At 44.7% G+C, this 56,103-nt stretch overlaps 1 protein-coding gene and 1 pseudogene across 1 annotated transcript; one reads left to right on the forward strand and one right to left on the reverse strand.

Moving 5' to 3' along the window:
• Positions 1-13,656: 13,656 nt before the first annotated feature.
• Positions 13,657-21,151, forward strand: MINAR1 (membrane integral NOTCH2 associated receptor 1). The gene has a single exon (XM_055087879.1). The coding sequence runs from the start codon at positions 14,010-14,012 to the stop codon at positions 16,338-16,340; it is 2,331 nt and encodes a 776-aa protein (XP_054943854.1). The 5' UTR covers positions 13,657-14,009; the 3' UTR covers positions 16,341-21,151.
• A 12,720-nt stretch (positions 21,152-33,871) lies between these two features.
• Positions 33,872-35,117, reverse strand: LOC102976750 (frizzled-3-like; annotated as a pseudogene).
• Between the last annotated feature and the right edge of the window lie 20,986 nt (positions 35,118-56,103).

The raw sequence follows: 56,103 nt of genomic DNA on the forward strand, positions 1-56,103 counted from the left end.
CTGCGCGTCCGGAGCCTGTGCTCCGCAACGGGAGAGGCCACAGCAGAGGAAGGCCCGCATACCACAAAAAAAAACAAAAAAACAAAAAAACATTATTTTCTAATTGACTTGAAATGCCACCTTCCTCATAGAATGAATCCTTAGCTACATTTGGGTATGCTTCTTGTCCTTTTATTCTGTTCCATTGATTTACCTGTCAAATTATACTTATAGGAGCTATGTATAGTAGGCTTTAAAATTTATCTATCCAAATAGATTGCCATTTCGACCCAGAATTCTTAACTAATTAAAATAAAGCAAATAACTATTTAGCATTCCCTTTAACACACGGGCCTCTCACCATAAAAATGCAAAAGCAGCAAAACATAATCAACAACAACAAACTGTCATCAATTTTCTTAATAGTTACCTTTACAGCCTTATTTATAAAAATTTTCTTTTGGCTCTATTTTGACAGGTCTAAGTGAGAACTTGTTTATCTAGTTTTTAAAATTGATGTTCATTTTAAATTAGCACATATTTTTTTAAAATGCAGAAAAGTACAGAAAATAACCTAAAAGATGTCCATGTACCACAGAGATTAAATAGGTGTTAACATTTTGTCATTTTTACTTCTGTGCTTTTTTTTTTTTTTAAAGAAAAGAATATATGGTAGTTCAAGTTCTACCTGCTCCTCCTTTTGTTTAATCGCCAGTTGTTCACCCCACTGGAGAAGGAGTATTCTCTCCCTAGGGTTATGGGAATGGTCGCCTGACATCTGACTCTGGAAGATGAGACTGACAGCAGATTGTTAATCACATAGACTCACAGTCTGGGGGGAAGACACAGCACATCACACAGGGCCACACCGGGGTTGACTTGGGAGCAGAGTGAACAAGCAGGGTCTGTCAGGGGCAGGCTTCATAATAACAAGAGGGTGAGGTGACCCCTGGTTCCTGTGGGAGGACATGATTGGCTTGTTTGAATATCCCTGGTCTGCCAGGGTACCAAATCTACTACCCAGGGATAAGTAGGAACCGCCTGGTCCCTTTGATGAGGATGGTTATTTGGCCAGGGGATCCTATCTGTGGGAGCAGAGTAGGGAGAGGAGCTTGTGGCTAGATCATTTGAGACCCTCCAGGTTTCACCAGATGTCAAGACAGTACATAATATTGGGCCTTAATTTTAGGTGTTAAACCACATTTTTCCTTCCCCTTCTTTCTCTCCAAAGGAAACCACTCTGCCAGACATGGTATATGTCATTTCCATATATGTTTTTGTACTTTCCTTTTTATATATACATCCCTAAACATTCTATTTTTTAAAAAAATTATATCAATGATATACGTCCATTTGCAACTTTCTTTTTCCATGCATTTTAATGTTTTTGAAGTTTATCCTTAAATTTATTTTAAATAAATGCATTCATATTAGCTGCTGTATATTATCAATTATTTGAATAACCCCAAGTTTATCTTTTCCCCCACTGTAATATTTTACTATTAAAAAGTGTTTTAATAAACAGTTTTGCCTCCTTCTGAGCCCATGTGAATGGTTATCTCTGGTAACCATAGATAAGCAACATAACCAGAGGTGGATTTGGATGGCAGTAGGATTTGTTTATCTTGAGCCTTATCCATATTGCCAAACTGCTTAATGTTTGCCAGACGCTAATACGTATAACGTGAGATAGATACTATTATCATCCCCATTTTACAGCTGAGAAAACTGAGACAGAGAGACTAATAACTTGCTCAAGACACACAGCTGGTAACTGGAAGAGCTTGGATTTAAACTTGGGCAATTTAGCTCTGGAGTCATGACCTTTAACACGCCATTCTGCCTGTAACAGATACCAACTATATTCTGATTTGGTTTTGACTGATACTATCTTATCCCACCTGCATACTTTCATCCTTTCTGTGACAACATGTTTAGGTATGTCTGTTATAGGTAGCATTTGACTGCAATATTTAAAAAAAATTTTTTAAATCCAATTTGAGAGTCACAGTCTTTTAACCAGTAAATTTAGCCTATTTACATTTACTGTGTATGTTGTATTTGGAAATATTTCTGTCATCTTATTTGTAATTTTTACTTGTCCTAATGTGTCTTTGCTTCTTTATTTCCCACTTTCCTACCTTCTATTAATTGATTGAATTTTATTTATTCCATGTTTTCTGTACACTGGTTCAGTAGTTTTACATTAAGTTCTACAATTTTTTCCTGTTCTATTAGTGGTTATCCATAAATTTTTTCTAATATACATTTTTTTACTTAACATTAAATGTATTTGACATCCCTTTTCTCCTCTGGAGAATACAGGTAATACTTAGAGAGCTTTAACACTGATCATTGCCCCTTCCATTTTACCTCTAAAATTAGTAATTGCTTTATACAGTTGATGTGTTTAGAATTAACTATATGTTTACCTCTTTCTTTTCTCTGGATTCACTTTCCTTCTCTCTGAAGGAGCTTCTTTAGTAGCTTTTACAATGAGGAGTGTGAATGACAAACTGTCTGAAATTATAAGTTTTTCTTTATTTCTGAATAATAGTTTATCTGGTAATAGAACTGTAAAACTATAAGTTATTTTTCCTTAGCACTTTAAGGATTTTATGCCTATGTCTTCTGATCTCTATTTTTATTCTTTAAAAATCTGTTTTTAGTTTTATCCTTTTCTAGGTAATTCACTCACCACCTTCCCATTTTAAGGTTTTCTTTTAGCTTCTGGTATTCTTCAATTTCAATATGATGTGTGTTGGTGTCTAAGGGTGAATTCATTTTTGTATGCCTTATTTGGAGTGTATGTTGCACTTTGGGAATTCAAGTTTTTAATTCTGGAGCATTCCCTAGACATTATCCCTTTGATTATTGACTTTCCACCATTTGTTCTTATCTTTTCTGGAACTCCTGTTAGACATTTGTTCAGACTTCTCCTTTGCTCTATGCCTTTTAACCTCAATCCCATATTTAAAAAATCTTTTTATTTCTCTGCACTGCATACTGCTAAATTCCCTTAGATATATCTTCCAGTTCACCAATTTTCTCTTCACTTATGTCTAATATGTTACTTGCTCTGTCCATTGTGATTTTTATTTCAATGATTATTTTTAATTTCTAGAAGTACTGTTTCATTCTTTACCAGATGCATATGTTCATTTTTTCACATCTTCTTTAATTTGGATTTCCAAAATGTTTAAATATGTTTACTTATTTAAAATATACTTATAGCTTTTTAAAGATTGTTTTCCATTTTGTGATGTTCTTGACGTTCTAATCCTCCTGATTATTTTGTGTCTGCTGACTGTTACTCACTGTTGTGTATTTCCTCTTGTGTGTTGTAATTTTTAAAAATAGCATTCAACGTTAGTGTGGCTCCTTTTCTCTTTGGGGCACCTTGATTGTTTGGAGCAGTTTTGCACTTGTTTTGCTTGTATCCAAGGATATCACCAACATAGACCTATCTGCACATTAATTTCTTAACTCAAGAGATCTTAAACCATCCAGCAACATAAATTGAGCCCTAACGTATTTAAGGCATCAGCCCTGTTTTACATTCTAAGCCCTGTTTTACATTTAACCAAGAGCCCAGGCAGAAGCTGACAAGTTTCCTTGCTTCCTGTGCTCATAAGCAGATTTTCCCTCTATTTCATACTCTCACTTACAGTTAGAGAATAGTCCTTAAAGGGTCCCATCTTTCTGCAGACATCTTTCCCACTCACCATCTCATGGAGGGCCACTTCTATTCTAACTTAGTAGAAACCTCCTGCCCCAGCTCCCCAAGAGCAGCTCCATTACCAGCTCTGTGATTTTCAATCCTTTCTCTGTTTCTGGCACCTGGACATTTACCTTGCTCTCTTGCAAGCTTAGCTGCACACATTAAGAAAAAAAATCATATTTTATCCAGCATTTCTAGGTGTTCATAATGGGAGGCTTGTCCCATTTTCTAAGCGTGCCTTCCTGCCAGATCTGGGAAATGCTTCATGTCTTGATTTCTTAATCAAGGGCTTTGCACTAGGGTTGAGCTCTGTGGGGATACATCTTGGCAAAGAGGAGCAAAGCCCCCTTCCCAACTCTATGCTGCCCTCTTTAGCAGCTTTGTGGAGGAAAACCGCCATTAAGAGAGAAAGGGGTCTCCTTTCAGTTTGAAATGTATTATAGGTGACACAAGGGGAGGTAGAAATTCCTATCCATAAATTTTAGATTCCTAGAGGAATGCCTTCCTTTTGTAGTTTCATTGAATCCAGAATTTCACTGAATCACAGTAGCATTCACCATCCTGGAAAAAAAGAAAATCCAAAACAACAAGCCAGGTCAGTATCTGGGCTGGAATTACACAAATGCTGCAGAGAAATGCTTTTTAACTGTGCTTTTCATTAGTGTAAAGTGAGAACATTGTGCCCACATTCCATCTTGGCCCATTATTTCAGCTTTGGAAAGATCAATATATCATGGCATATGGGAAAGCTTTAATAAGAACACTTCAGGGACTTCCCTGGTGGTGCTGTGGTTAAGAATCCGCCTGCCAATGCAGGGGACACAGGTTCGATCCCTGATCCAGGAAGATCACACATGCTGTGGAACAACTAAGCCCGTGTGCCACAACTACTGAGCCTGCACCCTAGAGCCCGAGAGCCAAAACTACTGAGCCCGCACCCTAGAGCCCGAGAGCCACAACTACTGAGCCCGCGTGCCACAGCTACTGAAGCCTGCTCGCCTAGAGCCCGTGCTCCGCAACAAGAGAAGCCCCGCTCACCGCAACTAGAGAAAGCCCACACACAGCAACGAAGACCCGATGCAGCCAAAAATTAATTAATTAATTAATTAATTAAATTTAAAATTTAAAAAAAGAAAGAACACTTCACAACCGAGTTTTGCTAATCCAGCTCAAGGTTGGTGTCATTTGTTCTCATCAGATTTTGGAGCTCTGGGCAGCAGGGAAGATGAAACCTTTAAGGGAGTTGGTGGAGATGAAATTCAGAGAGCTTGTCTTCTGTCCAAAGATTCATGCAACAATCCTGCAAGTTATATCCCTAATCGTGTCCTTTTCTTCTGCTCTGTTTTGGTCAACATCCAATGTCAAGGCTTTGAGCAGATAAAAATGCAGAAGGTCATGAAAAGGTGGACATTCACTTTAGCCTCGTACACTGAACAGCTACGTTTTTCATAGTTGGAGCATGACATGAGAAAGACACACAGTGTCATGAGGTAGTGGGAAAAAAATCCGGCATCCGTTTCCTGCCCTTCCCAAACCTACACACCACTGTGTGGTGGAAAGAGCCATGGATGCGGAGCTGGAAGAGCCTGGAGTGGTCCCCCTGGCTGTGTACGTGCAGGAGGCATTGCCGAGGAAGAGAATGTGGACCCCGGTCTGCGCATCCTGGGGGCGAGTGCCCACCTGAGCCTCAGGCCCGGTCCCTCCAGCACCTGCTCTGTTGGTGGTCCCAGGTCCCACAGAATCGAGTCCAGACGCCCAGCCCAGATTCAGAGCCCTGCCTTCTCTAAATGCCCCCTGCTTGCCCAGCTCCACAGTCAGACTCCGCCCCGCTGCACCTTCACGCCTCTGCCCTTTGCCCTGGAATCTGTCCTCTGTCTCCTTCCTCCAGACCATGAAACACTCTCTTCCTCCTCAGTCTTCGAGGCCTTTGCAGATGGTGCCTCCTCTGCGAAGCTGGCCTTTCCCTGTGGCTGGGATTCTTCTCACTCCCCCCGGGTCCCCAGCTTCTTGTTTATGCTTCTCTGGCACCTGACAGCCAGGACTGGCGTTTCTGCACAGACACTTGTGAAAATAGGCACGGTGTCAGAAGCCCTGCGTCCTGCGGCCGATTCTGCCAGTAACTCTCCATGTGGCTTTGAAAAATGATGGCCCTCGGCCCCGTTTTCCAGTTTGTAAAGGCGAGGGGCTTAGCCTGGGTGCTCACCGTGGTCCCTCGCACAGTGCCATGTACATACTGTTGCTCAGATGGTTTGTGAAGCTCCGAATGCCTGCAGAATCTTCAAGAAGACCCGAGGTAGTTTCCCGGGGTGGGCATCAGGTAGGTGACGAGGGGGGCCCGGTCTTAGAGTGACGTGTGATAAGGGGGCTGAGAGGACACCCCTGTTTATTCTGAGTGGATAATTCCAACCTCTGGCCTTCAGAACTTCCTCATGGAATCAGGTTATGAACTTTCCTCTTATTTAAAAAAGAGATGAATAAAGAACTCTGTGCACAACTTGTTCTTTTCCTCTTGAGGTGTAATCCAGAGAGGCAGTAACTCATGGGTTTAATGCGGATCCTTGAAAGCACATGATTGAGGACAGAGTTTTCTACAGTGGGAAACTAAAATTCCTTTTTTTTTTTTCAAATAAATTTATTTATTTTATTTATTTCTTTTTGGCTGTGTTGCTGTTCGTTGCTGCGTGTGGGCTTTCTCTAGTTGCGGTGAGTGGGGGCTACTCTTCGTTGTGGTGCGCGGGCTTCTCATTGCGGTGGCTTCTTTTGTTGCAGAGCACGGGCTCTAGGCGCGCGGGCTTCAGTAATTGTCGCATGCGGGCTCAGTAGTTGCGGCACACGGGCTTAGCTCCTCCGCAGCATGTGGGATCTTCCGGGACCAGGGCTCGAACCTGTGTCCCCTGCATTGGCAGATGGATTCTTAACCACTGCGCCACCAGGGAAGCCCCTAAAAGTCTTTGAAGAGGTTGAAAATGTGAAAACTAGGGAGGCCAGAATGCTGCTTTAGGCACAGGTGTGTCTTGCTCTCTCTGTAGAATGGAGTCATTTCCCCCAAATGCTCACGTAGTCCTACTTCCTAACCAGCAGGAGGCGCTGTGAGGCATAAACCCACGGAAACTACTAGATTTCCCACTGCCACCGCTGTTCCATGAGCGACTGCTGTCATTTGTGGAAGGGCTGTCATTGGGGGACACTTTATTAAGTGCTGTACATGAGCTTGTTAATTAACCCCATTGTTACAGGTGAGGAAAGTGAGGTTGGGGACTGTAGGTGACCTTCTGGAGGTCATGTAGCTAGTGAGGGCTGGAATCTGTGTGCCCATCTTCTCAACCTTTAGGTTGCACTGCCTCTTGCAAAACCCAGCCCTTTTAGCTAGTGAGGGCTGGAATCTGTGTGCCCATCTTCTCAACCTTTAGGTTGCACTGCCTCTTGCAAAACCCAGCCCTTTTACTTTTTTTTTTTTTTTTAAGCTCAGTCAACAGTTTACTCAGAAATTCGTTAAAGACTTGAAACCTTTTTCTAAAATTAATTTTTATTGGAGTATAGTTGCTTTACAGTGCTGTGTTAGTTTCTACTATACAGCAAAGTGAATCAGCTATACCTTTACATATATCCCCTCTTTTTTGGATTTCCTTCCCATTTAGGTCACCACAGAGCACTGAGTAGAGTTCCCTGTGCTTTACAGTTGGTTCTTATTAGTTATCCATTTTCTACACAGTGGGTGTATATATGTCAATCCCAATCTCCCAGTTCATTGCACCCCCCTTCCCCCCTTGGTAACCATAGGTTTGTTCTCTACATCTGTGTCTCTCTTTCTGCTTTACAAATAAGTTCATCTGTATCATTTTTCTAGATTCCACATATAAGTGATATTATACAATATTTGTTTTTCTTTTTCTGGCTTACTTCACTCTGTATGACAACCTCTAGGTCCATCCACATCTCTGTAAATGGCACAGTTTCATTCCTTTTAATGCCAGCCCCTTTACTTTCTAAATGGGGTTTCTCAATCCCTCAGTCTGAAACCCCACGCTTCAGAAATACCTGGGTGGCTTTAACAACTCCCGAGATTCTGGACTCTTCCCAGGAATTCTGATTTAATTGGTCGGTCTGGGGTTGGGGGGCCAGATCTCAATATGTTTTAAACCATCTGAGGCCAGTCTTTCCTGTGTGAGAAACACTATTACCAAGGCGCGGACAGAGACCCGCTGAGCACCGAAAAGGAAGCAACTGATTCCAACTGAGATCAGTGAGAGGTTGGGGAAAAGCAAGGCTGTTGGAGGTGGGCCCTGGAAGGGAAGCAAGGTTCCCGGGGTGTGGGCAGTGAGAGGGCACAGGCCCCCCTGGGGGAAATGCAGAGTGGACATAGGAGATACAGGCAGGGGAGGCCTGGGCTGTGGGGACTGAGCTGGGCGGGCGGTTGGGGGCCACTAGGGTCCTGATGAGGTCCTGATGGGTCTGAATTCCAGAAGCCCAGCTGCTCACGGGCTCCCCAGGCCAGACTTCCTGCCCCTGGGGGTGCATGCACGTTACTCAGCAGGTGGCCCCCGAGTGCGGGCTGGGGTGGGACCCTGACAGCCACCTCTCAGCGCCTTAACGGGGGGGCGGGGGGGCGTGTGTGAACTGTGGCCGAGAGCTGTGTGTGTGAGGGTATGAGTGTGTGTGTGCGTGGGCGTCGCTGTGTGTACACACACATGCACATTCCACGGCAGGTTCACTGAGCCCCCAGAGCTTTCGTGCTAATGTTCCTTCCTTGCCCTTTTGTCACTGAGAAGAGAACCTGGGCTTTGGCCTTCTCCAGATTCGGCTTCAGGTCCTCCTCCTCCGTGTTATCCCTCGGGCCTCATTTTCCTCACGCCTCCAGCAGAGGGTGCAGAGTGGTGGTGCCTCCCTCTCCAGGCTGTTGCGGACATTTCCTGTAAAGCCCCGGTGCATTGTTTCATGTGTTTGTTGGCCACCTGTATGTCTTCTTTGGAGAAATGTCTGTTTAGGTCTTCTGCCCATTTTTGGATTGGGTTGTTTGTTTTTTTGATATTGCTGGGCTGCAATCAAGGACTGTGGTCATCTAAAGGTTTGACTTGGGGGATATCCACTTCTACTGATTATTTTTGCAGGCCTCAGATTCTTGCTGACTCTTGGCAAGAGTCATCTGTTCCTTGCCTCATGAGCCTCCCTACAGGGCAGCTTACAACATGGCAACCGGCTCCCCTTCAGAGCAAGCAAAAGAGATAGTGCAAGAGGGTGAGACAAGAGACACAGACTTTATAACCTAATCTCCAATGTGACATATTTTTTCTGTATTGTATTTGTATCAATCATTAGGTCTAGTCCACACTCAATTTACTCAGCCATAAAAAGAAACGAAATTGAGTTATTTGTAGTGAGGTGGATGGACCTAGAGTCTGTCATACAGAGTGAAGTAAGTCAGAAAGAGAAAAACAAATACCGTATGCTAACACATATATGTGGAATCTAAAAATCAAACAAAAAAATGATCATGAAGAACCTAGGGGCAAGACGGGAATAAAGACGCAGACCTACTAGAGCATGGACTTGAGGATACGGGGAGGGGGAAGGGTAAGCTGTGACAAAGTGAGAGAGTGGCATGGACATATATACACTACCAAATGTAAAATAGATAGCTAGTGGGAAGCGGCCGCGCAGCACAGGGAGATCAACTCCGTGCTTTGTGACCACCTAGAGGGGTGGGCTAGGGAGGGTGGGAGGGAGGGAGACGCAAGAGGGAAGAGATATGGGAACATATGTATATATATAACTGATTCACTTTGTTATAAAGCAGAAACTAACACACCATTGTAAAGCAGTTATACCCCAATAAAGATGTTAAAAAAACAAAAAAACCCACATCTCTTTCACTTATGGAAATATTCTAAAGTAAAAACAAATATTAAACAACAAATTAAAAAATAATTGTCCCATTATAATTGAGATAAGAATATAAAACAGGAAAAAGATGCTAAGGATATTCATTTTTGAATGAAGACATATCTATAATATAATTTGATGAGCACTATAATCAAGGAACGTTCAAAGTGCTTCACAAACAAAGATGATGGAAAGATTTGTTCTAACTAAACAGAGAGGGTAAACCTGAGATTTCATGGAGTAGCTGACATTCTGACCTAATTTGTATAGCTGATTCACTTTGTTATAAAGCAGAAACTAACACACCATTGTAAAGCAGTTATACTCCAATAAAGATACTAAAAAAAAAAAAGCCCCCAGTACACAGGAGGTGGTCAGGCTGCACTGCCTGTCCTACTCAGCCTGCCCCCTCCACCAGTTCACACCTGTCACTTGCGGCAATGCTTTTGCTCCTCCTGGCATGAGACGCAGCCTGCTGCCCCTCCCACAGCATATCCTCATCCCGGGCTGTGGTCTACTGGGGTCCTAGCCCAATGGCAGACCCCAGGCAACTCAAGTTCCCTCTCCTTTCCTCGGTTTCCTCATCTGTGAAAAGGGAGTGCTCTTCTCACACCACAGAGCTGTTTGTGTGGCCAGAAGAGGTAGCTGCCGGGGGCTGCGTGCTACAGGCCGGATCCTGTTACCCTGTCACAGAGCCAAGAACTCTGCTTTTTCCTTTGAGCCTCTCTTTTGCTCCTTAGTCCTCTATGGCTTTCATTGGCATATTGTGGAAGATCTACATGGAGTTTCTCTATGGTGATTAATCATCACGTGCACACACACCAGGCATGTGGCCACGTGCCCATTTGCACAGGGGCACCTGCCTACCTTCCCGGCCGTTCATTATCCCCTCAATTTCAGTCTTGATAGGAAATGACTCAGGTTTAGCAGATCACTTGTGTTTCCTTTATTCACTTCAGGAGACACTGGGCCTTGGTTTTCCAAGTTCTTTTTTGACCTGGGATTAATACAGTTTTAGCCACACAAAGTAGAATAGAAAGTTGAGACAGTCTCGCGGGAAAGTGGGGTCTTGGGTTTTTGCGGAGGCCCACGGGGCTGGGCTGCAAATCCAGCTCTGATGATTCTAGTTGAGCCTAGTTGCTGCTTTCGGTGATCCGTGCCTGTTTCCTCATCTGTTGGAGAGTAATAGTGAAAGAATCCTCCTAAGGTTGTTATAAGAATTCTAGAAAAGAGTATCTCTGAAAGTGCTTTGTGTCACCAAACTATCAAATATGATGTACGTGAGTGGTAGTTGCTCTTGCCTCAATTACATTCATTTGTCCTCCACTCTGGTTTCTGTGCCTATTTATTTCCTTGCAGATCAAGCGTGGCGGGTTGTCCCCACCTTTAACAAACCAGAACATCCTGACATGCAGTGCTTCTATCGCACGGGTTGGGCGGCTGGGGCAGGGCAGGGAGAGCTGCGTGGGGAGACGTGGGTTTTCTGTGACTTGTTCTGGGCAGGAACAGAGCCTCTCAGGGCTTCATTGCCTTTTCCATACAAGAAAATCCAAACCACTGGTCTCTGCATGTCCCCGCAGACGTTCGTGGAGAGAGCTCACTAATGTGTATAGATGGCCATTGGGAGCACTGCCCTCAGGGTGGACAGAGACCCCATGGTCCAGAGCAACTGAAATTTAACCGCCCCCCGCCCCGCCCCACAGACACTGTTTCCCTAGAAAATAGGCTGGCTGTGTCTGGGCTGAGTCAAATTTAAAATCAGTAAGTCAATCGTCAAAATGCCTTTTCTAAGCAGGGTGTGACTGGGGAGGGTAACGTGTGTGATTTGCTGTTTCCTTGTAAATCTCAGAACCTGGGTCCATATTTATCCATGAGGAGCTTTACTTTCTCTTAAGCTTTGTTAAGCTTTCGGTTTGATGTTTTTCATTTTTCCATCCAAGATATGTTAATGTAGATTTTTCTTCCCATTTCAAAATAAGGTTATTTATTGTTTGGTGATTACAAAATAATACGTGGTCATGGTAGGGATTTTGGAAAAGAAGGGAAATTATAAAGAAAATATTAGAGTTACCTGTAAAAGATAAGAACTGTGGTTGAATGGGAAGGGGCAAGGGGAACGTTCTAGATCTTTGTAGAGGTTTTGCTTATAACACAGGCATATACATTTGTCACAACTTCAGCAAATAGACACAAGTTTTGTGCACTTCATTGTATGTAAATCTTATATTAAAAGAGAAACTGTAAACAATTATTGGACTTGGGTTAATTATATGCATGGTGAAATCTTTAGTGGGAGGTGTACCAATGTCTGCAATTTAGTTTGAAGTGCTTTAAAAAAAAAAGATGGGGCTTCCCTGGTGGCGCAGTGGTTGAGAGTCCGCCTGCCGATGCAGGGGACACGGGTTCGTGCCCCGGTCCGGGAAGATCCCACATGCCGCGGAGCGGCTGGGCCCGTGAGCCATGGCCGCTGAGCCTGTGCGTCCGGAGCCTGTGCTCCACAACGGGAGAGGCCACAACAGTGAGAGGCCCGCGTACCACAAAAAAAAAAAAAAAAAAAAAAAAAAAGATGGCTTGATGAAGGGTAGATGGATAGATATGTGATAAAGTAAATATAGTAAAATGTTAATGGTGGAATACAGATGGTGGTTATATGAGTGTTCACTATAAAATTCTTTAAGGGTTTCCCTGGTGGCACAGTGGTTAAGAATCCACCTGCCAATGCAGGGGACACAATGCAGGGTTCGAGCCCTGGTCCGGGAAGATCCCACATGCCGCGGAGCAACTAAGCCCGTGCGCCACAACTACTGAGCCTGCGCTTTAGAGCCCGCGAACTACAACTACTGAAGTGCGTGCGCCTAGAGCCTGTGCTCCGCAACAAGAGAAGCCACCACAATGAGAAGCCCGCGCACCACAATGAAGAGTAGCCCCCGCTCGCCGCAACTAGAGAAAGCCCGCACGCAGCAGCAAAGACTCAACTCAACCAAAAAAATAATAATAATAATAAATTAATTAATTTTAAAAATAAAATTCTTTCAACTTTGCTGTATGTTTGAAAATTTGCATAATAAAATATTGAGAAGCAAAGATGACTAATTCAGAAAGAAAATGCGTATTTACAATCAATCCAAAGGTAACCACCATTAACATTTGAGTGTATATTATTTTCTTTCAGTTTCATTTCCAAGAAGATATAATTTTATATAATTAAGATCTTACTACATAACATATTTATTTTCACATTTTTCACCCAGTATTGTACCACAGTTTTCTTTTGTCATAAAAAGTCTTCAGTGTGTAATTTTATAATTAAGGTACAATTTACATAGCTAAAATTCACACGTTTTAGCACACAGTTCTGTGAGTTTTGACAAATGCATAGAGGCATGTAACCACCATTCCAATCAAGATGTGGAATAGTTCCATCATCCAGGAAAATTTCTCTGTGCCGTTTTGCCAGCACCTTGCCTCACATCCAGCCCCGGGCAGCTGCGGATCTGTTTTTCAGAATATCGTTAAGATGGAACCATATAATAGGTAACCTTTGAGTCTGGCTTCTTTCACTCAAGCACAATACATTTGAGATTCATCCATGTCGTTTACAAGTACTGGTAATTTGTTCCTTTTTATTGATGAGTAGTATTCCATTGTAAGGATGTACATTAATATAATTTTAATGTTTGTAAAAAATCATCGTATATGGTAACCCATTTTATTTATGCATTCCCCTAATAGTTGGATATTTAAGATGTTTTATTTTTTCAGTATTATAAATGCCATTGTAATGAACATCTTTTTTTTTATAATTGTAACTATTTTTTTTAACTTTTTTTTTTTTTTTTTTTTTTTTTTTTTGCGGTACGCGGGCCTCTCACTGCTGCGGCCCCTCCCGTTGCGGAGCACAGGCTCCGGACGCGCAGGCTCAGCGGCCACGGCTCACGGGCCCAGCCGTTCCGCGGCATGTGGGATCCTCCCGGACCGGGGCACGAACCCACGTCCCCTGCATCGGCAGGCGGACTCTCAACCACTGCGCCACCAGCGAAGCCCTGTAACTATTTTTTAAAAAATTTTTATTGGAGTATAGTTGATTTACAATGCTGGGTTAGTTTCAGATGTACAGCGAAGTGAATCAGTTGTACATATACATAAAATGAACATCTTTATGCAAAATCATAGTCAATCATTTCTTTAGGTAGATTACGGGGAAGCGAATTACAAAGTATATTATAAGTATTTTTAAAGCACTTATGACATTTTTTAAACATTAAAAAGTTTTTCCTTGCATTTCTTTATGTGGTTCCTAACCAGCTTGACTTAAAACTCCACTGGTGTTTATAATCCTTTCTCCCCCGCTTCTCTTTTTCAATATTGTCACCCCGTAGAAGTGACTCGAAGTTTCAGTGTCATCAGCGAGGCTTTGAAATCCGAAATCATGGAGACCAATCAGGAAACTTCCCTCTTCTTGGTGAAGATCTTGGAGGAACTGGACAGCAAGCAAAATACCGTTTCCTACCAGGACCTGTGCAAATCCCTGTGCACCCGCTTTGATCTGTCCCAGCTCTCCAAACTGAGAAGCGTGCTCTTCTACACGGCTTGTCTCGATCCCAATTTTCCAGCCACGTTATTCAAAGACAAGATGAAATGCACCGTGAACAACCAGCAATCGAAGAAAATCATGGTGGCGGCAGATATCGTGACGATATTCAACCTCATCCAGATGAACGGGGCTACGGCCAAGGAGAAGCTCCCCAGCGGCCGGCAGAAGATGCGCAAGAAGGAGGCGTCCTTTGACTTGGGCCGCTCGGACACAGAACTCTGCACCGCGGCCGAGTGTGAGTCCCTCAGCTGCGAGCTGAGCGACCAGCCTTTCAGCCGGGGCTACCCCACCCGCCAGTCTTCCAAGTGCCGCAAGATGGACTGCAAGGACTGCCCGCAGTTTGTACCTGCCTCCGAGCCCAACTTCCTGCTGGGGGTCAGCAAAGATGTGAAAAACCGGGCGGCTTCCCTGGACAGGCTGCAGGCTCTGGCCCCCTACTCGGTGGCCAGCCCTCAGCCCTGTGAGATGCAGAGAACCTACTTCCCCATGAACATCGAGAGCGAGTCCATGTCCGATCAGGACTCCCTGCCCCTCACCCAGGGCATCAAGGAGACTTTCATTTCTAATGAGGAGCCCTTCGTGGTCCAGTCCTGCGTCCAGAAAAGGAACATCTTCAAAGAGGAGTTTCACAACCTGATGACTGTGTCCCCCGAGTTGGCCAGCCCCGCTAACGAGGCTGAGGGCGAGCACGGGAAACCCCAGGGCCGGAAGGAGTCCCACAAGACACCCTTCCCCAATCACAGCTTTGAGATGCCCTACAACAGCCAGTACCTGAATCCCGAGTACTCCCCTGTTCCTGACAAAAGGCGGGCAAAGCACGAAAGCTTAGATGACCTTCAAGCCTCCACGTATTTTGGACCCACTCCAGTGATGGGGACCCAGGAGGCCAGGCGCTGTCCGGGGAGGCCGGGCAAGCAGACCCCCTGGCCGGCCAAAAGCTGGAGCCTAAACACGGAAGAAGTTCCTGACTTTGAACGGTCCTTTTTCAATAGAAATCCCTCCGAGGAGAAGCTCCGCTATCCAAATCCCAGCAACCAGACCCCCAACTTCCCAACCCCAGACAGGCGCCCAGCTTACCTCATGCCGCAGGAGCAACAGCCAATTCTCCCCGTCGGCTACGCGGCCAAGCCAAACGGGCTCAAATCTAAAGAGGTCTCGTCCCCCGTTGACCTGGAGAAGCATGAACCGGTCAAAAAGTTTAAAGACAAGAGCATTAGCTGCACCAGCAGGCAGATCAGCTCAGACACCAGTAGCGTGGGCACCCAGACGGAGCAGCACGTCCTGGAGCCCAAGAAATGCAAAGACTTGTGTGCCTCTGGCCAGGGCAAGTACAGTGACAGGCACGCCATGAAGCAGTCAGATGACGACTCGGAAGTTGTCAGTGATGACATCAGTGACATTTTCCGATTTCTTGATGACATGAGCATCAGTGGCTCGACGGGAGTGATGCAGTCATCCTGCTACAACAGCACAGGATCTTTGTCTCAGCTTCACAAGTCGGACTGTGACAGTTCACCGGAGCACAACCTAACCAAAATCGCCAACGGGCTCCCCAGCAGCAAAGGAGAAAAGGGCATCCGGCCTGAAAACAGCCACCACTCGGAAGAGGAGTTGAAGACCAGCGTGTGCAAACTGGTGCTCAGGATCGGTGAAATTGAACGGAAGCTCGAATCGCTGTCGGGTGTCCGCGAGGAGATCTCCCAGGTCCTGGGCAAGCTCAATAAACTGGATCAGAAGATACAGCAGCCCGAGAAGGTGAGTGTGCAGATAGATCTGAATTCCTTGACCAGCGAGGCTCCATCCGATGAGAGCGCCTCTCCCCGGATGTTCCGTGCACACGATGGCTCCCACGGGCCCAAACTGGAGAACTCGGCCGACTGGTGCTGCTCAGACGCCAGCGGAAGCAACAGCGAAAGCCTTCGTGTCAAGGCGTTGAAAAAAAGCCTCTTCACCAGGCCATCCTCCAGGTCCCTGACGGAGGAGAACAGCGCCACAGAATCCAAAATCGCCAGCATCTCCAATTCGCCCAGGGACTGGCGCACCATCACTTACACCAACCGCGTGGGCGTCGGAGAGGAGGATGTCAAAGACAGAGGCCCTGGGGAGAGTAAGGACTGGCATCGAAAATCTAAAGAGGTAAATGCACACGTAAGCTCGCGTAACTAGGCAGCAGCCTTACCATAGCCCTGGTCTGTTTCCAAGCCTGGCAGCTTACATGACACGAAAAAGAGGCCTGCCCTTCCTGTGCTTGTAAGCCTTCCAGACTTTGCACGTTAGAGCAGAGAGGACAGCATAGCCTGGTGGCTGGTCCCGCCAAATTGTCCATCAGCCCGGAGGAGCACACACTGCTGTGTTGCCGATGGGAGAAAGCGTGGCTCAGATATTGGACTGGTGGTTCGAGACCTGATTTTCATAGAATAGGGGAACATGGCAGAGCAGACCAAGCATCACCAAGGATTTCTTCCTGTCCTTTCTGAAAGGGCAGGATGCAGGCAGAGAAAAGGAGGGAAATGACTTAAAAGCGAGCTAGCTCCTATGGCCCTTTCACGTACTTTGTGGCACGCGTGGTGTTCCTTTGTAAAAGTTTGAGGTTCTTTTTTCAGTTTAAGATCAATAGATCAATAGATGATTCGTAAGAAAAGAAGATAAATTAAGGAAATTATTCACAATTCCACTGCCCAAGGATGGCAACCCTTAATATGATGTCTTTCTTTGCTTTTGAGGTTTTCTCCTACACAGTTTTATGGGAACTTGAGCGTTTTTCCCCTTGATAGTCAGCTTCTTTCTGTCGGTGCTGGAGTGAGCACACACACACATACTTACAGTCTTTCTTCTTCTCGTCCCCTGCAGCAAGGATGATTTGTCTCAGCGGCACTTGTGGCTGCTCTTCTTCCTTCTATGTAGGTTACATTGAACCCTTTCTGGCCAAAGTGATGCCATTTCAATTTGTTGCTCATCTCCATTCCCTTCCCTGATTCCAAAGGTCAGTGGACAGACCATGGGGCCTCCCGAGGGCTCGGAGGACCAGTCATCGGAGAGGGAGTGAAGAGGTGTGGCTGCAGACATTGAATACAGAGCAGGAGGCTGGGTCCCTCGAATGCCAAGCTTAGAAAATGGAGCCCTTAGGAAGTTTTCAGGGTCCAAAGCAGGGAAAGAGAGTAAAATAAGAAGTGATTTTTTTTCTTATCCCAAAGGAACCTCTGGTACCTGTGCTGGCCACTGTTCTCTTCGGTAGCCACTTACAACACGTGGTGTTGGACAGAAATCAGAGTATGTTATGTGCCGACACTCCGACGAGATGCCCAGCTGTGGGTCTTCTCCTCTGGCACTGCCGTCGTGTCAATTAGCTGCCAGAGTCTGGCCAGGTTCCTGGAGCCCTGGGTCTTAGGTAGCATTGAAAATGGCCATTTAGAGCACTCCAGTTGTTTGGCACTTCTATAGATAAATCGAGTTAAACTGAACTAGCCATGCGTCCAACCTATAAAATGTCAAAGCCCCCAGAAACCAACAGAAATAAGCTTGAGAAATCCCTTGAAATGCACAGCTCAAAGTCGCTAGTGTTTGGGGTGAGCGGTCTTCATTTGGCCTCCTTCTGTGACCTCGTTTCTCCCTCCCGACGTGTGGCTCTCAGCATCCCTGGGCTGATGACTGCCATCGTGGTGATCAACCCTGGGGCCCTTCTGAACTTTGCTCCCGAATCTCAAACTGCTGAAGGCCAGCTCCCCCACATGTCTGCCGCGGGCTGAAATCTACAGGTCCCAGCTAGATTTTCTGTTCCTTCAAAGCCAGGCTTCCCTCTCCCTGTACCCATTCTGGGGTCGCCATTCTAGCCATTCCCCAAACTGAAGGGACGTCTCTCATCTCTGGCTTCCCTCGTTGGCTCTCTCACATCCAGTTGGGCTACTCGACCCCGTGGATTTATCTTTTGTGATGTTTCTTTCCGCTTAAATCCACCCTCCCTCCCCCAAGTCCAGGCTCCTACCGCCTCCCACCTGGGATTTGGGGGCACATTTGTAACCGGTCTCTCTCGCTCATCAGCCCCCCACCTCTGCCGCCACTTCCATCTCATCGCGTCCACCACTGCTATGCTCCCTTTCCTAAAGCTCCACTCTGGGGTGTGCAGTGCCTCCTGTTCCCAACTCCTCCTTGACTCCCCTTTGCTCAGCAAAAAGTTTCAAGCCACTCAGCCCGGCCACTCAAACCCAGGGCATGTCATGTCCTTCTTCCCAACAGGAGGGCTCCAGTTCACCCGGACTGGGCCCTTCTCCACCTTGATTTGTCTACCTGGTTTTCCTCCAAAAGTGCCACCCTCATTCACTCAGTCACTCATTCAGCAAGTACTGATGAAGCATCTAGGATGGCCAGGCCCCATCCCACTGTCGAACCTTTACTCACGTGATTCCTCCATCAAGAGTTTCCTGTCCAGGGACTTCCCTGGCAGTCCAATGGTTAAGACTTCACCTTCCAATGCAGGGGGGTGTGGGTTTGATACCTGGTCGGGGAGCTAAGATCACACATGCCTCGTGGCCTGTGTGATCTAAACATAAAACAGAAGCAGTATTATAACAAATTCAATAAAGAGTTTAAAAATGGTCCACTTAAAAAAAAACAAAGTGTCCTGTCCACCTCCTCGGTGCTGATCTAGACACAGTTGCCCTCAAGGCCTCTTAATTCATAAGCCTCTGAAAGCCTCCCAAGATTATTGCTGGTCTCTGATCTCCTGCCTTTCATCCTCTTTGTTCAGACAGAGTAGATACCAACCTTTACTTTAAAAGTATCTTAGGTATACATACCGACTGCCCTGTTAGAACGCAAACGCCTCCACGGTAGGAGCAGGGAGGCAAGCGTGGGCAGCGGGTAACTTTCCATCTCCGAAGCGAGAACAAATTCAAATCCTGGCTGTGTGACATTGGGCCAGTTCCTAAACCTCTCCAAGCTGGGTTTCCGCATCCACAGCGGGGATTATAATGTTATAGCCTTGCCGATGTTCTCGAGAAGCTGAAATGGGATATCGCGTGTTCAGCCCCGAGCGCTGCAGGAGACACACACAGTCAGCCCTCAGTTAATTGTAGTTACGATGCCTTGTTGTTATTATTGGCACCTGCCCTGCCCCCAGCTCGGCACGGGCCCTGCGTGCCGTGGGAGCCCTCTGAGTGTCCGGTAGTGGTGATCGGAATGAATAAAATCAGTGACACCTTTTAGAAGATACTTGGGTTTGATGAGCTAGCAAATAAGAGGACACCTCACTTTCCCATTTGGATTTGGCCAAGTTTATCCTGCTTTCTCTGTATCAGCATCAGAGGTCTTAATGGTCTGGAAGGGCTCAGAGTTATACTGTCTTTGAGCAAAGAGCCGATGGGTCTAGTCTGCTGGTAGCTGGGAGCGTGCTTCTGGTCCCCGCCCACGTGTAGGATGCACACCCTCCCACTCATACAGGTTGTCTCGTCAGGTGCTCACACATAAACTCCCTTTCCTGACACCTGAACGCTTTCTCCTCCTCTTGCTTATCCGCGCTGTCCGTCACTCATGTTCTTATTTTTCCTCTTTCTTTGTCTGTCGCTGACACCCACAGCTCTTTTGGCTCTTTGTTTCGTATGCACGACTCCATGGTGCTGGGACCCATCCCTTTAACAAAGATTGGAGTGCCTCCTCCTTGGTGGTATGATTTTGCTGAGCGGGCGATTATTGTCCCCTGCCTTCGGGGCACACTGTCCAGCGGAGGAGACAGACAGACAGACAAACAGGCAGTTACAGTTCAGTGGGACAGTGCTGGCCGCGGGCTCTGTACACAGTCTGAAGGGGTCACGTAGATGGGCGCTGACCCGGTCTTGGTCAGGGAGTACTTCTGGAGGGAGTGACATCTATGTGGAGGTCTGAGGGCCTCAAGTTAGAAGTAGAAAGTACCAGAAGACTCCAGTTATAACAGGGTTCATGAAGAACGGAGTCCCCTGGTTCGGGCGGAACTCAAGGACTGAGAACCTAAGTGATGCCAGCTGTGTTGGGCGCCTTCCTGCCTCCAAACTGTGGTCCAGGCTGTCCCCTTGTCTTGAAGGCCACGCAGAGGTCTCTGAAAATCACTAGAGGCTCCCACCACGTGCTTTCTGGCTTGGCTTCTTCCATCCAGAGAAGCAGTGTGGCATCAGTGGTTTCAGCCAGCTCCTAGGGGGAAGGACACCATATCTTTTACTCCTCAGTACCAGGTAGAAATTGGTAAGAGAAAGAGGGGGCAGTGACTTCCCTGGCTGTCCAGTGGTTAAGACTCTGCGCTTCCATTGCAGGGGATGCAGGTTCGGTCCCTGGTCGGGGAACTAAGATCCCGCATGCCGCATGGTGCGGCAAAAAAAAAGAAAAAAATAAAGAGGGGGAAGTACTATGCAGTGGTTAAGCAAAGCTTCTCTGAAGCCAGATGATAGATTTAAATGCCACCTCCTCCCGTTGGCAGCTGTGCGCCCTGGGGTAAATTACTGAGTCTTTCTGGGCTCCATTTCCTTACCTGAACAATGCGTGTTAATAATAGTAGTCATGGTATGAGGGTTAGATAAAATCATCTCCTCCTGGCATAGAAATGTTGGGTCGTTTGAGTATTATCAATGTCATAAGCTTTTCCCAGTAAATTTCCCCCAGTCCTGATATTCTTTCTATTTGCTCGTGAATAACTGCATGTTGCTACCCGGGCAGAGCCCAGTGATGAAAAGCTGGTGTCTCCCCACTGGCACTGTGGGCTCTCTGACGGCATCTGTGTCGCTCTCTGGACTCCTCTGTGCCCCTCTGCAGGCAGACAGGCAGTATGACATCCCCCCGCAGCACCGACTGCCCAAGCAGCCCAAAGACGGCTTCCTGGTGGAGCAGGTGTTCAGCCCTCATCCCTACCCCGCCTCCCTCAAGGCCCACATGAAGAACAACCCTCTGTACACAGACATGCGGCTGACGGAGCTGGCGGAGGTGAAGCGGGGCCAGCCTTCCTGGACCATCGAGGAGTATGCTCGCAACGCGGGCGAGAAGGGCAAGCTGACAGCCCTGGACCTGCAGGTGAGCCTCTCACTGCCCCGGGTGGGAGGAGCCCAGCCACACCCTGGCGGATGCAGGAATGGATAGCGGATGCCCTAACCGGCCCGCTCCCTCACCTTCAGCTCCCTGGGTCCCCACCATGGAATTCTGAACCTGCATACAGCGTAGAGCAGAGATTTTTCACAAGGAGATTGCTATTTTGCTTATTGCTTCGTAAACATGTAGCAGTGGGAATGCTTGCTTGCTTGATTGATTGACTTTGGCCATCCGATTTGCTAACGATGCGTTTAAGACTCCATACCAAGCGCAGATTCTCGTATTTGCTCACAAGACCTCAGCCCAACTGTTTAATGAAACACAAGCTGATTTCTCCTTCCACATGTAGCACGTGGGATAAAAGCATATTTGTGGGAGCCGAGCTATGGATTATGCTTCCATACGGAGCAGTCCCAGGTAAGCGCCATCCCCGGAAGCTCTGTGAATACAGTTGTGGCTGGAGGGCGTGTTTTCTGTTCAACCAAAGGCAGGGCTGGGGTTTGGCCACTTTCATTGTGGTGGGCAGTTCCACCTGGTTCCATCCACACTGCGTCTATCTGTGTGTCCGCATCACCTCGGGAGCAGAGGAAGTACCGTGTCCCCACCTGCCAGCTAGCTTTGTGGCCAGCGAGGCTATCACCCCAACGCCACCACTCACGTACGGGTCCCGGCAGGTCCACACCACTTAAAGGGCAGTTGGAGAGATGCCATTGGTGGGGGGGTGGTATGGCAAGGTCTCCCCTGAAACGGCCTCTCTCTAAAGCCAAGAGGGCTGCAGGAGGTGCAGTGCAGTGGCGAGGAAAGAAATGTGTTTTCCCGCAGTGTGGGTTCTAAGCCAGGGTTCCTTTGCTGTGTGGCCTGGAATGTTCACCTGTTTGAGCTTTGGTTCCCTCACCTGTTAAATGTCCATCATAATATCTAACTTTCAGAGTCACTGTCAGAAATGAAAATAATGTATTTAAAGTACCTGGCATTAAGAAGGCCCCGAGGGCTTCCCTGGTGGCGCAGTGGTTGCGCGTCCGCCTGCCGATGCAGGGGAACCGGGTTCGCGCCCCGGTCTGGGAGGATCCCACGTGTCGCGGAGCGGCTGGGCCCGTGAGCCATGGCCGCTGGGCCTGCGCGTCCGGAGCCTGTGCTCCGCAATGGGAGAGGCCACAACAGTGAGAGGCCCACGTACCACCAAAAAAAAAAAAAAAAAAAAAAAAGAAGGCCCTGAAAAGGCATTTTGGCGCTGATGAAATGATGCTGAAATCGATCAACTCTGTATGGGGCTTTTTATCACGATCTCTCGCGCAAGGCACAGTGGCCTGCAGGCGGGAGTGATGATGTTCATCTCAAGTTTATAAATGAGGAAATCGAGGCCCCGAGAAGCACAAGCACCTGCTGCAGGTCTGACAAGTCTAAATTCATAATGGACTATCCGGCGATAAGACTCCTGTACTTCCTCCTATGTTGCCTTTCCACCATGTCATTTTTCTGTTGATGACAGTATAGTGGAGCTTCATGTCACACAAATGACTGCAGTGACATTTGTTTCTGTTGGGCCCTAAATGACAGCAGTTATGGGAAGGGACATCTCTGGCCAGATCTTGAGAGTCAAGTGGGTGGTGATACCAGGACCACCTCAGAGGTACTCCTGGCCCCTGTCCCCTCCTGCATGTTTTGTCCCCATGCCAGCTGCACGCCACTTGACCCTTCAGGCCACGTCCTCTCCTGTCACCATCCTGCTGGCAAGCAGTCTAGATAGGATGTGCTTCTCCCGCAGGAGGGTCCCAGTGCTCTGCTGTGGCTACCACACTGCAACCTGTGGGTATTAGAATGCCACGAGCTGCAGGTGAGTCAGAAAAGGCCCAGAGGTGTGAATGGCTCACCTGGTGGAATAATCAATGTTTCACCAGTATCATGGGATGACCTTGACAGGAGCAGATTAATTGAATGAGTCATAGACTGAGAAACATCTTTTTAAAGTTTGGGAGGCAGAGTCTGGAAGATTTCGCTCCTACAGATACATGCAATTTTAAAGTGCCAATTTTTAGGAGCGTAAAGGCAAAATTATAAAAAATAAAAGATCTTGGGCTTCCCTGGTGGCGCAGCGGTTGAGAGTCCACCTGCTTCCCTGGTGGCGCAGTGGTTGAGAGTCCGCCTGCCGATGCAGGGGACACGGGTTTGTGCCCTGGTCCGGGAAGATCCCACATGCCGCGGAGCGGCTAGACCCGTGAGCCATGGCCGCTGAGCCTGCGCGTCCGGAGCCTGTGTTCCGGAACGGGAGAGGCCACAACAGTGAGAGGCCCATGTACCGCAAGAAAAAAAAAATAATAATAATAAAAGATCTTTAGATTAGAGAGCTTTAGGTGACATCACTTAAAAATGCAAAGGATAGTGTATCTAGTCTCACAAAAAAATATAAGGCAGGAAAGAGTTTGATAGCCTCTCAAGGGTGTTTGCAGCAAAGCAGAACAGGTATCAGGAGCTCGATGAAGGCAGAAAGGCACCACCTTACTTGTTTTCATCGCTTTGCAGAGACCTAGGTACTGTCTTAGGGCAGCTTCCGCATCTGGACCGTCTTCTTGGGGCCCCATGGAGTCAAGATGTAAATTTGCCATCAATGGCCACTTGAGGGTGCAGCAAAGGTACAGGCCCCGTTTCCATTTCCAGTGTTCAACAGGAGTAATTAACAACTGAGGATACCCCCTGTGTCCCACTGGGTGTCATGAGAGCTTGCGGTTATTGGAAAAAGTAATTAAAAATAATTTACTTCACAGGATGAATCCCAGCCCCTAAAGCATATCTACCTATGAAAGGAAGCCAGTTTCCTTCTGTCTGAGCTGGAGGGAACAAGACAAAATCTGATGTGTCTTTTACACACTGTTTATCTCCTTGGCCCGCCTTGAGAATATTGGGAAGGAGAGGTGGTGTTTCAGCCTCCCTGGTCAAAGCCTGTCTCCAAAGTGCCAGAGCAGGGAGAGCTGCTCCTTCATCCTCCCACCCAAACCCGCCCACCCCTGCAGACCAGTCCCCAGCTTAACATGGCCACCTTGGCTCCCTCTCTCCCCTCTAGGGTACCCATTAAATTGCTGAAGAGCTTTCATGTCCAGGGAAACAGACTGATCCCAAGTGCCCATGGAGGACAGAGCTGTGTTGGGGAAAGAACTGCAGCCCAAGCATAAGGACACTTGTCCTAACAGCCAGAGCTCGGCAGTAGCAGAAGTGCCCTGGGCAACTCAGGGAGACTGTGGCTCCTGGGACTTAGCAGAAGTGCTGGAGTAGGAGTTTCTTGCAAAGTCTGAACAGACAATCCTGCATTTTAAGGACTTTTCCATCATGGAGCATGTCCTGTTTCTCATGGTGTGGGTCCTAGCAATGGGCAGCATTGCCTACCTCTCCTCCCCGCCCTTCCAGATAACATGAATAATTGGAAAAGTCTTTGAACATTGTGCCTCCATGAGGAAGGGGACCTGGGAGGATGTCAGGGACCCCGAAGTCCCATTCTCTTTTCATTATGCAACGTTGTACAGAATATTCTAGAATATTGGCAAACTCTTCTCTAAAGGGCCAGAGAGTAACTGCTTTAAGACTTTGCAGGCCTTGCAGGCTCCATCACAACTGCTCAACTCTGCCAATAATTGTCTCAGGCAGCCACGGGCAACTTGTAAATGACTGGATATGGCTGTGTTTCGACAAAATATTATTTTGGGACACGGAGATTTGATTTCATATGATTTTCACATAACCACTGACTATTGTTTTCCTTTTATTTTTTTTCAATGATTTTAAAATGTGAGAACCATTCTTAACTGGTAGGCTGTACAAAGGCAGGTGCTGGGCTGTATCTGGCCCATGGGCTGGAGTCTGCTGGCCCCTGTACTGGAAGGCCATTAGAAACAGGAGAGCAGGGACTTCCCTGGCTGTCCAGTGGGTAAGACTCCGTGCTCCCAATGCAGGGGGTCCGGGTTCTGTCCCTGGTCAGGGAACTAAGATCCTGCGCGCCGCATGGCCAAAAACCAAAACAAAACAAAACCAAAACAGGAGAGCAATAAAGCAGCCAGAGGAGTCCACGGCGTGTGGGTCGCCAGCATCCCAGCAGGAAGCAGATGGCATACTCACGGATGATGGGAGTGGAAAGCAGGGGACTCTTGGCGGCGGTGTAGGCAGGGTCTAGAGCCCGTGAAGCGCCCAGGGACCAGCATGAGTGAGAGGCTGTTGCTGCCCTTGGATCTGAAGGCCAAGGAAAGGGAGCTGTTTCTGAAACCCACCAAGACCCACAGCTGTGAGAGCAGGTACCTGATAGGACGGTAGCCCATCAAGGAGGGAGCTGTACCCCACTGACTGAATCCACCTGGGATGTGTCCATGTCGGCCGGTCTCCTGGGGGCACAGAGCAAGGCAGAAAAGAACAGAGAATGATTCTGGAAGGACAGGTGGAGAATGACTAAAATGGGTTAGAATAATCAATATTCCAATAACATAGTACAACTGAGTTGGGTTTTTTTAAGTTTTGGAAGCATTTGTTGTGTAATCCTGTGTGTGTGTGTGTGTGTGTGTGTGTGAGGTTTGTCACATGCCCATCTTTATGAGCATTAAACAATCTGAGAAAATCTTCAAAATGGATATTTTGCTTGTGTTTCAAAGATATAGACGACCTCACCTGGAATTGCAATGTGTTGCTGCTTTTATGTGACAGTCACGTTACTAAATGTTTGCCGTAAAATGAGAGCACTGCCTTTCTTTATGGAAATAGATTATAGCCATCCATGGGGAATGGGATTCCTGGGTGATACAGGTTAAATATATTTCTCCTGCAGACAGGCATTAATCTCAGGGAGGCTGGGAGACAAATGTCAGTGGGTGGGGGGCCTCTCCCACTGGGGACCCTGCACCTGGCATGGGGGTGGCCTGCCACTGGCCTGTGAGCAGTGGCCTGACAGATGTTTGAAATGGAAATATTTTATGTTTTGTTTGAACTGCTTATCTGGGAGGTGCCTTTGATTTTTCAGTAGAGGCTTTACGGAAGAACTGGGAACCAAATCAGAGTAATACAATAGCCTTGCTTTAGACACCTCTGTTCTTAGGGACCGTTAACGGAGACTATTTTTCAGTGACTTTCCCTGCTTCTCATGCAGCAGGGCCGGCCTGTTCTTGGCCGTACGCCCTTGAGGCGTAGAGTCTTGTTTGTCTCGGCCCTATTTTGCTTGCTCCCAGGAAATCCCTGGGTTTTCCTGTGTCAAGACCATCATGACCTGCTTTTTAAAAATATTTATTTATTTATTTATCTAGTTGCACTGAGTGTTAGTTGTGGCAGGCGGGCTCCTTAGTTGTGGCATACAAACTCTTAGTTGCGGCATGCATATGGGATCTAGTTCCCTGACCAGGGATCGAACCTAGGCCCCCTGCATTGGGAGCACAGAGTCTTATCCACTGCGCCACCAGGGAAGTCCCCCATCACGACCTTTGCAGTAGGAGAGGGGCAGGTACAATCTGGGATGTGCGGGAGCCCGAGTCCTTGGTGGTCCACCTCAGGAGGGGCTGGTGGGCAGCGTTGGACTCCTCCAGTCATCTCCCCTGCAAGCAGCAGACAGCTCTGAGATGCTTCAGGGGTGATGATTGTCAGAACGTCTTGAACCTGTTGCACGTATTCACCATATTTCTAACATCTTCTCTTCACTTTTAGACTCAAGAATCTTTAAACCCAAACAACTTAGAATACTGGATGGAAGATATTTATACTCCAGGCTACGACTCCTTACTGAAAAGGAAAGAAGCCGAGTTCAGACGAGCCAAGGTCTGCAAGATCGCTGCTCTGATCGCCGCAGCCACGTGCACAGTCATTCTGGTCATCGTCGTGCCCATCTGCACAATGAAATCATGAGCCGCTGGACGTGCAGTGTTGCCTGCGGCTCATGACCACCGACGTCTCCCTCTGTCGTTTAAAATCACGTGCCAGTGCGGCCACAGTTTGTTGAGATAGAAATCACGGAGGCTTTTCTGCTAATGCTGATGATGGTCTTCAGAAAGTATACATTCTTGAGAGATATCCACCTACCTATTAGCTTTGACTTAATTACATGGATGAATTTTAAGAAGTGCAATATCTTTTCCTACCAAAAGAATGTAATGGACTACCAGTAGATACAAACTGAATTCCAGGCAAAAAAAAAAAGAGGAAAATCAATTGGTCGGATTCTTGCCATTTTGATGAAATTTCATGGCGGGGAATATGTTATAGAGGAGATGGTTAATCCATGCCTTTTTTAGGGAAGCTAAGGGACATAGCAAGATGAGAATTTTTTAAAAAAGCATGGGTTCTCGTTCCCTTAATGTTCTTAGACCATCGCAGGCAAAGAAACAGGGTATGTATCCGTAAAGGGGGTTACTTCTCTGCTGACTTTTGTCAAGGGCTGCCGACTTTTCATTCTTGCCCTTCTGTCATCATTACGATCTTCACTGCAGATCTTCACGGAAACGTTCTGGACCTTCTTCCTGGTGCCCCGGGTAGAAAGGTGCTGGACTGCCAAATCAGGCATGGCGTGAAGTGTGCTCTCTGCTTAATAGGCCAAGGTAGTTGGGCCAGGAGACCTTCCTGTACCCACCTCAAGGGGTGGGAGAGTTGCTTGCTAATGACGTACCATCAATATCTGAAAGTCATGGCATCCCAGAGGATCTCCCATTCTTGCTTTGGTGTGTGGTTCCTCTCCTTAATCTTCCGTCTCCTGGTGGTACCGTTGCTCTGCTTCTCACGTATGAGTTGAAGAATTTGGAACTTGTCCTTGTGCCTTGAAGAGTAGAGACTATGGCTGAACTTTGACATTCTAACTATAAACCACGGTTTCCATGCACCACTAATACCAACCATTTCCAATGGCTTTAAAAAATTTTTGAAAGCTTGTCAATAATATGATAAAGGCTGTGAGGTATTCTCAACTACCCCAACACCTACTCCAGAGTTCTGAATACTTGTCAGCTGTGCAAAAAAATATATATATATATCTATTTAACCGTTTCTCTATCTATCTATAATGTCTATCTAAATACCTAAGTTTAGTTTATTGTCATCTCTGTTAAATAACTTGAGAGCAAGGTTTCTCCAGTGTAAGGAAGCCGTTGTAATTTCATTCGAATTTGATCTCAGTTTCCACCTGTTGAATGGTGCTTTGACATAATTGGACGGAAAGAATCCTTTTCGGCATTTAATCCTAACGTCTTGTTACAGGTTAAAGAAAAACGATTGATAGAAACTAGCTACCTTAATTCTTCTGAGAACAAGGTGGATTATAAATAAATGCTGGTAGTAAGAATCATCACTCTGGATGATATAATACGCCTCCTGAAAGAGAGGTTTGGGAAGCATCTCAGATTTTAAAGCAATAGGCTTTCAGCATCCATCCTAAAAACTTCCAAAATAATGCTTAGCTTGCTGGGTCTAATCCTGTTGTTCACTGTAAAGGGTAGTCAGAACATTTCATGTTGTTAATAAATAAGGGATGGGTGCTTTCATCTGTAGTGAACCTTCGTTTTTAGAGGTCTTCGTGTCATCTATTTCTAGTCTCCTGTTTATGTACAGATTTTCAGCTAGGTGACTGCAATTTAAGCCTTAGTATGGAAAACTGAGGATTTATAATTGAAAATGAAAAAATATATGTATTACTGTCTACTGTCAGAATTTTAGTCTTTTGGTGCTCTGTTTTGGGTTGGGCACATTCAATAAGGTTGTTTCTCTCACCCCAAAAGGGATTCTAGATGAATACCCTCAGGAGTTGGGTGTTGCCATCCCAGCTCTCCTCCCAACGAGTACGGCTCTAGAACACATCCCAGTCCTGCCACTATCACCTTTATCACAGGTTAAGCCACGAGAGCAGCAGAGGTAGGTGGTTCCCAATCTCTTGCTCTATGATGGGCAGAGAAGCGGAGATGCGGTTACCCAGGATAAGAAAAATTTGTCAAACCCCATTCGGACTCCTTCATTTGCCAGGTAGGATCATGGTGGATGGACCAAAACACGATTACCACTGCCCTTGGGTGAATCTATTCCTAATGGGCCCTGTTGGGGCCATGTGCTTAGCTCCGTAGGGAGGCCATGACTACCACCCCACGCATAGAAGAGAAGGGACTCTGTAGAATTTTCTTCTACTCTTTTCATATCTGGAGAGGTTGTGAAAGAAATTTAGTCTTGCTCTAAGTCCAGTGAAGCTTTAAAATTCAGCTCAGTATCATTGCCACGTAATGGAAACATACAGACCTGATAATACCCCTGGGAAACCACACAGTGGAGGCCCAAAGGCAAGGTGGTTTCCTCTGGAAAGGGATTATCCACGGCTTGAATCCTGATGGATGCTTGGGGTCTTGGAATCTAGATAAGGTGAAGTTCACAGTTGGGTCCTTTCTCTCCATTGATCCCAAGCTTGTTACACCTTCTTTCCCTGGACCCCAGACTCACTCCAGCTCCTCCATCCTATTTGCAGAAAGGGTCAAGACCAGAGTCTGGTGGGCAAGGAAGCATCTACCCATCCCTCTAAAACCTGCCTCTAATCTCCTGCTGCTGTGAGCTCGCTGGAGGTGACATAGGGACTGGCCTGACTTCTGTAGTGGGCGCCAGCTTCTACCACGCTCTCTAGCATTTTCACGTGAAGTATGATTTCTTGTGCTGAAACCGAAAATCACTACACTATCAAAATTCACTTCATTTCTCTTGCATTTAAAAAAATGAACAATCAGATGTCATTAAGGGATTGTTCTGAAGTTAGATCTCTTTAGCCAATGATTAAAGTTGGGATCATTTCATCCTCTTTTTCATTCTGAATTTGCTTGGAACACAGCCTTGCAGAGAAGCAAAAAAATTTCCCAGCTCACAGTTTTCAGATATTTTACGCCAGTATCCTCTCCTTTAAACAGAAAATACAGTCAAGCAAATCATACTTATATCACCCATTACTAGCTGATCATAAATTGTTAGTATTTTAGGGCATGCAGCTATGTGGTTGGTATCTGCAAGGCTAGCTTGATAGATGTGCTGAAATTCACTGTTCTGAATGTGCCATAAGTTCTGACACCCTTATTGGAATCAAGGCAGTGCTGTTTTTGTTTACAGTTTATCAATCTAAGAGCAATGGCACCTCATTTTTCTTAACAAAAAAAGCTCTGCCAATAGTAAATGATTCTGTTAAGTGGTATAAAAATGTGTGAATGTTGAAATTCAACATGCTTCATATTATAACCAACCTGCAAGAATAGTGTGGTCAACTGTGTGAATACCAAATCAGAGTATACTGTATATTGTACTTCGGAAATTTGTATTTAAAGGCAAAAATATTAGTAATAGTTGGTATACTTGGGGAAAAGGGTATTAAATACTTATTAAGTAACAATGAGAAATGCAACAAACTTCCTTATTTATGCCTTATGAGTAAAGGGGTGTGAAATATTAGGTGAAGTTTTATGCGCAAGACTCTAAAGGAAGGGGTATCCATGAAGGCAGGGACTCGTCTTTTCTATGTTTGTTCTGAAAAGCTCTCAGCACACTCTTGGTGCTTGATCATTGTTATATAATACCAATAACTAAGCACATTTTTAGATCTTTTTTCAAATGGCTTGTGTAAAATTTGGTTAATGTATAATGGTTGGTTTGAAGCTATCATGTAAAATCTGCCTCTCCAAATATAATCGAAAATAAACAGATAAATGATAAAATAGCATGCTGTGAGATTTTATGCTATGCATGAATTGTAAGTTGTCAGTTTCACGCACAGATCATAAGTGTCCAGCTTGATGCTTTTTCACAAATTGAACACATCCAGGTAATCAGCACCCAGATCAAAAACCAGAACATTCAAGCACCCCCAAAAACCTCCCTCAGGCCCCCTTCCAGCAAAAACCTTGCAAAGAAGAACTGTCCTGACTTTTAAAGGCACATGTTAGTTTTGCCTGTTTTAAAGCTCTGTGTGAATGCATTTCATGCAGTATGTACTCTTTTGTATCACTCAACATAATGTTGTGGAAAACATCCATGCTGTGGTGTGTGGTTGTAGTTTTCCGATTCTCATTGCACTGATTGTGAATATAGCACGATTTATTTATTCATTCCACTGTTGATGGACATTTGGGTAGCTTCCAGTTTGGGGCTATGAATATGCTTGTATGTGCATTTCTGTAATGGGTATACCTAGGAGTAAAACTGCTGGATCATGAGATGTGCTTATGTTTTGCTTTAGTAGACACTGCCAAAAAGTTTTTGAACATGGTTCTACCAACCTACAGTCCCATCAGCAGTATATATGGGAGTTCCACTTGCTCGACATCCTACTAAACAATTGATACTGTCTGTCTCTCATTTGAGCCATTCTGCTTGGTGTGTAGTGGTATCTCATTGTGTATTTAATTTGCGTTTTTCTGGTCACTAATGAGACCTGCTACCTTTTTGTATGTATACTGACCATTTAGATCTCATATTTTGTGGAGTACCTGTCCACATTTTTGCCAGTTTCTATTAGGTTTTTGTCTTTTTCTTATTGATTTGTAGACATTCTCTACAAATTCTGGAAATGAGTTATTTGTCAGATATACATTATAAATATGATTTTCCATTCTGTGAGCTGCATTTTCTACTCTTAACGGTGTCTTTTTGATCAATGGAAGTTCTCTATTTTAACATAAAAATGTATCATTTTCTTCTTACGATTGGCAATTTGAGTCCTGTTTGAGAAATCTTTACAGACTCCAATGTCATGAAGATGCTGTATACTTTCTTTAAGAAGTTTTATTGTTTTATTTTTCATGGTTAGATCTGTACTCCTTAAAAAAATTTTTTTTTTTAGATGTTGGGGGTAGGAGTTTATAAATTTATTTATTTATTGTCGGCTGTGTTGGGTCTTCGTTTCTGTGTGAAGGCTTCCTCTAGTTGCGGCGAGCGGGGGCCACTCTTGATCACGGTGCACGGGCCTGTCACTGTCACGGCCTCTCTTGTTGCAGAGCACAGGCTCCAGACGCGCAGGCTCGGTAGTTGTGGCTCACGAGCCTAGTTGCTCCGCAGCGTGTGGGACCCTCCCAGACCAGGGCTCGAACCTGTGTCCCCTGCATTAGCAGGCAGACTCCCAACCACTGTGCCACCAGGGAAGCCCCTGTACTCCTTTTTGAAAAATATATTTTTTAAATTTTTTTTTATATTTTTAACCTTTTATTTTATACTGGAGTATAGTTGATTAATAATGTTATGTTAGTTTTAGGTGTACAGCAAAGTGATTCAGTTATACATATACACGTATGTATTCTTTTTCAATTATTTTTTCCATTTAGGTTGTTACATAGTATTGAGCAGAGTTCCCTGTGCTATACAGTAGGTCCTTGTTGGTTATCCCTTTTAAATTCAGCAGTGTGTACATGTCAATCCCACACTCCCTCTCCCTTCCCCCCACCTTTCCCTGCTGGTAACCATAAGTTCGTTCTCTAAGTCTGTGAGTCTGTTTCTGTTTTGTAAGTAAGTTCATTTGCATCATTTCTTTTTAGATTCCGCATGTAAGCGATATCATACGATGTTTCTCTTTCTCTGTCTGACTTCAGAGAGAGACAATCTCTTCTCTCTTCTGTATGACAATCTCTAGGTCCATCCATGTTGCAGCAAATGGCATTATTAATAATGTACTCTTCCTGGGGGGGGCTTCCCTGACACAGTGGTTAAGAATCTGCCTGCCAATGCAGGGGACACGGGTTCGAGCCCTGGTCCGGGAAGATCCCACATGCTACGGAGCAACTAAGCCCGTGTGCCACAACTACTGAGCCTCCGCTCGAGAGCCCGCGAGCCACAACTACTGAAGCCCACACGCCTAGAACCCGTGCTCCTCATCAAGAGAAGCCACCGCAATGAGAAGCCCACGTACTGCAACGAAGAGTAGCCCCCGCTCGCCGCAACTAGAGAAAGCCCCCGCGCAGCAACGAAGACCCAACACAAGCAAAAATAAATAAATAAATAAAATTTAAAAAAATAATGTACTCTTTTTGGAATTGATATTTATACCTGATATGCGGTAGGCGGTTAAGATAAGTTTCTTCCCCATCTGTATATCCACTGATCGGTGTTATTTATTAGAAAGTTCATCTTTCCCCCTTTGACATTAGTCTGTTGGAAGTATATATGGTTTTCTGGACTTTTTATTCTGCTCCATTTGTCCTGTCATCTGTTCTTGTGTAAGCACAACATTGACAAAATTTTTTCAACCCTGAGATGTTAGGTATTCCTCGCCATGAAGTAAATGAATGATAGCTTACTTGGACCGAAGCCTGAGCTTGTGAAATCATATCATGGAGGATGGTGAAGAGAGAATTCACCCAGCTTCTTTTATGTCATCCTGCCACTCACAAACGTCACTGAGTTCCCAGCTTGAGTCATTAAAGAAAAGTGATTAAACATGAGACACGGCACATTGGAAAAAGCAATTAATATCTTGACACCTAAACACAGAAAGAGGTCTCTGACGAGATCTTGGAGAACGTTAGAGAGACTATACCATGCTAGGTATAAGAATGCTTTTTAGTTTTATGATAAAATATTAATTCAGACCCACAAATCCAAAGTTTGCATACAGATGGACTGGACCTGGATTGAATTTTGCCTAAGTATTCTGAAAAAATGAATTAAGAAAACAATGTAAGTAATCTTCTTTTTTTGATATTGTCACTTTCAATTTTATTCATTGCTAAAAGGATGATAGTTGGAGTTCCAGGGATGCCCCATGCACTGGAGTGAAACAGCAATGCTTTCTTCTCAATAGCTTCACTATCCCACTTTGGCACAGCTGCCAAGAACCATATGATGTAAGAATTACCCACCAAACGCTGCCAGCCATAGTAAAAAAAATAGAGTACCATTAAAAGCATGGTACAGGCTTTATTATGAGATCCTTGTGTCACTGTGGAAGCCTTATACTGTGCAGGGCTAGACGCATTGCAGGCTACTCGGTCCTCAAGCAAAAACCCAATAAAGAAAATTAATGATACCATCATGTAGCAGACTGCATAAAATATAATAGGTCTTTCAGGATAATGGAATCTTGTGACATCAATCAAAAAGGTTAAAAAAGTAAATAATGTGGCAGAGAGGCAAATGATTGAAATCAATCCTATGAAATATGGAGCAAATGAAAGTTCTTCTCTCCTAAAGTACATATTTAGACAAGGAGGTGAACAATCACACACGTGTGAAAAAGAATAGCCAAGATCAGGATCAATTTTCAACTCTCGGGGACACCAAAAACCATAGTCCCTCTGCACTGCCACTGGGGCTCCTTCAGTAGGATCTCCAGCTAAATTGACATCCACAAGTCAAGGATACGGCTCATCACAATCTGGGAACCTACTGCATTCCATATCTTCAGGCCAAGGAACCCCAAACATCTCCATGAGCTTTAAACACTCTCTGTAAGCCCACTGACAGAGCCTAGGGCAGGGAAGTGTGACACGTCCGTATTCCATACCAATAGGAGCACAGGGCTTCCCTGGTGGCGCAGTGGTTGAGAGTCCGCCTGCCGATGCAGGGGATACGGGTTCGTGCCCCGGTCCGCCGCTGAGCCTGCGCGTCCGGAGCCTGTGCACTGCAACGGGAGAGGCCACAGCAGTGAGAGGCCAGCGTACCGCAAAAAAAAAAAAAAAAAAAAAAAAAAGAGGAGCACAGAGTGCACAAATGGCCGGAAATCCCGAGAACAATCGAAATTCATCATAGGGTGGAATGGCTTCATTGCTAAAGCTGCTGTCTGTTGGTCATAATGTTCAGAAGATTAGGCATGAAGGTAGTATTATAAGGCAAATCTTGGCACATCCTGAAGGTAATAGGTTCACAAGAAAACAAACTGTGTCCACCTACAAGCCCCACAAACATAGTCAAGGGCCACAGAATGAAGACGATCCAACTCACAGCCATGCTTCCTCGACTGAATGAGATTCAGATGATCAGGCCTACTCAATATGTATTTTAGATCTTTATACACTTGCAGGTCTCAGCTTGAAAGTACTTCTATCTTACTGTTAAGTTCTTCAAACAGAAATACTCTTTGCACCGTCAGAGGTTTGTTAGCTTGGTCTCACAAAAGGCATTTGTTTTTGGTTTCACAATATGGGAAAACGACATCATCTTGCCTCTTCTTTTCATTTTATGACATAGGGCACCACTTGGCCAACATATCAAGTTGATCAACCACATTCCCAAACAACAGATTCCATCTTAGGAGAAGAGCTATTTCTTCCTTTGACTGAAATATCTCACACCTCAGGGCCGGGCTCCTGGGGGTCTGCAGCGCCATCCGGGGGTGGCCTCGGGTCCCTCAGGTACATGGAGAGAACGAGGACCGCTGGCGAGAGCGCACGCACCAATATAACTAATCTTGTAGAAGAAAATGTTTATCCTCCCTAAGAGGACAAATCAATTGCAATATGCCATTGTAAGTCATTTTAATCCGACATTAATTTAGAGTACTCCCCCCAGGTACCAGCAAAAGTCAATACTTGGTTAATATTGGATGTACCTTTTTAAAAAGCATACACCACTTCCTTCCTCTAGAATTCAGGCTTGGCCATAGCTGCCCTTGGCTTTCTCCAGGGTGACCCTGAATTATTGAGATTTTGCTGTACCTGGAATTGGTTTATGTCTTCCCTACTCCTTGTAATGGAAAGAAGAGGGAGAAGGTACATATGACTTCACATAGAAGTGATAGTATGTTATGTGAAAAATATACTCATATCTGAAATCAGGAAAACTTTGGAGTTCCTGGCTGGAACCAGCCACGGCATTTCCACCCACACAAACACTGTCGCTTTGCTGTCTCAAAATTGACTTCATCTTGTAGCAGTTTTTGAAATTCCCGAAAGGTTCATTACATCCTGGACATAAAATTATTGTTAGGAATCAGTAGTGCGAGCGTGGCTAATTACAATACAGTTTCCTTTCCTTTGTCAAGGAAAGCACTTAATTATTCCTAATAAGTTTCTGAGTAGTTATCCTGCTAATAGAAGAACATGTGCATGGTATTTTCATGCTGGTTATGCACAGTCATGTTCTCCATTTTAATGAGTCTTGTATACTTTCAGAAGTCCAATGAGGGAGCCTTTCCTAGCTCATTTTCTCTGGGACCAGTGCTGTTTGATCTGGATGTCTCAGCCAGTCTAAATTAGCATTTTGTTGTTTTATTATTAAAGTTCAGTTTTCTCATTAGCAATGTATATGTGACCTATATACTTCTTTCTGATCCAATCTTTTTTCTACCCTTCGGTTTATTCATTTATTTATTTAGTCAACTGATATTTATTAAGCAACTTGAATGTGCCAAGGCAGTGGCTCACAGCTGAAATATTGTCCCCAGAAGGGACAATGTCTTGTACATACTACATGCTTAATAAATATTTGTTGAGTAGATGTGTGAACAAATGAATTCATGAAAGTCTTAGACCTGAAGGGACAATGTCTTGTACATACCACATGCTTAATAAATATTTGTTGAGTGGATGTGTGAACAAATGAATTCATGAAAGTCTTAGACCCGAAGGGACAACAATGTCTTGTACATACTACATGCTTAATAAATATTTGTTGAGTGGATGTGTGAACAAATGAATTCATGAAAGTCTTAGACCTGATGTCTTGGAACTTCTAATGAATGTGCAGATAGCAATCGCTTGCAAGTACATAAAATAATTTCAAACAGCAATAGGCGTAATGAAGAAAGATTTTCAACTTAGGAGCAGAGGTACTGCTTGAGTTAGGGTAGCCAGGGAAGGCTCCCCCGAGGATATGGTGCATGGAGAACTGAGGATGAGCACTTCTGACAGAGTGAACTTGCAGTGCAAAGGAAGGCCAGGGTAGCTTGAACTTAGTGAACTGGACAAGGAAATTTGGTGTGAGGAGAAATTGGTGACGTAGGCAGAGGCTAGGTTATGTAGGGACTTATCAGCCACAATAAGGATGTGCGGTTTTATTTTCAATATAATGGGAGGCTTCTGGAAGATTGCAAGCAAGGAGATGACGTAATCCATCATCTGATTTATACTTTTAGGAGCTTGCTCTGGCTGCTATGTGGAGAATGGACCACAGGGAAGCAAGGCTGGAAACAAGGAGATTTGTCAGGAGATAGTTGCAGTGATTCCAGGGGGAGATGCTGGTGGCTGGGCCAGGGTGAGGCAGTGGATTTGGAAAGGACTGAGCTTGTGTTTGTAGGTGCAGCCAACCAGACTTGCTGATGAGAAGTGAGAGAATGACACAAGTTGATCAGAGATGACTGTTGGATTTTTGGCTTGAGGAACAGGGTAAGTGTTGGTACTGTTTAATTTATTGGAGAAGACTTTAGAAAGAACAGCTTGGGGATAGGGAATGGTATCTAAGGCTCTATTTGGGGCATGTTCCATTTGAGGTTTTTGTCATCTGGTCTCTAGAGGATGAAATTTGACATGCGAGATTCAGTGGTTTGGCTCCTGCCTACCTCTCCCATCCCTTTCTATACTGAAGTATTTTATGCACTAGATACCCCACATAGCCTGCTTGCCATCTCAAACGCCTGTTCTCTGCCTGGACAATGCACCTTGAAAAGTCTACTCAGTATCATGTTCTCTAGGAAGTCTTCTGTATCAGTCAGTTTAGACCATCATATGCTGCACTAACAAGCAATCCCCAAACCTCAGTTGCCTATAACAGCAAAGGTTTGTTTATGTCCTGTGTTGCACGTTCATCATGAATCAGGGCAGCTAGATTTCAGTTCTTCTTCATTACAGGACCCGGGCTGAATGAGCAGCCCCATATTTGGGATATACCTGTCTCCTGACAGAGGGGAAGAGAAAGATGGCAGGAGTACATAATGGCTCTTAGGGTTTCTGCTCCAAAGTGACACACCATCCCTGCATTTACATTTCATTGCCAGGTCAAGTCACAGGCCCAGGCTGATTTTAATGGGGTGGAAAAAGCGACTACTTGCTTGAGGAAAACCTAAGGAGGGAGGAGTCTGGTAGCAAAGGGCAGTGGTTATTTTTAAAATAATAATAATAATGAACACAGTGCTAATTAGCATAGGAGCATGATAGAGATGCAAATTCTCAGGCCCCATCCCAGATCTACTGCAAGAGAAAACCTCAGAGGTAGGGGGAAGGATGGAGGTCCAGCAATCTGTGAATTGACCAGTCCTCCAGGTGATTCTAATTCATGCTCAAGTGTGAGAATCACTGACCTCACCCACCTTCTCTGGTGGGTGAGGTCTATCACCCACCAGAGAAGACTATCTTCTTCTACCAACTAGGTCAAGAGCTATTTCCTAGGGTACCCACACTTCTATCACTGTTGTTGCTGCTTTATTTGGAAGTTCAAGCCTTTTCAATACCACTACTGACATAGGGTAGGCATGCAATAAATATCTGTAGAACTGTAAAACTAAACTCTCATGTGACCCACAGGAGCAATGTAGCATTTGCCATCCTAGCCCAGCTCTGGAGGTCCAGTCCATAATGCTCTTGAGACCTGTGTTTTATACAAGATCAAGGAGTATCTCAACTCCTAGAAGTCACTGTCTATGCACATCACTTATCTTAGTTCATTTGCAGAACTTGTCATTATGCAGACATAATTATTTATTTTTAATACTAGAATGGAATCTCCATAAATGCTGCATTTTCAGCACCCACAATAGTGCTAAGCCCAGAGGACTTCAATGAATATTTGTGAAAAGAATGAATAGAGTATTTCTTCATATTTGCATTAAAAGTGAAAAATCACACGAGTTGCTGCTTTTAGAAGAAAGGGTGCTTACTTTAGAAAGCATTTTATTAATGTGGGGTTGAAATGCTCAGTGAACTTACAAATTCCTGAGGCTAAACTTCTGTAAATTAGCTGGAACATTCTCTACTTGTAATAAAAAGTAGCGTAAGACAAATTTGAAAAAATGATACATGTAGTAACTATAATGGTCCTTTACATAAAGACAGCATGACAAAATCTACAAAGCACTTTCACATTGTTGTTTACATAGTTTTCTCTGTATTTCAAGGCTAAGATTTTAGTTTCAGGAAGGTGTCTTGGGTTACGGTCTCCAGGAGTCAGACGATGGGACAGAGATTTGTTTGCAGGGTTTACGGGGAAGTGCCCATAGGATCAGCAGCCTGGAGGAGGGAGGAGGGAGGACTAAGCAGGAGGAGGAGGTGGACCACAGGGCAGCTGCAGGCGAGAGCTGGGCCCAGCACAAGGGGATCTCTGGAGGTGCAGTCCCACCTTGAAGCAAGGGACGGGGCCTTTCTGCCTCTGCAGGGAATAATGTTCAGAGGTGTTGCCTCTGGGGCATGGTATGGCTTTGGGAGAGAAGGCTTTCTTCAGCTGAAAGCAATTCCCAGAGAGCCATCAGCCACCAACACTCTTGTGGCCGGGGGACTGTGCGTTTCCGGGCTGGAGCGAGGATCTGGGCAGCACAGCATCCAGCACAGGAGACTGCGTCAGCTTCACCTGTGAATTTGTTAGAAACGCACCTCAAGCCTACTCTGGATCTTAACAAGCCCGCTCAGATTCTGCCAATGCACACTCAAACTTGAAGACCGCTAGGATTGAGGGTCGGAAGAGGGCTTTGGTCCCTTCACAGGACCCGAGGATCCACTTGCTTCTTATTCTGTATGATGCCACCTGAAAACTGATGACTTGCCTTTCAAGGGACCCAAAAGAATTCCCTTGAGCCACACTTGGAGTCAGTTTGTAATGGAAATTAAAATGTAGAAAAAGGAAGTGAATCGATTTTCCTGTGTTCAACAGTTTTCAGAGACAGAAAGAAAGCAAGGAAATCAAAAGAAGAGATATGAATGTGTCTATGTGTAGGAAATGGATTTCCTGAGGTGTAGATAAGCAAAGAATAAATCAGCTGGGGAAGAAATACTGTAGTGTGGATGAGCTTCTGCCTCTAGGTGGCACTGTTGACACAAGACAGCTCTGTGGTCTAGGGTCGCAGTGGAGCGGGAAAGCGTCCTTTGTACGTAAAGTGTTTTTGCTAATTAGTTATTTATGACTCAGGGAGTATTCAAATTAAATTTAGAGAAATTTGCAATATGTAGCACATACATTCTGTACACAATTATTTCATTAAAGCACCCAAGCTTTACTATACTAACGTTTCCTCTTTTTTCCTTTCTAAATGCTAAGAAAAATTAATCTTCATAATTATCATTGCACATTATTGAGATAATATTTTAAAATAATAATAATAACGCCTTGTATTTGTGCATCACTTGAAAGTTTTAACAGCCACATTAAGTGAAGAAAGCTGAGCGCAGAAATTGTGTCTAGTATGTTACTATTTGCTTAAAAACTAAGGTGCTAAGAAGAATATATCATTGTATTGTTATCTATATGCATAAGACATCTTTAGAAGGGTACCTAATAACAGTGATTACCCTTTGCAGAGGGATGGGATTTGGAGAATGGGAAATAGAGTGGGAGGAAGTTTTCACTATATCTTCCTGTACTTTTTGAAGTTCTAACCATGTGAATGTATTACTATTCAAAAAAAAATTTTTAAGAAAAATTTTGGGTGTTTCCCTGTATCCTCAGGAACGATGAGAAATGAGTATTGCCGTTCTCATTTCACAAAGAGTCATGCACGGAGGAGAGATGGCACTTTAACTGTAGGCTTCTCATTTCTGTGACAGTGCTCTTTCTACAAACCATTTTTTTTTTTTTTTTTTTTTTGCAGTATGTGGGCCTCTCGCTGTTTATTATTTATTTATTTATTTATTTATTTATTTATTTATTTATTTATTTTTGCGGTACGTGGGCCTCTCGCTGTCGTGGCCTCTCCCGCCACGGAGCACAGGCTCCGGACGCGCAGGCCCAGCAGCCACAGCTGACAGGCCCAGCTGCTCCATGGCATGTGGGATCCTCCCGGACCGGGGCACGAACCCACGTCCCCTGCATCGGCAGGCGGGCTCCCAACCGCTGCGCCACCAGGGAAGCCCCCTACAAACCATTTTGCTTCAAATTTTACCTAAATCTGAAATTGCAGGGTGCAGTGTTGTATCTCGGAAGCCACTTGCACTGGCTTTACTCAGAAGTAAACCCAGGCTCACTGAGTCAACTGTTGCATCGTTTACACTATTTTCATGGAACTAAAAGTCTGCTTCTTCAAAGAAAATCAAAGTAATATCTGTTTCATAAGCAAAGGACAATTTCCTTGAAATTATCTTTTGCTATCTGTGGAAGATTGCAGTAAACCATGAAATTTACTAGATTATGAAATACAGAGCTGCTCTTTTTGGTTTGAAGAGTTTTTGTAACTGGCCTCAAAGAAATATAGTCTCAAAGTCTAGGTTTCTCCTTAAGGATGGGTACAAAAAGGCAACCCTGCATAGACTTGCACTCTAGGGCATGGCTCTGTCAGCCTTTCTAGCAGGGGTGCTTATGGCATAGAGTCTGTCTTATCTTCCAGAAACTGGGTCTCTTCAGAATTGTTATCTATGTGTGTGCATGGTAAGTGTGGCAGGTACAGAGGGGAGGAGGGAGGAAAAAGGGAGGCAAGGAGGGAGCTTAGCTGACTCTATGACAGTGACCTTATTTAGGTCACTCTTGTCATCAGTGGAATTCAACTTGGTACCGGCCCAACCTTGAGAAAGTCACTGAAATTGTTTACACATCTGTAAAATGGGAATCATTCCTACTTAGGGTCACTGGAACAATTAAAATGGTAAGGTAACTGGCATAGTGCCTAGAGAAAAGCATGTTTAAAATAGATATTGTTGGGAATTCCCTGGCAGCCTAGTAGTGAAGACTCAATGCTTCCAATGCGGGGGGACGCAGGTTCGATCCCTGGTCAGGGAACAAGGATCCCACAAGCAGCGTGGCACAGCCAAAAAAAAAAAAAAGGAATTGTTTCAGGTGTGGAGTGACAGGGTTGGGGTTAGCTGCCTCTCCATCCCCCCATCTTTGAGATGGGGTCAATACCACTTACCTTGCAGGACTGCCGTTAGAGCCAACAAAATAGTGAGCTCGGTAATGGTTACTGAGGAAAGTCCCCCTTTCCCTGGCCCTATCAGCAGCGGTCTCCTCATCAGGGCCGCCAGTTCCAGCCCCTGTTTCCTCCAGCGACTCTTACTTAGTAAAGAATAGCCCGATCATGCAGCTCCCTGCTCAAAGACCAAAGATGGCAATCTAAACCCAGGAAATGGGAGCCCCTGTCCGGGTAGAGATGTGCAAAAGTCCCATAGCAGACCTGGGACCTGAGAGAGGCACCGGGGCCAGAGGCCTGGAGCTGGCGTCCTCTGAGAGGAGAGGAGGGTGGCTGCTGTGGAATGGATCAGGTTTTCCAGCATACACCCTGGAGCCTGAAGACAGAGCCCTGCAGAGCATCCATGTACGAGCACTGGGGAGGACATGATGAGGCCACAGTAATGTTGTGTTGGTAATTCTTGAAGCCGGTGGATGGGTCCGTGGGGGTTTATTATACTACTCCTTCCACTTTTGCATTGTTTGAAATTTTCCATAATAAAAAAGTTAAAAAAAAAAGACCACGTTTCAAACTATACACACTTTATACTGTATTGCATATATGGTGTATTCCCAAATTAAAAATTGAAAGGTTTAAAAAAAGATATGATGAGGAGGACCAGGGGAGGTCGGAGGTTCAAGGTTCTGGGGAGGGGAAGATTTGAAGGGTCAAAATAAGAGATAATGATGATCGAGCGCTTGTTACATGGGAAACACCCAGCGTGCATTACCTCATGTAGCTCTCAAAACCACCGCCCAGTAGGCAGGTGCCCCTTGGGGCCCCATTTCACAGATGATGAAACTGAGGCCTGGAGAGGGAATGTGAGTGACCCAAGGCGGCACAGCTGGTGAGTGGCTGAGCTGGGACTGGAAGTCAGGCCTCTGCTCTGGCCACCCTCTACTCCACCCTTACCCCCAGCTGAAGGGGGAGGTGCTGGCACCAGCACCAGGAAGCCCTGAGGGGATGCAATAGAATTGGGCATGGCAGACCCCAGGGAAGCCATGAGCAAGTGTCATTTAAAGAGACAGGAGGTGGGGTAGGTGGAAAGCTCATTGTGATGTGCAGGAGAGGAGGAAGCGGGAGCTGAAGAGCAAAATTGTAAATATTGTATTAATACAGTAAGTCCCCTACATACGAACCTTCAAGTTTCAAACTTTCAAAGATGTGAACGTGCATTTGCGTGTCCAACCACGTAAGTTAGTTCATGTGTCTGGTGTACATTGTCATCTGCGTGCATCCTCTACAAGTGGTTGTGCTTTTGTGTACTTTACTGTACAGTAATGTATAGAGTACAGTAGTACCGTACCATTAAAAAATAGAAGTGTTAATTTCTTTGGTACTAGTGCAGAACTTCTTGGAATACGCAACCTTAGAATAAAATATTTCAGGACTTCCCTGGTGGTCCAGTGGTTAAGACTTCGCCTTCCAGTGCAGGGGGTGTGGGTTCGATCCCTGGTCCAGGAGCTAAGATCCCACATGCCTTGTGGCCAGAAAACCAAAACAGAAGCAATACTGTAACAAATTCAATAAAGACATTAAAAATTATATTTCAATCCCATAAAATAATTTCACTCTGAAGAATTTTGAATAGGAATGTACATTAGATATTAGAGACATTGGGTTAATAGGTAAAAATCAGTTACCATCTTTTTAATCCAATTACTTCACTGGGACCACATCTGTTAAAACCAAGTTCAGTATTATGTGTGGTCTTTATGATTTCTTTGGATCCCTAGTATCTATGTTTATTTCAGCAGACATAATATACTTGTGTGAAAAGTATTATAAACCCATTACAGTACAGTACTATATAGCCAATTGTGTTAGTTGTGTACCTAGGCTAACTTTGTTGGACTTAACAAACAAATTGGACTTACAAGCGTGCTCTCAGAATGGAACTTGTTCATATGCAGGGAAATTACTGTATAGTAAATGATGAGAAGGGGGTGGGTGATGGAGGAGGTGTCGTCAAGGGAGGCTTTCTTTAGGAAGCAGAAGATTATGGCCTGGTTACAGGTCAAGGGACAGAAGCCCAAGCAGACAGAAAGGTTCGTGTTTTGCAGGAGAGGGACCCAGGTGCAGATGGAGGGCTTCACCTGGGGAAGAGAGAGCTGAGTGAAGACGTGAACAGGTACAGAGTGCCTGCTGTGTCTCTCCTGCTCCTTATCTCATTTACTTACTGATCCCAGATTCAAGGGATCATGGTCTGCAGATGAGGAAATTCAAGATCAGGACAGGCTGACAGACCTGCCCAAATCTGCACAAACAGAAAGCGAGCAGGCGAGAACCGGACCTGTGTCGATCGACTCTGAAGCCCGTGTGTGCGCTTCCTTCCTTCCCCCAGGCCCTGCAGCCCATCTCCTGCTGCGATGGGGATGGGTGAGCGGAAGAGCTGGAGGGGACAGGGAGGCCAGGGAGTTTATCACTTGCTGGGAAAGACAGAGAGGTGATGGACATTTAGGTTGCTTCCATGTCCTGGCTATTGTAAATAGTGCTGCAGCGAATATTGGGGTGCATGTGTCATTTTGAATTATGGTTTTCTCAGGGTGTATGCCCAGTCGTGGGATTGCTGGGTCGTATGGTAGTTCTATTTGTAGTTTTTTAAGGAACCTCCATACTTTTCTCCATAGTGGCTGTATCAATTTACCTTCCTAACAACAGTGCAAGAGGGTTCCCTTTTCTCCACACCCTCTTCAGAATTTACTGTTTGTAGATTTCTTGGTGATGGCCATTCTGACTGGTGTGAGGTGATACCTCATTGTAGTTTTGATCTGCATTTCTCTAATGGATAAAGAAGATGTGGTACATATATACAATGGAATATTACTCAACCATAAAAAGACACAAAACTGGGTCATTTGTAGAGACGTGGATGGACCTGGAGATTGTCATACAGAGTGAAGTAAGTCAGAAAGAGAAAAACAAATATCATATATTAACGCATGTATGTGGAATCTAGAAAAATGGTACAGATGAGCCTGTCTGCAAGGCAAGAATAGAGACGCAGACTTAGGGAACAGATGTATGGACATGGGGGGAAGGGAGATGAATTGCGAGATTGGGATCGACATACACACACTACCATGTGTAAAACGGATAGCTAGTGGGAACCTGCTGTACAGCAGAGAGCTCAGCTCGGTGCTCTGTGATGACCTAGATGAATGGATGGGGGGGAAGGGAGGTCCAAGAGGCAGGGGATATATGTATACATATAGCTGATTCACTTCGTTGTACAGCAAAAACTAACACAACCTTGTAAAGCAACTATACCCCAATAAGAAAAAAATAAAAATAAAAAACGATATTAAAAAAATAAAGCTCAATAAATGCTCATGACTATTATTATCAAAAAAAAAAGGAAAAAGAAAAGACAGAGGGATGAAGAGGGATGGTCCGAAGGGGCTGGTGTGGGGAATTCTGCAGCCAGCAACTGGGGAGGCCTGGCCAAGGGAGGCCTGGCCAACTGGGAAGGCACGCAAGGCCCAGGTGGGCCGGCCAGCGTCAGCGGCTGCCTAACGGGAAGGGCTCAGAGCTCAGCAAGGAGGGCCACACACGTGAGGGTGGAGGTGAAAGGCCAGGACACTGCTTCATTTTTTCTCTTCTCTCACTTTGGCCAGGATGATTACGTGTGCGCTGCATGCAGTTTTAAGTATGCGTGTGAGCGTGTAAGTATACCCAAGGCGTGTGTGGGTTTCCGGGTATGGGTGTGAGAGAGTGTGTTTATGTTTGTGTGAGTTTGTGGGTGTATGTGTGAGGGTCTGTGTGCGGGTGGTGCGTGTGCACGTGCTTGGCCAGTGGAGGAGAGAAGCTTCCCTGGCTGTGAGGCTGGAAGGCAAACACATCCCTCTGAAATAAATCACTGTCTGCAGTGCTGGCTGCAAGCTACGTGCCAGGCTTCCTGAGGCTCGGGCTCTGGCTGCACGCGGCCTGGTTCCCTATCTCCCCTTAGAGTGGCCCCAGACCTCTGGGCACAAGGACGTTCTGTGCAGGTCTGAGGGGCACCGTCAGGTGGGAGCCAACCTCTTGCAGGGTCTGCAAATGCCTGTGGTCACAGCTGGGGCTCTTCCGTGGGGCGTCCTGACCCAAGTGCACCCACCTCCTGTGTGTCTGAGTCTGCGTGGGAAGTCCGGGTGCATAGGTTATACCTGCAGTGTTTTATTACTGAAATGCAAGCAGCAGGGATTGAATTAGAGACAGAGGCAGAGAGAGAGAGAGAGAGAGAGAGAGAGAGAGTAAAGAGGTATATTTGCGGCACAGGAAGTGTAATTCAGCCAAACATGTTGTGTGTTCCTAGACTTTCCTTGTTTGCCTATAAACTGATTCCCTCCCTCCTTCCCTCCTTCCTTCCTTCCTTCTACAGACTGTTTATTGAAGCCATATGATGTGCCAGGGACAGTGCCGGCTGCTGGGCCTAGAGGAGGGAACAGTCAGACACAGGCCCTGGCCTCTTGATCTGAGTCTGTCAGGAGAGACACACATGGAGCAGGTCATCATCCCCATGGCACACGCGTGTGGAAGGGGAAAGGTGTCCTGGGATCTTGTAATAAAAGGCTCTTAGTCCTGGAGTGAGGGGTGGTGAGCTAGGTGACAAGAGCTTTCAAAGAAGCCCTCCTTGGGAGTGAGACTCACCTTGTGCTCTCCGTGGTGCCCACCCCAGTGTGAGACCCTGTGCCTTTAAGGAGGCCTCATCCACAGGGAAGGACCCTCCCCAGACCTGCCACGGGAGTGGAACTGCAGTGAACCTCAGTCCCAGGATGGGAGACACAGGCCTGACACCAGCCCAGGCCCCAGGTCTCACCTCTGGAACTCTAGTTGGCCGTGACTTTTGACGCTCATTCGAGACCCGTGGGATTTGGTGATTCCAGCTGTGTTATGCCCCTTCTTCGTGTCAGCTCACTCCATCCATGGCCAACTAAGAACAGTAGACTCTTACAATGAGCCAAGCATCACACTCGTGTGCACCACCATTCTTTGAAGTGGGTGCTATTGTTATTGCCAACCCAGTTTTACAGTTGAGGAGGCAGAGGCCCAGAGGGGTCAGGTAACTCACCCAAGGTTAAAAAGTGGGGAAGGTGGAATTTAAACCCAGGTGTTGTGGAATCAAAGTTCACATTCTCGTTGACTCTGCTAGGCTGCCTTTCAAAGCAAAATCTAAGATGGCTTCTCAGATCTCAAGGCAAAGATTCCTTCACCCCTTCACTGCCTGTCTGAGAGCCATCGTACCTTGAGATCTTATTATATAACGACACTGGGCTAAACCCTTTATTCATCCAATCAATCTTAATAAAGTGACAACTATGTGCTAGACAGAGTCCTAGATGCTGAGAATACAGGGGTCAACTAAACACACAGTTTTCCTACCCTAATTATCATTGAGTGGGGATACACATGATACACAAAGAAGCCGAAGAGTATATAATAGAATATCAGACATCGATAAATGACATTTGTCTCACTCAATATTTACCCCATCTTTAAGAAGCAAGTATTGTTATGCCCATTTTATAAATGCAGAAACTGAGGCTCAGAGCGATTCGTAAATAGATCTAAAGTTACACAGCTATCAGCTTTGAACTTGGACTTGATTTTGGCTTCAAATCCAGATTTCTCCAACTTTGAAGCTGAAGTTCTTAGCCATCATACACTCAGGCCATCGTCAAAGAAGGAAATGCTACTTTCATTTATCTTTGCCTCCTCCCTCTTTTCTTCCAGCATCCCTGCTGAAAAAAAGAGGTGGGGGGCAGTTTACAGAAGCTGAGGGCTGGAGGGACAATACTCTGGAGCCACCTCCTGAGGTCACCTGGCCATTCTCCTGTCCTGGGGAAGGGCTATCCTCATACGTAGAGACTACCTTGTCTCAAGTCATGCAGAACTAAATCATTAAGAGGTCTCTTTGACATTAGAACTTCTTTTGTTTATTTTTCTCTCCTCCTCTTGTGCTGACAAATGTGTTCATGTAAAGACAGAAAAAAACAGCCGAGCAATTTGTCAAGGTAATATCTTCCCTCCTGGCCTTCATAATGAATTGTACTGGTTAAAGTTAATCAATCATTCCCATAACTGTTCCTGTGGATGTTTCTTCTTTTAAAGGGCCGCCAAACTGGTTGTTTGAATGTTCTGTTTCCAGGGACTCTGTGTGCACATGTGTAAACCCAAGTGTTCCTTGAGCGGGAAGAGAATCACACTGAGTAGGAGTCTGTGTCAGGCACCAAGCTGGCTGCTGTCGAGGCATTACCCCATCTTCTCCCAGCAATCCTCCCACATCCTGGGAGTTTGGCGTTTCCTCCCTTTTACAGGTGATCTTACAGGGAGGCAATCAGGGGGGGTCTGTAGGCTAAGGGGACACAGCTTCAAGGGAGCAGAGCTGCGATACAAACCTAAGCTTGTGTCTCCAGAGCGTCCACTTTGCCCTTCTGCATTCTAGTTAACAGGATAACCCTGGCTCCTAAAGATGCAATCCATGTCCTTACCAGATGTTCCCAAGTTTATTCTCAAGAGCATAAACATGTGTTGCTGTTCTCTGAATCCCCAAATCTTAATTTCTGTCATTTGGCTTTGTCAGATGGGAAATGGAAACCTAACAACTCATCTTATCATGCAAGGCATTAAAATCAGATTCCATAATCCCAGAGGCCCTCCCAAGCTCCCCTGAGTCTTCATATTGCAAAGCTTCACATGTTCCCCCGAACAGGAGGTAGTGAGAAAATGGTAAAGACTTGAAAAAAATTCAACCATATGACATACATTAATTTATTGTGATGCTGATTCTATGGGAGAAATATTGAGTAGCTGCGCTCTGAAACCAGCAAGCGTTTAAAAGAATTGAAATTATTTGTGTTTAGCACTTTCATTACTTGTCCTCAACCTCACAGTTGCCAAAGTGGTTTGAAGAGGACTTGGATGTTGTTTCCGTGTATTTACTCATGTTCAGCTGGGTTAAATATTGCCCTGGTATCCATTCTTGATTCGCACAGCAAGCCAAAGCAAAGGAGCCCAAATGAACTGTCACACATCCCCACTTAATGTGGTTTTAATTCTGAGACAAATAGGATCACAGTGAATTTCAATGAACTGTCCAGATTCTTTTATTTGAGTCTGCTGGGATGACTGGTGTGTGGAATTAGAGGGCTGTGGGTTGAAGCTCGGCAATTGTTTCATTAGGCAAAAATTCTGGTTGCCATGGTGCTCCTTGTAACAGAGTCTGAATTGCATGTCACATTATCTGTACTAATGAAGAACAGGAGCAGCTCCAATAGATGCCAGCCTGAGACGGATCACAGGCTTCCTTGGAGCCTGTGGTTTTTAAATCTCCATCTCTACCGCATCTCAAATTTAGCAAAAATAACATCTTATTTTCTCATGATACCTCCATTCCTAGGAACTCTTACCTGTTTTCATGAAATCAACTGTAGGAAGACTGTAGAAGAAACTGAAATTATAGATAAGGGACTGGACTCCTTGATTTTTGAGGTTCTTTTAGGTTCCAAAGTTCTGGGCTCATCTAAGATCTCAATAGCTCAGTTAGCTAGGAAGATATGGCCCAATTCTTTTTCTTTTTCCCTTCCCCCCACCCATCCCCCCTGGTAACCATAAGTTCATTCTCTAAGTCTGCGAGTCTGTTTCTGTTTTGTACATAAGTTCACTTGTATCATTTCTTTTTAGATTCCGCATATAAGGGATATCATATGATATTCTTTTTCTCTGACTACCTCACTCAGTATGACAATCTCTAGGTCCATCCACGTTGCTGCAAATGGCATTATTTTGTTCTTTTTTATGGCTGAGTAGTATTCCATTGTGGATCTGTACCACATCTTCTTCATCCATTCCTCTGCTGATGGACATTTAGGTTGCTTCCATGTCTTGGCTATTGTAAATCGTGCTGCAATGAACGGTGGGGTGCATGGATCCTTCCGGGTCATCGTTTTCTCTGGATATATGCCCAGGAGTGGGATTGCAGGGTCAAGATATGGCCCAATTATTGGCATAAGTCCAGAATTACCTATATTTATTAATTCAGCAATTAGATACTATTTGCTCACTCTGGAGTAGGCACTGAAGACACAGAGATGAAAAAGCTTGGATGGTCCCTGCCCTCCAGAAGCACTCTATCTAGTGAAAGAGATGGTTGTGATGACTCCAATAGAATGTCTCATCATCAGCTCAGATTTCTGTATCGCCTGCTGGAATATAAACCTCCTTAAAGGCAAGATTACTTCCTATAAACAGATCTGTCCCCCAAACCCAGAATAGGGCTTGGCACTTAGAAGACATTCAAACAATATCAATCAGATTAATAAATTTTTGGATGAATAGCATTAAGGAGATGTGATTAAAATATGGTAGAGAGAGTAGACAACTTCCTTTCTTGTTTTGACCTGTGTCTCTATTTTTTTTTAACCTTTTATTTTATATTGGAGTATAGTCGATTAACAATGTTGTTTCAGGTACCCAGCAAAACGACTCAGCCATACATATACATGTATCCATTCTCCCCCAAACTCCCCTCCCATCCAGGCTTCCACATAACACTGAGTAGAGTTCCCTGTGCTATACAGTAGGTCCTTGTTGGTTATCCCTGTTAAATATAGCAGTGTGTACATGTCAATCCCATACTCCCCGACTATCCCTTCCCCCACCCCTCCCCCCGGTACATATATACAATGGAATATTACTCACCCATTAAAAAGAATGAAATAATGCCATTTGCAGCAACATGGATGGATCTAGAGATTGTCATACTGAGTGAAGTGTCGGAGAAAGAGGAATATCATATGATATCGCTTACATGCAGAATCTAAAAAGAAATGATACAAATGAACTTATTTAAAAAACAGAAACAGACTCACAGACTTAGTGAACTGTGTCTCTTTCAATGCAGCTGCAGTAGGACCTCAAACAGTACCATAAGATTGGTCTTTAATCCCCATTTTCCCATGAGGAGACTCAAAGAGGGGCAGGAAATTGCTGAAGGTCATACAACTAAGTAAATGACCTAAATGAAAATCTAAATATCTGATACATACCTAAGTGAAACTTGATTTCAAGCCTGTGTGCTTCTACTGGACTCTTCACCATAACTTGTCCTAACCACGTAATGAAAATCTTAAGCACTAGGTCCTTTAAATAAGTCACCCTACCTGATTCCTAAAGGAACCTGCAAGGTGGGTTTTGGTCCTCTTCCTATCCTAATCACTTTTCTTCAGCCCACCAAGGATTGGCAGTGACCTTGTGTTTATTGCTCTTCTATAGGTTAGAAAACCAAAGGTGAGCAGTGAGTAAATGTCAGATAAGTCAGTAAATTTCAGAACATTGGTCTTTCTGTTTCCAGACCACACACACTCCACAGCACTTTCACACCATGTGGGTGTCTTCAGAATCCAATCACATGTTTGCTTGTTGAATGTACAGACAGATGGACAGTGCCTACCTTTCAGTTGCATTGCCCCACACCTATACCTGTACGGTTACCTTTTTGTTTTGTTTTGTTTTAATCTTAACTTTTGACACACTGTTTTATTTTATTTTTTAACTTTTTATTTTGTATTAGAGTACAGTTGATTAACAATGTTGTGTTAGTTTCAGATGTACAACAAAGTGATTCAATTATACATATACATGTATCTATTCTTTTTCAAATTCTTTTCCCAATTAGGTTGTTACAGAATATCGAGCAGAGTTCCCTGTGCTATGCAGTAGGTCCTTGTTGGTTATCCATTTTAAACGTAACAATGTGTATATGTCAGTCCCACACTCCCTAACTATCCCTCCTCCTCCCCTTCCCGGCTGGTAACCATAAGTTTGTTCTCTAAGTCTGTGAGTCTGTTTCTGTTTTGTAAATAAATTCATTTGTATAATTTCTTTTTAGCTTCTGCATTTAAGCGACGTCATATGATATTTCTCTTTCTCTGTCTGACTTACTTCACTCAGTATGACAATCTCTAGGTCCATCCCATGTTGCTGAAGATGGCGTTATTTCATTCTTTTTTAATGGCTGAGTAATATTCCATTGTATATATATACCACATCCATTCTTCTGTCGATGGACATTTAGGTTGTTTCCACATCTTGGCTATTGTAAACAGTGCTGGTATGAACACTGGGGTGCATGTATCCTTTTGGACCATGTTTTTCTCCAGGTATACGCCCAGGAGTGGGATTGCAGGATCATATGGTAGTGAACAGCTCCCTTTTTGGACCTGGCTGTAGGGCTTCACTATTTTTTTTTTTTTTTTTTTTTTTAATGGTGAGATGGAACACATCAGACTTGAATCAACTCTTCAAGTTTGGTCATTAGCACACTTTGTCCTCCAGAATGAGGAGTACAGCAGCAAAACTCAAGCACGTGAGAACAGAAAAGCATTAATTAGTTCCTCACTCTGAGTCTCCCCGTCCCTTGGTGAGGTGGAGAAGCAAGTTGCTGAATGACTGGGGAAAATCGTATAAGTAATTGATGACCAGAAAAACACTACTTGTATTTTTTTTTTTTTTTTTTTTTTGCGGTTCACGGGCCTCTCACTGCTGTGGCCTCTCCCGTTGCGGAGCACAGGCTCCGGACCCGCAGGCCCAGCGGCCATGGCTCACGGGCCCAGCCGCTCTGCAGCATGTGGGATCTTCCTGGACCGGGGCACGAGCCCTGTCCCCTGCATCGGCAGGCGGACTCTCAACCACTGCGCCACCAGGGAAGCCCACTACTTGTATTTTTATGCTTGACAGTGAAGATAATGCCTTATCTTGGCAGTTTTCATTAGGGTCTCCTACCATCAGCCCCTCCTGATGCAGGTCACCAATACTGGCAATCTAGACCCTCTGCCAGCCCCACTCTCCAAAGTGGGCAATGTCCCCGGGAGAAATGCCTGCTGTAACTAGACTATGTCATAGTGTTATGGCCTGTGGGGCAGATATAATAACAGAAAACAGGAAACTTCCTTTCCTCCATTCACTCCATCGTCTAATTTAGAAAAATGGGTGCACATACGTCATGCCGCAGAAATGCCATGGTCATGTTGTAGGAGATGATTAGGGATAGGATCTGCCCTCAACTGTGCCCAAATATTCTGTGACTTTGAGATGTCACCTCCTTCTTCTGGACCTCGGTTTCTCCATTAAAAACAAACATACGAACAAGCAACAACAATAAGACACTCAAGATGATTTAACTTGAGAATCAGCAAGTTCTCTCTGAATTCTCATATTCCATGATGCTATTTTAGAATTTTCAGGGATATTTTAAGTCCATCAAGAATTATACAGGTTCCATATATATGTTAGTATATGGTATTTGTTTTTCTCCTTCTGACTTACTTCACTTTGTATGAAGTGAAGTTAAGACTCTAGGTCCATCCACCTCACTACAAATAACTCAGTTTCGTTTCTTTTTATGGCTGAGTAATCTTCCATTGTATATACGTGCCACATCTTCTTTATCCATTCATGTGTCGATGGACACTTAGGTTGCTTCCATGTCCTGGTTATTGTAAATAGTGCTGCAGTGAACATTGTGGTACATGACTCTTTTGAATTATGGTTTTCTCAGGGTATACACATATGGAATCTTAAAAAAAAATGGTTCTGATGAAGCTAGGGGCAGGACAGGAATACATAGAGGTAGAGAATGGACTTGAGGACACGAGGAGGGGGAAGGGTAAGCTGGGACGAAGTGAGAGAGTAACATTGACATATATACTACCAAATGGAAGACAGATAGCTAGTGGGAAGCAGCCACATAGCACAAGGAGATCAGTTCAGTGCTTTGCGACCACCTAGAGGTGTGGGATAGGGAGGGTGGGAGGGAGACGCAAGAGGGAGGGGATATATGTATACATACAGCTGATTCACCTTGTTATACAGCAGAAACTAAACCACCTAGAGGTGTGGGATAGGGAGGGTGGGAGGGAGACGCAAGAGGGAGGGGATATATGTATACATACAGCTGATTCACCTTGTTATACAGCAGAAACTAACACAACAGTGTAAAGCAATTATACTCCAATAAAGATGTTAAAAAAAAAAACAGAATTATACAGGGCATCACATCCATTCTTTGGGAGATGCAGGTCCCACGTGAAACTCCCATTTTCTAGTCATCAGGCTTGGGAAGAGAAATATTATTTTACAATGTCCCCCAAAGAACAGAGTTGCCAAAATGTGTCATTGTGCGGACTCCCCACAGTGATACCCTCATGTGGTTTCTCACCGGTTTCCTCACAGGGTTAATACAGAAGAGGTTCTTGTGCACACACAATTGAACAGGGGAAAGATAAACACCCAAGCTACTTAAATTCAGAAGCACCTTTGTTTTGTCCTCACTTGAATTTAATTTCCAAATCACAATATTACAGATTTAAATAGAAGGTCCAGAGGTGCCAGGGAAGAGTAAAAATAGAAGCTTGAATGACAGAGGGGACCATCCTCCAGTAAGTGGTATCTGACTTATTAACAGACAGAAACGAAAATTGATTTATAAATGATCTTGGGGAGGTAAAGGCTGCTGCCTACATTTTAAAGTTAATGTGTAGGTATCTGACTTATTAACAGACAGAAATGAAAATTGATTTATAAATGATCTTGGGGAGGTAAAGGCTGCTGCCTACATTTTAAAGTTAATGTGTAATTATATATGAAATTCTTAATTACACTTATAATCCTTAATTACACAAGCAGTATAGGAATACACTTCCCTTTTCAAAAATTAAAACACTGCAGATAGGGCTTCCCTGGTGGTGCAGTGGTTAAGAATCCGCAGGAGACACGGGTTTCAGCCCTGGTTCAGGAAGATCCCATGTGCCACGGAACAACTAAGCCCGTGCACCACAACTACCGAGACTGCGTGCCACAACTACTGAAGCCCGCGCGCCTAGAGCCCGCGCTCTGCAACAAGAGAAGCCACCGCAATGAGAAGCCGGCACCCCAACAAAGAGTAGACACCCCCCAAAAAAGAGTAGACCCCCTGCTAGCCAAGACTAGAGAAAGCCCACGCGCAGCAACGAACACCCAACGCAGCCAAAAATAAATAAATAAATAAATAAAAACTGCAGATAAAGCTGATGTCCTCACTGATCAGACCTCACCCTCTCCATCCTGAGTTCCTGTTTGATGCATATCCTGTAAGAACATTTTCCTTGATTTTACATAATTTTGATATATATTGATAGATCCATAAAATTATATCATTTAGTAGTACATTGTTATTGATTTTTAATAGCATATATAATTTTATTCTATAACTTGTTTTTCACTCAGTGATATGACTTGAGTTTCCACACATATTCCTATATACATTTATGTTGTTTCAAGTTTTTCACTTTAAACATGACTGCAATGAGCGTTTCTGTACCTGCCCCTTTGGGTACATATGGGTCGTGGGTGAATTGTCCTTCAAAAGCAGCTGTATCATTTTATAGTTCTACCATTTCCTGTTTAAGTGTCAACATTTTATATTATTTCCAAACTCTCTTGATTTTGCCAGTCTATGAGTGAAAAATGGTATCTTATTGTTTTAATTTGTATTTATTTATGAGAGTTGAGTATCTTTTCATTGTATATTTTCTGTTATTTACTGTATATATTATATGATCACTTTTCTATTGGGTTATTTGCATTGGTTTTTAGGAATACTAATGTTTTTCCAATATTTGTTACAGATGTATTTTCCCAAGTTGCAGACACCATGCCCCTTCCCCCCTTAAGATATTTGTGTGTGTTTCCTAAGAATAACGATATTCTTTTATGTAACCACAGTCCCAATATTAAATTCAAGAAATTTTACATTGAGGCTATAATTTTACCTAATCTAACCACTCATATTCCAATTATTTACTTGTCCCAATAATATTCTTAATAACCTTTATTCTTGTTTTTTTTTTTTTTTTTTTTTTTGTGGTATGCGGGCCTCCCCCCGCTGCGGCCTCTCCCGTT

The sequence above is a fragment of the Physeter macrocephalus genome, chromosome 11, assembly GCF_002837175.3.
Source record: "Physeter macrocephalus isolate SW-GA chromosome 11, ASM283717v5, whole genome shotgun sequence".
Classification (NCBI taxonomy): domain Eukaryota; kingdom Metazoa; phylum Chordata; class Mammalia; order Artiodactyla; family Physeteridae; genus Physeter; species Physeter macrocephalus.

Excerpts from the sequence above, each read along its gene's own strand:
- MINAR1 (XM_055087879.1), top strand. The coding sequence starts at position 14,010 with ATGGAGACCAATCAGGAAACTTCCCTCTTCTTGGTGAAGATCTTGGAG.